The following is a 72089-nucleotide window of genomic DNA, read 5'->3' as shown; positions in this document are numbered from 1 at the left end:
TTCTCCCTCTCACTTTAACGCTTCTCTCTCATTGCTTTCAATTCTTTTTTCCCTTCTCTTATTGATAGTAACATTCTTGAGTTAGGTTGTGCCAAAACTTAGAAAGAAACAAGGGGATGGTCCCAATAGACCGTATAGTTGCGAAAATGGGGTGAGATAAGGTAACATGATGAACACATGGTGGTGGTGAAGGAGATAACTCATAGCCTTGGGCTATATGGTGAAGATGGTGAATAGTTTGATGGTTCAAGGAAAGGTTAGGTCAACTCCATGAGGTAGGTGACTAGAGGGGTCTCTAGGATTGCTCTAGTCTTGATCTAGGAAGTACATGACCATAATTTGACAGCATAACATCACATTAATCCAAGATGAAATACAAGAGTGGAGACACCTTTATTTATAGGCCCATGGCGTCTTCTTCTAACCATAAAAGCATCTTTTGAAAACCTTAAAGCGAAACCTAGCCATCATGCACTCTTTGGTTGAATATTGTTCACCATTAGGAGGGAGACATGTATCACAAATCCTCTCCAATGGTGGAGAGACATGTGGCTACTACCAAAAAGAAATTCTCTCCACTCTTAAGGTATCATGTGACCACTTCTAAAAAGCAAATCCTCTCCAATGGAAGCATGACACATGGCACACACTTTCCACTTGGTTTGAATATCTAACTTAAGGAAAATCCTATGCTACTTAGGCCTTAATACAAGCCTTAATCAAACCTACACTACATGGCCGAATACAAGGCCTAAATCTTACACTACTCCTTCTTCTTCCATGATGGCCCAAGTGAAACAAACATTTGTTTTTCCTTCTAAAGATGGTTCTTCTTGGAGGAGCTTGGCCATACTTCTAGTGGTTGGACCCTTGGCTATGAGTTTACCATCACCTATTTGTTTCTTCCACCTCCTTCACTTTTGTTTGTTCGTAACAAGTCCAACTTCCTTCCTCTTCCTGGTTGCTGTTATTCGGTGCATTTTTCGTTGAAGGTTGGTGCTCCTTTCCCTTCAAAGTTCAATTCTTTTATTGATTTATTGTTTGTTTGTACGTGTAGAATTATATTGCATATGTAGAATTAGAATTGTTATGGTTAGAAATTGTATTTGAAGTAAATGAGTATGAGATAATAGGTTTGAAAGGAGTTTTGGACGAGAGAAAACATTAATATAAACATGAGTTTTTGGTAAAATCGAATTTGAAAATGCAAATATGCCTTTATCGGATTTGGAAAACTAATTTCTTTTTATCAAATTTCAAAAATCAATGAAGGCAGGTCCAAAATCGCTGGAGGCAGAATCAGTTTTCGAAATTCAATTCTGCATTGTTAATTTTAATTTAATTTTTTTAATAATTTAATTTAATTTTAAATAAGATTTATAGTTATTTAATTTTTATATGATTAGAATTTGTTTTATTGTTAATAAAATTTTAGTATTTGATATGTATATAATTATTTTAATTAATTAATTATGTTTTTATTAAAATTTTGTATTTTTGAATTGTTTAATGTTTTAGTTGTTTTATAGTTTTTTAATTTTAAGATATTTTGTTATTTTTTTAATAAAATATTAAGATTTTATAATTATATAAATATTTTAATTAACTAAATTTATTTTGAAGTAAACTTTTTTGTTTGGAATTATTTACTATTTTTTAATTTTTTTGAATTTAAAGTTTTTATTTGTAATAATGTATTAGTATTTTATAATTACATAATTATATTTGTAATAATTTGGAAAATTGATTTTGCTTTCATCGAATTTGGAAATCCGATTCTACCTTTATCGGATTTCGACATTCAATGAAGACAAAATCGGATTCCAAATCCGATGAAAGCAAAATCGGATTTCTAAATATGATGAAGATAGATTTGCATTTTCAAATTCGATTTTACAAAAGCTCATTTATAGATTAATGTTTTCTCTTGTCCAAAACGCTTTTCTAACCTATTTCTTCACACTCATTTACTTCAAACACAAATTCTAACTATACAAATTTTAATTCTACAAATGCAATCTAATTCTACAGGTACAAACATAGAATAAATCAACAAAAAATTGAACTTTGAAGGGAAAAGAGCATCAACCTTCAATGAAAATGCAATGAAAAACAACAATCAGGAAGAGGAAGGAAGTTGGATCTATGACGAACAAACGAAAATGAAAGAAATGGAAGAAACAAATAGAAGAAGTGAAAAAGAAGTTGAGAATAAAAAAAAAAGAATGGAGAACAAAGTCAATGGACATGAAAGTGAAAGTGAGAGAGAGAAAGAGTTTTTAAGGTTTAGAAATAATCTGATTAATGATTTTTTTTTGAACTTTTTAAAATTATTTTGCCTTTTAATTCGGGATGTAATGATCATTTTAATAAAATTTAAGGATATAAGATGAAATTCTTGGAGGTGAGGATAAAACGTCCTTTTTAATGCCTTTTGAAACCCAGGAATCAAACACCAATAGAAATGTTGTGGTTGTGACAGATATGTCACTCTTAGACTCATGTCACGGTTTAGCATTCCACTTGTATAATTTAACCTACTTAAATGTTATCGCTTTAATTAGCAAAATCGACGTAGTTTAATTTTGTATCTAAAAGTAATGTTCATTACTTCCTTTACCAAAATCCACTAATAATTACTATTATGGTCCTGCCGCTATAAGACGAAAGAAAATCCACTCATTAATTGTATATTAAATGATGTATAAGGGATTTGACTTTTCTTACTAGTGTAAGCATTTGACTTTCGGTACTCATGTTATTTTTTTAGAAAAATAATATTTTGATACACATAATTTTTTTATAGTTATTTTTATATATATTTATATATATATATATATATATATATATATATATATATATTTTAAATATGAAAATTCATTTTATATAATCATTTTATTCCTATAATATAAGTTAAATAAACATAAATATATATCATGTTATTACTATTCTTGTTATTTGTAGAGCACAAGATGGTATGGGAATACGAATTTGGATTTCTGAACTCTTCATATTTCAATAATCTTAATGTCTGCTGACCTAGAAAATTTTTATGACATTTTAGCATTTTCTTTACGTTAATACCAGTTCGAGACATTCGGTCATTTTTCTCACAGATCATATAATATTTATTATTGTTATCACTATTATTCACTCTCCTCTTGTTATATCACCAATTATTGTATCTATTTTTTCTTCCTCTTCTCTCTTTTCCTGGATATCATCATATTTTTCTCCTTTGTTTTTATAGAACTTTCTAGCTTACCACTCCAACTTATAATGGAATTAAATACTAAATGATCAGTATATTCTGTCCTATATATTTGAATGTAGTTGGTATAATTTTCTAAATTAGTTAAAATATTTACTATGTATTGTTTTATCTTACTTTTACTGAACACGTTAAATAATCATTTCCATATAACAAATAAATAAGCATTCATTATATTAGATGAGTAGGATATCAGGTATAATGTGATTTGGTGAGAGTAAGTTTAGAGATTAGTACCAACTAATCTTTTTTTTTCTAGTAATTGAACGTGATTGTTTGCACCAAGATGGAGCAGAAAGAGATTCTCAAACTCAGCATATTTCTTCCATATAAATATAAAATCAAGTACAAGAAGAAGAGAATAGTTTTACCGTAATGCAATTAATAATTATAGATATATTTGCGTACATAAAAATCTTTAGTTTATAAAAAGGTGCTTGTTAAGTTATTATTATTATCATCATGCTTATTCTTTCCAAGGCTTCACTTCGAAATCTAGTGTGCTTTGTAGACAAATTCTTAGGGAACATAGCCACCGTGGCCCCCACCACTTCCACCACCTCCTCCGTAACCACCACCATGTGCTCCACCTGCCCCATACCCACCTCCTCCACCGGCGCCGCCACCATATCCACCTCCATGGGCTCCTCCATCACCATAACCTCCTCCACTCCCACCTCCACTTCCTCCACCTCCTCCGTACCCAATGCCATGTTCCCCACCGGCACCATACCCTCCACCAGCTCCACCTCCTTCACCACCTCCATAGCCAGCAGCACCATGATCTCCACCAGCACCATATCCACCTCCACCTCCTTGACCTCCTCCATAGCCACCACCATGCTCTCCACCATAACCTCCGCCTGCTCCAGCTCCTTGGCCACCCCCATATCCTCCACCATGCTCTCCACCGGTACCGTACCCTCCACCAGCTCCACCTCCTTGACCACCCCCTGATCCTCCACCGTGCTCTCCACCCGCACCGTATCCTCCACCAGCTCCTCCTCCTTGTCCACCACCATATCCACCTCCATGCTCTCCACCCGCACCATATCCTCCACCAGCTCCAGCTCCACCTCCTTGTCCACCACCACCAGCATACCCTCCACCTGCTCCACCTCCACTTCCTTGACCACTACCACCATAACCACCACCATGTACTCCACCTTCACCGTATCCTCCACCTGCTCCCCCTCCACCTCCTTGACCACCCCCGTAACTGCCCCCTTGCTGTCCTCCTGCACCACCACCAGCTCCTCCACCCGTACCGTATCCACCACCCTGTGCTCCTCCTGCACCATACCCACCTCCACCACCAGCACCACTACCGCCACCTCCTCCATACCCAATGCCATGTTCCCCACCGGCTCCATATCCCCCTCCTGCTCCACCTCCTTCACCTCCACCATAACCACCACCATGCTCTCCCCCACCACCATAAGCCACACCGCCACCGCCACCACTTCCACCACCACCACCATATCCATGATCACCACCATATCCTATTCCCCCACCCTGTCCTCCGCCACTACCACCTCCATACCCAACAACTCCATGCTCCCCACCATATCCACCGCCACCACCCGAGCCGCCACCTCCACCAGCTCCATAACTTCCAGCAGCAGCAGCACCATAACCACCAGCAATGCCATGGCCTACACCATATCCAGCATCAAAGGTGAGAAGGGTCCTTGTAGCAGAAGATAGACCCAGAGCCAACAGTAGTGAGAAAAGAAAAGTGGGAAATCCGTGTATAGTAGCCATGGGATTGAAGTGAAGATGAAATCGCAGAAGGTAGGTTGGTTTAGAAGTGACGAAGGTTGAAGGGTATTTATAGGGATTGGGAAGGCGCGTTGAGAGCAAAGAGTGGTTGAAGCACATGGATATGAAAGTTGGATGTCCCCACAGTGTGGTCCATTAAGCAAACATGTACAAAGATACACTGAAAGCACTCATACTGGAGCTACCCTCACACCATTCTCATTGTGTGCTTCTGCTGTCTTCCACATCCAACGGAATATCCATACAACAAACCTACGCTTTTTTCTTTTCTTTTTTCAACAAACCCTTTTCTATATGCCTACCTACCTATACCTCCCACCGCCACTCACCACTGTTTTTTTACTTTCATAATCTTCTTCTTCCATTCCTTTTTCATGCCCTACCACACTTGTCATCCACCGTTCATTTCTGTTATTCTAATAACACTATAATGTACAGCTATGGTCGTAGGAAAGATCTATTACAGGATCTTAATCCTTATAAAATAAAAATATATACATAATAGTTTAGATGCATGGAACAACTCTTAACAAATAACATATACTACCAATTATATGGCTTCAAAGAGTGCTACAATAACATTCCTTTTAATATATTTTTTTCGAGCCTTGAGTCTTATTAATTAAGTATACGAGTTACATTATTAAAATACCTCGTCCAAGAGAAAAATATTATTATTATTAGTTAGAAAATATAAGAATAAATTTAAATTTAAGAGTTATTAGACAGTGAGCGGTAATGTTTAATATATTAGGAAAGCAAGATTTTTTTTTAATTATGATAATTAGAGTATGCAGATGAACATACACATGGTGAAAAACAAACTGTGATACAAAAACCTAAGCACAAGAAAGAAGAGAAATAGAGAAGGAAGCAGAGAAAAGAAGTCTCTGTGTATTTTGTGTATTGTATATTTTATACAAGCAGATAAGGATTACATATATAGGAAAAGGAAACACTGAAAACAGAAAAGATAAATAGAAAACCAGAAAAGCAGAAGGAGGTTATGAATCTTTAATTAGTGTTTAGTTGCTGCATTGAAAAAAAAAACGTGAGTAAAAGACAAATAAGATTTATACGTGTTGTACCGAGCTTTGTACACACTGTACAAAATATTGTATTTCTTAAAAATACGTGACTATAGTTAAGGGTCATCATATAAACATTTTCTTCCAAGCATTATATTTGTATGCGAACTGGTTGAAGATTCTTTTATATTGAAACTCGACAAACAATGACTGTATCCAAAAAAAGAGTAATATTTTCTATCACAGTTTCGCTTATACAACTAAATACACATTATTCATACTTAAGATCAATATTTAACTCCTTATATAACTACAGCATTACAATGACTTCATATACGTGTTATCATATAATCTATATTTTTATAACAAGTCTAGTTTAACATCTCTGCAAATTCTCAATTCACATGGAAGATTTATCTCGCATTAGTTGAGCATACACTAAATATGTTATATAATGAATAGAATAGTCTGTTTTTTATAGAAAAAAAAATGTTTTTTTAACAATTTTTTATGTGATTTGTGATTGATCTATTTTAAATAAATAAACTAATAAAACGGCTATACATAGTTTATTGTAGAAAAATTATTAAAAAAAGTAGTTAAAATAGTTCTTTATACAGATGATAAATATATTTTCGATTTCATTTTCAAAGTGAAATATATATTACTGTGCAGTTCTTTTTCTTTATTTCATCTTATCAATTTTATTGTTTTTGCACTTTTTGTTTCTATTTTATGTTTTAAATATTACACAATAGTAATTTATTAAATGATGCAAGTTCGTATTTATTTTTTATAACAAAGTCTTCAAGTTGGCATGTTTTCCATCATGGCTTCTTTAACTTAGTTTCTCGCAAGAAAGACACTCATAACGGAAGTTCATGGAATAGGGCAATGTAGTCTTGCATGTATATGATTAATAAATACATCGCCAATCAAATATCGTAAAGAGTCTTGCGTGTATACATCAATATTAGTGTAAATCTTGCAGAGCTTCAACCCATTCGACTTATATGTAAAACATAAATTAGAATAGAATGCATAAATAGTTTATCAGCATTCTCGTACCCTTACATTTTCTTATTATTGTTACTATAGCCACACCGAGCTAGCTACCATATTTTCTCAGGTAATGTATTCATCTCAGGGGTAGTATCCACCACCGTGGCCACCACCTTCGCCACTCCCACCACCACCTCCATACCCACCCCCACGTGAACCTCCACCGCCATAGCCTCCACCGCCACCGCCACCAGAGCCACCCCCACCCCCACCGGCTGCTCCACCACCGTATCCTCCACCGGCTCCTTGTCCAGCTCCCTCACCACCACCATATCCTCCTCCATTTGCTCCGCCAGCACCTCCTCCACCACCCCCACCACTTCCACCACCTCCTCCTCCACCATTGGCTCCACCGTAGCCACCGCCAGCCCCACTCCCTTCCCCGCCTCCATAACCACTACCAGCACCCCCTGCACCACCGCCTCCTCCTCCTCCACTTCCACCACCATAACCACCCCCATTTGCTCCACCTCCGCCATATCCTTCACCACCACCCTTACCGGCCCCTCCTCCGTATCCACCTCCATCAGCACCACCGCCACCGCCACCACCGTTTCCTCCACCACCACCGTGTCCACCACCCGCAGCCCCATATCCAGCACCGGCACCTTCACCTCCTCCAGCTCCTTCTCCGTAGCCACCAGCACCTCGCTCTACTCCAGCACCTCCTCCTCCTCCGCCGCCGCCACTTCCTCCACCACCGCCATATCCACCAACAACAGTGCCAACATGCAAGTTGACACGGTCCTCTAGAGTGAGGAGTGTTCTTGCAGCAGAGCAAATTCCTAAACAAACAAACACAAAGAGAATGTTACCGAGAACTACTTTAGAAGTTGCCATGGCAAAGCGTGATTTTGGAATGCTAAGTGCTTGTGTATATATAGTAATGGGCCTGGCCCATTACACAAATGGAGGGGCCCTAAAGTGTGTTTTAATTTCTCGAAGTGTGGCCCACTGCACATGCAGTAGTTGGTTGGGTTCAAGTACAGAAAATCGCACTATAAGACCCACTGCTGTGCTTTTGCTGTCAACCACCACAACCATTACACTGATCATGTTCTCACTTATCACTGTGCTACCTACGCAAGATCATGTTCTAAACCTATTCTCCTTTCTCTGATAAAACCTATATCCGTTTTCTCTTTAGAATGTCGGAATCATTCATCTTGGATGTTCACACTTAGCACCGTGACCACTGGAACCAATTCTCTTTTTCTTTCAAACCAATTCTCTGATAAAACCTGCATCCGTTTTAAACAATCGGTCTTACTCTGAACTGGGATTTTTAACTATGGAAAAATATATTAAAATTACTGCTACGAAGAACAAGACATAGAGAGCAGTATGTAAAAGAAAACAATATTTGTTTGCATGTGGGCATGTGTGAAGTGGATTATAAGGTATGAAGCATGAAACTGTTTACCTTACTCCAGCTATATATCACTAACATTGAAAATGGGGAAGCAACTTCTGGAGTGGCAGTACATGAAATTGAAAGTATGGTATAGTGGATGATCACATGAAAATTGGAAGATTGCGGGATCCACCCATCATCTTCTGCTAGTGTAGTGGATTTCCCTTTTTCCTTTCACTCTTATCTTCCACCAGAAATGTTTGACTCTAGCAGCAATGTGTTGCCCACTACAAGAGTTACCGACTCCACGACTGTGTTGTATGTTCGCTATCTGATATATGATTAGTAATTACATGCTGTAGACAATATATATGTAGTATGTGAATATCAGACTACTAATCTTATATAGTTTAGCAGTTTACTCGTATCGTAATTAGATAGGATATTATTTAGTGGTTATATTAGAAATACTCACGTGACTTAGAGCACTGAACATGTGTCTTCTCATGCCTGCGTCTCATGTTTGATAATTATAACATAATTCATATATAACTCATAGTCTGTATTTGGTTAACCAGGAGTTGTAATGTTTGAGTTAGTTCTTCTTCTTTTTTCAACACTTTCTATGCTTTTTATGTGTTTGTATGGTGTAGTTAATTATGAGTAAATTTGACACACACACCTAACCTTCAAATATAACCATATACACTTAGCTTCTATATCAGATATACGACTTGGATAACCAACCTGTCATCCAATATAAATTTTATTTTGTTAAGATTAAGTATAAAATGTGAAATGAAATAATTCTTGACAACAAACAAATACTTATCTATTAGGCTCTGCGATTAAATTTTTATTTCTTATTTCCTACTCAATATTTGATCTTCTACCTACCATCTTTAATAATCTGTAAATTACGATTTTAATTGCTAAGTTTAAAATTAAATAGTGAGATTTAATTACTGTTTTAAGTGACTAAATTTTAGATTAGCAATTTCATTGAAATATAGAGTTGTAAAATTTCCTCAATCGTGTGATGTCGACATGTGGTTATTAACTGTCGTGGAATTTGGATGCGCATTTTACCTTCTGGGCCTACGTGTCCTTTGAAGCCCAAGTATGAACATCGCACAGTGTTTCTCCCTCACATCTAAGCTTTCTTCCTTCACCTCCCAGTTTCTCTTAATGTCTAAACTACCCTTTTGATAAGAATGATGTTTTTTTCTCTTCCATAATATCCTAGCCATCTACCACCTAGTTTTTTCTTAGTCCCGTATTTCCCTACTTGATGGAATTTTAGAATCCAATTTAAAAAATTACTAAATTTTAAAACTAATTATATTTCGAAATTTGATTAAGCAAATTATTAAATTTCAAAATTTGATTTAAAAGATTATAAAATTTTAAAATTTAATTAAAAATTTAATTAGATTTTAAAATTCAATTAAGAAACTTATCAAGTTTTGAAATTTGATTAGGGAGGTCACCAAATTTCAAAAATTTTGTAAATATTTTTACTGAATTTTGAAATTTGGTTTTCATTTTATCAATCTTTTCAGAATCTGGTTTATGTTGAAATCAGACACATTATTTATTTATTTATTTTTTAAATTTTCTTTAATTTAATTTTAAATATGTTTTATTTGTTTTAATTTATTAAATTATATTTTAAAATATTAAAATATTAAGATATATTAAAATATTAGACCAAATAATACTAATTATCATATATTAAATAATAGTAATAATAATAATAAAAAATAGTAATAATAATAATTATGATCATGATAAAATAATAATAATAATAATAATAATAATAATAATAATAATAATAATAATAATAAAAATAGTAATAATGATAATAATAAAAATAATAATAACAATAATCATAATAATAATAATAATAATTATTATTATTATTATTATATTATTATATTATTATTTTAAAATATTATATTAAACTAAATGTTTATTAAGTTTTAACTTAGAAATCAAAATTTAGAAAAATGTGTTAACCGGATTTTAATCGATTAATATATATTAAATTTTACTATTTTGATTTTGACAAAACCAATTATTTTATCATAATTTATTATTATTATTATTATTACTATTTAATATATGTTAATTAGTATAATTTAATATATCTTAATATTTTAATATTTTAGAGTATAATTTATTAAACTAAAACAAGTAAAACATATTTAAAATAAAATAAAAAATTAAAAAAAAAGAAATAAATAAATAATGTGCTTGATTCCAACCTATGTATTAGATTTCAAAAAATCGATAAAATGATAATCGGATTTTAAGATTGAAATATTTATTGAATTTTGAAATTTTGGAAAAAATGTTTATCAGATTTTAAAATCTGATGTATTATTAATCAAATTTTGAAATTTTATATGTTTATCAGATTTTAAAATGTAGTTATTTTTTAAATATGATTTTGAAATTCAGTGAGTTTTTAAACTGAATTTAAAAATTTAGTAATTTTTTTACTGAATTTCGAAGATCAATGATTTTTTTAATTAAATTTTAAAACTTATTAATTTATTAAATTTGATTTCAAAATAGGATCAGTTGTAGGACATATGAAGACTTGGAATGTAAGGACACTAAATTTGGTTTTTAATGAAGACAAAACTATAAATTGTGAGACGCAGGGAGATAACTTAAACGTATATGGAGAAGCTCCCAACATTGCATTTTCAAGGCCCATTGTGTGAGTAAGCCCCAACCTGAGAAGAGATTTAAACAAATACATTCGCTAATGTTTTCACGTTTGTCCCTTGTTTTGTTTTTGTGGGTGTTAATTCCTGTATCCCATCAAAGTTTCTGAAAAAAATAATAATAATAGGAATTGATGAGTGTATTCAGAAAAAAGTGAGTGGATGTTTTCCATAGAAATATTTCTGCAAGTGATTTAATACGTTTTGGAAAATAAAATTAGAAATAATGAATTAGGAAATTTTTTGATGGAGTGCAGAAAGTAACAGACCGTTTTTTTTACTGAAAAAGATGGCTCAAAAGGATTCATAGAGTTTGTCCTGACACTTTTTATTAAAATTTATATAATTGCGTTCAATGCTCTTTACGTCTCACACATGAAAATTAATGATGAATTAATAATTTCTAATCACCAGTAACCCTCCTAACCCCCAACAACCATAAATGGTATAAACCATAAATATCATTTGTTGCCTTACATGCACTCCCTTCGCTGTTGGTATTTTTTTACTTTCATTCTTCACTTCTTCATTGTACTGTTATATTGTTTTTTAGATTCAGAGTTGTAGTGGTTGTGCCCGGTGGTGTTGTGATAGTAGTAGAGGAGGAAGAAAGCAGTGTTGGTGGTGCTGTGGACAGTGGAGGAGGAAGAAAGCAGTGTTGGTGGTGCTGTGGACAGTGGAGGAGGAAGAAAGCAGCGATAGCTCACAGGTTAGTACATTATTTGAAGTAAACCGCCGTTGGAGATGCGGTTAATAGTGGCACAGTTCGAACGCCGATTACACCAGGCTGAAATTCGAATTTCGGCTCACCCCCAACCGCACTTCGAACTGCGGTTTAGGGGTGCCGCACTTCCAAGTGTGGTTTCACTGTACAGACTTTTTTTTAACTGAGCCTTCATATGCTTATCAATTTATGTTTATTAGGACATTGCATTCTGAATCCTCTATCATTTTTGTTGTTTATTTACTGTGATATTATGGTTTATGCTTGCCTATGATCTTTATTTGCATATTGTATTATGGATCATGTCTCATTGTTGTTTATTGTTATATTATGAATTATAGTATGTTTGAGTATGTATGATATCCAGTTTGATTTACATCATGCTAATGTTAGATTGACAATAAGATGAGAGCAATAAGTTTCACAAGAGACCTAAGCATAACTGTTCTGTTACCATTTGTTATCTTGGCTTCATATCCAAGACTCCTTTACCTAGTGTCTATTAACTTGGAGTTTTGATATACCTATTGATATGACTTTAATCTTTAGATGGAATGCCATTGTCCTGTTAGATTAGATATTACAAATACATTTTCAGAGGGTTAGTCATCTTGGTTATATTTCTTATTGGTAAATTTGAAGCAACTAAGGAAGTGTTCAACTATTTTTTTTTATGAAGTGGTGTTATAAACAAAAATTCATTTACCAAATTTTGATAGACTTTTAACATATTAAAGTTATTTTAAACTATATTAATATTAAACTATACGTGTTAATGAATTATTATTTCATTTAATTTTTATTTAGTATTTAGTTTATAAAAATTTATGTTATATTGTATTGTAGTAATTTTTGATGTATTAGTTAGTAATTTAAGTGTATTTTTTTATGTAATAGTTAATATTTTTTTAAAATTTTTTATTTGTTATTAATTGTTCAATGTTTTATACGTGAAGTTATATTTAATTTAGAATAAGTTTAAATTTTTTATTTAGTATTTAGTTTAGAATATTTTTTCTTATTTTTTATTTATTGTATACAATTTTTATGTGTTAATTTTTTTAAGTTTTGGTTTAACTTATAAGATGTTTATATTTAGTAATTTTTATTTAAATTTTAAAAGTTTTCATTAATTTTTTAATTGTTATTTGTTAAATTTTAATATTGTAATGTTTATTGTAGGTTGTATTTAATTATATAAGATGAATAACTATTCATTTATCGATTCTCAAATAAATTCTGATTTTATATCGGAATTTTATTCTTTTCTAAATGAAGTCAGTGAGGGTGATTTCACAACTAACTTTTCACTGATCAAATCTTCCCATCACGCGACGATTAATTGAATGGGTTCAAAAGATTGCATTCGACCTTGGATTTGTTGTCGTGATTATAAAATTTGACATAACAACTGGTGAAGCTGGAAGAAAGACATTCATTGTGTTAGGATGTGAAAGGAGTGGGAAGTAAAGGAAGTATAAGCCAGATGTTCAGCCTAGTGTATCTGACACAAGAAAATGTGAGTGTCCGTTTAGGTTAAGGGGTAAACCTATAAAGGACATGGTTGAGTGTTAAAGGTTATGTACAGCTATCACAACCATGAATTAGTAGAGACTTTGGTTGGTCATCCTTTCGAGGGGAGGTTAAATGCTGCTACATAGTCAATTCTTGTTGAAATGACTAAGAGTCAAGTTAAGCCCTCAAATATTCTTTTGACTCTTAAAGAACATAATGAAGATAACGTGACGACAATAAAAAAAATATATAACGCGAGATACACTTTCAAACGATCTTTGAGAGGATCAAGAACGGAAATGCAACAGTTGATGATGTTGTTAGATAGAGACAAATACATCCAGAGAAGTAGATGTTTGGACGATTTGGACATAGTAAGTGACCTGTTTTGGACACATCCCGATTCAGTGCACCTGGTAAATTCATTTAATATTGTCTTCTTAATGGATACGACGTACAAGACAAACAAATATCGTCTTCCGTTGCTTGAGATTGTAGGAGTCACATCCACTGGATTGACATTCACAACCGCCTTTGCATTGCTTTCAAGTGAATGCCAAAATAATTTCACTTGGGCACTGGAAAGGTTCAAAGGATTACTATTGACATCAAAAGGCAATCCACGCGTTGTTGTCACTGACAGAGACCTTACTTTGATAAATGCCATTAGCAATGTCTTCTTGAGACGTATCAGATGTTTTTTACATTCCACATTATGAAGAATGTGAAAGCGAAATGTAAGATGTTAGTGGATAATGTTGAGGCACGGGATGTGTTGATGGAAGTTTGGCAAAATGTGATGGACTGTGACGACCAGTCGATGTTTGATGCCTATGTTCATCGTTTTGAGTATGCCTCTGCATGATGGCCTCTATTTTTTTATTATGTGAACCATACTTGGATCATTCCGTACAAGACATACTTCGTCAAGGCGTGGACGAACAAAGTGATGCATCTAGGAAACACTACAACAAACTGGTAATTGTTATTGGTAAATTGTTTACTTATGTATTTCATATTTGTTGTGATAGTATTAATGTGTTTTGTGACAGGGTTGAGTCTGCACACTGGAACCATAAGAGATTATTGGGGTCTAGTATGAGAGACCTATGCTCGTGTTGGGATGCTATGCATAACGTCATTGTCCTACAACATAATAAGATCAGAGCGTCCTTTGAACAAAGTCTTAACGTAATGAGTGATGGTTATAAAGGATTGAGATATAGAAGACTTATTGGACGTGTTTCACGATACACTTTAGAACTTATTGCCGATGAAGTTGAGCGAGTGAATAAAATAGGTTTGGATAGTGGTTGTTGTGGATGCATTTTGAGCTCAATGTATGGCCTACCATGTGCTTGTGTGTTAGCACGATATGATCCTGGCATATTTCCTCTAAGGTGAAATACATGTTATGTGGACCCGTTTAAGCATTTCAAGTACTGTGTCTATTGAATCGCTTCCAAAGTTTAGCTTAGATCGTGAAGTTCAACTGGTACATGAACGATTCAAGAACGTTGACATTGGTGAAAAAGTCAACATCAAGCAGAAGATTCTAGAAATTGCTTGCCCAGAGATGACATCTATGGTTTCTCCTTCGCATAAAGTGAAAACAAAAGGTGCACAAAAGACTAAAGTTGCACGTCATGAAAGGTCTACAAAACATGACCCATCATATTTTGAGCACGTTGACACTTTTCATTCGAGGACAGATCCTTCATCACGAAAATCACAAGTCAAATCGAAGCCAAAAGAAGTTGCGCGAAGACCAGTACCGATGTTAAATCAATTTCATCTGATTTGTCATCCATACATTGTCGATGTTGTTGGTGATGGTCATTGTGGTTATCGATGCATTGCTGCTTTGTTGGGTCTAGGTGAAGAGGCATGGCCTATTATATGACATGACCTTTATCAAGAACTAACTTAGTGGTGTGATGTATACGCAAAATTAGTAGGAAGCTACGATCAATTAGAAGAACTATGGCAGTCATTGCTTGTCCACGATCGATCACAGGTATTTCTTATTTACCTCATAAACATTACTTATTTGTTATTTTGTATTGCTTTTCATAAATACTTACCTTCAAGCAATACAGGTTAATGCTAAGAAGTGGATGACAATACCGGACATTGGCTATGCCATTGCAAATAAATACAATGTCATCTTAATATGCTTGTCCTATGTTCAAAGTTTTACCTTATTCTCACTACGCACTTCACCGCCTACTGATATCAGACAACATCGAATCTTATGCATGAGATTTGTTAATGGATGTTATTTCGTACAAGTAAACTTTCCTTTCTATTATACCATAACCGTTACCCATTATGATTCATTTACTAATATTAAGTTTCCAGGTTCAATTACAAGATGGTTGTCCGTTACCCATGGTGGACATCATTTCCTCAAACCATTGTTACCCAGAGGCGTGATCATGGTCATCATTTTATACACATAGGATGCAATCATTTATGGAGTTAATGAAGTGAATAGAACTTGTGTAGATCTTATAGAAGATTGAAATTAACTTTGTTTTATAGTAAATTATTTTTTCAAATGTAAATATGTTTTATACTAATTCATTGTACGCGGTGCAAGACCGGGTCAGTCATCATCGCCAGCTGAAGTGATGTACGGGTGAGACACCCGTCTAAACCACACTAGCCATCAACATACGCAAAGGGCTCATGAGCTTCAGCAACACCATTAATGGCATGCTCTACATACCTCAGCTAATTCGGATCAATCGTAGGAATGTTTGGCATCAGAAGGCTCTCAGGCGAACGTGGTATGATTTGCTGAAAACCGAACTGTCACAACACACGTTCAGGCAGATGTCGGTGAATCATGTCGCCTAGTCGAATCCATCCCGAAAACATATATATGGTCATGAATTGACAGGTACGTCTGTGCGAAATGTATGGATGCATATGACTGCATCATAAGTGAGCCCATCCAGATATGCCCGCCCCTCCGTCAGACTCCAACCCTACCTTAAAGCTATATATCGTGAAGCTCGTGGATCGAGTTCTGTGTAACTCTCCGGCACTCGCCTCCTTCCCATGCCAGAAAGGTTCTTATATATCCAACTCTACAAAAAACATTACTTAAATTGTTTTATACATTCCTAAAATATATTAAAAAAATTGGTTAAACTAAAATGTACCTGTAGAAGAGTGGAATATCCAGCTATTTGCTTGACAGCAGTGAAGCTAGCATCTCCTAACTTCTATAAGTATGTGTCAGTGTAGTTGCTCCCCAGGCATATCTCGCACATGCATTCAAGTCTTGCAAACAAAAGGAGGTACGAGACCTGAATCAATGTCCCACTCTTATTCGTAAAAATTGTGCATCCAAGCAAATGCAACAAGTAGGCGCGAGCAGCGCACTCCCAAAGCTCTTGCTCAATGCACTTCTGGTAGACCTCGCGAAGCCAGCTAAGCCTAACTTTTGGACTGCGTGACTGTTTCATCTCGGTTGAAGCTTTGGCGCGGTCGACGCCAAGCAAGTCCATAAGATGAGATTGAGTCTCATCATATTGTAACTCCTCCACCTCACAAAATTACCCCATGATAGGTAGGTGGAGCAGATTGTAAACGTCATCTAATGTGACACTTATCTCTCCTACCGGGAGGTGGAAAATATTCGTCTCTAGGTGCCACCTCTTCGCAACGAAAACGATCAATCATGGTCGACATACTCGTATGATAGGTTGACTAAGAAAGCCAACCCCGACATGCAGACATAAGGCTCAATAGCCTCATGGTACATTCCAAAATGTTTTAATTTTTTACCATGGGACATCACTTTGATCTCCCCTCGATCCTACATAAAAACACAAAAATTATATAACAAAAATAAATAAACAATTAATGAACAATTAATATTTAGGTTGATGACTAACTCGACCTTGCCATATGGCAAATGCAACATGATGTGTATAATGTGTAAGCAAGGAGGTATCACATGGACCTCCTGGAAATCCACCATCTTTAGCTTCATCTTTAGCTTCATCTTCATCTTCATCTCCATCTTCATCTTCTTCCTCACTATAGTCATCCTGTTGTTGAACATCCTCCTGCTCAACATAGTCGTCCTCACCGTATCCTTGTTGTATAATTTCGTCCAACTCCTCATACTCATCCTCATGAATAACATCCACACGATATTTTTGTACGCGTCTTCTACGAGCAGATGCTGTAGGTCGTCTCCTTTCATCACGTGATGAAGATGAAGGCTCACCACGAGAACATGAAGCATCACCACGAGAAGATGATACACCTCTAGTTCTAACCATTTCTATTAACTAATTATATTATTAACAAATTATATCATTAACCAATTATATAAAAAAATAATTACATAATAATAAATATTGAAACAAATAATAAATAATCATAAAATAAAAAATTAATAATAAAATAATGAAGAAAAAATTAATAACAACAAAAATTACTTCATAAATAATACTTAAATAATTACAAATTATAACACAAACATTAAAAATAAAAAATAAATTAAAAAACAAAATAATAAGTCAAAAATAAAAAATTTAGTCATAGTAATAATTATTTAATGAAATAAATAACAAATTCAGAAACAAATAAAATAAAATAAAACAGCAAAATATACATAATAAATATTATATACAAAATTTAAAATCATAAAAAAACAAATTGAAAAAAAATACCAAACAAATAAAAAACATACTACGAAAACATATTAACAAAATATATATATATATATATATATATATATATATATATAATATTAAAAAATTACTTTAATATATTAACGTAATTTTTCATAAGAAAAGAAAACAAAAAAAAAAAACTTCACCGCAGGTCAACTTGGCACAACACCAACCGCAACTCCAATTTCAGCGAATCACCAGCGCACATCCAATTGCAGCGCTCCTCTGCCACACTTCATGAATTTCGGCGAACACCCATCACACCTCTAACTGTGCCGCTCCTTAGCCGTACTTTGCGAACTTCGACCAACAGCATCAACCGCACCTCCAACTGCGGCGCTCCTCAACCGTACGTCCAAGTGCGGCTCTGCACGACACTAAGCGTGTGTTCGTTTGAAGAGAAAACACTGTTAAGAGGAATTTGAGAAGATGAATTTAGAAAATAATTGTGTTCACATTAAGGGATTTGCAACGATTGATTCTCGCTGATTTGCGGGATGAGGTGCTTTTTTCTATCCACAGGGATGCAACGAGATTTGGAGGTGATTATGCTGAAAAATCTTTTCTACCCCTGTGAACAAGCACAGACCACATGAAGCACAGTTACTCCTCCTGCCCAACTTTATAACAAACATAGGATTTTATATGATGTGAAGGGAACGTTGTTTTGTCTCTCTTGACAAAATATTTTATATAATTTTTTTTAACATCACAATTGTTTTATTTTTATATTATACATAGTTAATAATAATAATAATAATAATGATAATAATAATAATAATTAATAATAATAATAATTATTATTATTATTTTAATTTACTAAATTAATATTTTTTTACATTTTAATAATTAATTTTTTTTTTATAAACATTTTTACAATTAAATATAACATTAAAAATTATCATTTTATATCACTTTAATAATTAGGGATATTTTGGTAATCTTAAATTTCTATCAATTAAATAATTTTGTTTTATCTGTCACATCAATCAAATCCTATACTAATTCTCACAAACTTTACCCTCAAATCCACTCTCAATTACCCACAAATCCACTCAAAAAAAACAACAAAAAAATTACCCTCAAATTCACTCAAATCCATTCAAATCATCTCCCCCAAATCATCTCCCTCAAATTCATCTAAAAGAACACAGCCTAAGCGCACTTTCATGTGCGGCGGTGCCTTAACCGCAATTATAGGTGCGGTTAAGGCGTCCCTTCCTCTCGTATACTCTTCCCATCCTAGATCCAAACATCACACCCTAGATCAATCAACCCCAACCCCAGATCAAACATCCAACCAATACCATAATAACAACAATTAACAAAACCAATCATGGATTATATACGAGCAGCAGGAAATCACACAACAACTAACCTGGACGCCAAAGCTAAGCTCGAAGAAAAACAACCACTGATATGCTAGACCTCACCACCACAACAACACCACACACCCACATTAATACCAAACAACCACCAAACGAAAAACCAGACAGGAGGGGAGGACGAGTTCAAATTAAATGATGAAAGTAGTGAGAGAGAGAGGAGGGGAGGAGGAGACAACTGTTGGGAGAGGAGAAACAAAGGAGTATAGGGTGAGATATGAAATTCGGCACAGAAGGAAAAGGGAGAAAAAAGGGGTGTAGGGTTTTCAAAATGTGAAATGCGACACTGGAATGGAGAAATGAGTGTAGGGTTTGCTTCTTTTTATTATTCAATGGATGAGTCAGCTTTTTTGAAAATCAAAATATTTTTGATAGGGTTGGAATTAGAAATATCAAAATCAATTAGGTACATAAAAAAATTAGTGAGGTGTAGAAAGAAACACTCTTCTTTTTCTTCTTTTCTAATAACATGTAGGGCCTCGACCACACACAAAATTGGACCCTACTGGGATATTTTAAAACTTCAAAGTATTGTTCATTTGTAAAAAGATTATCTTTCTCAATTATATCTAACAGATTTTTCAATTAGTTTATAAATTTATCATAAGAGTGAAAAAAACCAGTAATATGTATTTATTGCAGAATACAAATGAAAATATTAGAATAAAAACTTTATATCTATTTAATAAAAGTGAAAAGAATTCTCAATGAAAAAAAGAATTAGATCTTTTTTTGGTTCTCACAGTTTTACTAAATAATAAAATTATTTTTATAATTAAATTATTAATTTTGAAAGTCTTTAATCATATACAATAATTAAATAGATAGGATTGACATGAGGATACACATGTTCAGTGAATCTAATAAATGTATTTTTTATTATGTATTAATTTTTTACTATTTAATTATTTTCTAACGTTGTGCCAAATCTCCATCCATGTGACACTATGGAGTGGCAGAGCTCCATCCATGCGAAGAAGTCTCTCAATCTCAGGATTCTCACAAGTCTCTAATTGCAGTTTTGCAATCCGTCTATTGTTTTTATTAAATTCAGTAACTTGTGTCACCAATACTGTTGCTCTGTTTTCAACCACCCTTGAAATATATCATTGATGCTATGCTGCGAGCTTATACGTTTAGCAACTCTTTCTGCAGGGAAATCCCAGCCCCAGATAAAACCTTGGGCTTCAGCATTTATGATATAAATAATTCTATCAATCTCTCCTTCAATTCTACTGCATAAGGGAGTATTAATGTTCATGCTTGATCTTTAAGAAATGGACAAACAAGGTGTACATAATTTATATAACTCAGAAATAACACCAATCACTAAAAAATCAAGATTGGGGCGAAATGGTCCCAGATTATTTCATGACCCAACAAACAAACAACACAGAAACTAAGGAACAAGGTCAAGAATAGTGTTTCTGCCACCCGGTCTGTTCTCCTTCCTCAGGTACTCCTTCGCTTCTTTCTCCCCATACTCCTTCAACCCCACCTCCCCCTTCGTCTTCCACAGCACCTCCCCGAACCTCCTGTGTCCCCAATACGCCTCCGCCTCCACCCTTCCCCCACCCACCTCCACCGCCCCCACCACCGTGACCGATAACCTCTCGTAGCACCCGGCACTCACGCCTTCGAACTCGTCCAGCTTAGCCACCGCGCTCTCCGACACAGCATAAACCTCGCCCTTCACCCGGTGCCCCGACCCGGGGAGGTTGATCAGGTAAGGGATGCCGTGAGGTCCACACACCAGCGGGTAATAATCCTCAGTCATGTAGACCCCAACCAAAACGGCGTCGTCCTGGTTCATAAGCTCCTCCATCAGATAGTGGTTGGGGAATCCTCGCTTCAACGTGCCATACGCGAATATCAAGTGGGTTTTCAGTTTCGCCTTTTCGCTCCCTCTCTCCATCACCACACATTCGCTTCCTCCTCTCTCTTTATCTCTTTCTTATTCTTTAATCTTTTAACTCTATTTCAGGCCCATTTCCGTTTTGTGTGGGCCTAGGCCGCAAAGGATTTTGGCCCATATAAAGTTAGCAGAGATTGGGTTGGACAGGGAGAAGACTATACCTAACTAGAGTTAATCAAAGCCACCGTTTTTCCAAAATATTTTGATTCTAATATTAAAAAAATTGAGGATTTTGTAAGTAAAAACAAAAATGGAAAGAGAAGGAGATCCTAATCCGCTGAAACTTTGATTGAGAATAAAAATGAGTAAAGTGCAACGAACTTGGGTGGATTGAACATTGCATGTGGTGGGTGGCATGCAGAGCTAAGTAAATAGGCGTGACATAATGGAGAGCGGATAATGATTTTTGATGGATGAAGTTTCTGTGCCGAAAAATGAATAGTAATGTCATCCTATATATATATATATATTATGGAAGTGCATACGATAGCACAACAAACATTGTATTTTTGTTTGGAGAATGTGGTAGTGTTGTGTGTGGTGATCTAGGTTAGCACGCGTACAGAAAAGGTTGAGAGAAAAGGATTGGCATGTGGATAATTCGGCTACTCTTCTCTCTCTGTCTCCTTCGATTCATTGCTTCTTGTCTGATTTGATGGCATGGCAGAGGAATTATTGAGTCCAACAGCTTGGATCTCATCTCTCTGATGTTACCGTTAATGGTAGGAAATTTTTTGTGGTTTTCTTCCTACAAAAAAGTTAAGGACCGCAACTGATTTTGGAAACTGCCGCCCTTCACGCACACAACAACATACCAAACTCAACAATAATGCGGGTATGCCACTGCCACAATAATTTTAGTACTTCCTACTAAGATTTTGATACAATCTAGGATTTACACATCACATTTTAGATACATCTACTTTTTTTTTTTATTATTATTAAAATGTAGTCTGGGTAAATTTATAAACTAAATCATTTTTGTAACACAACTAAGTGAAAACTATTAGTATTTGACAAAATTATATATGAAAGAACTTCGTGAATAAAATTGACAGAAATAGATGTTGAAGTAATATCATGTCAGAACCAGTAAAAAGCCACGCACGTATCGTTTTAGTGAGGTTCACGTGTCAAGAAGGGGGCTCGACACTCAGATGACGAACGCTAGGTGTCAGGCAAAGAGGATCCGAAGATCAGTTAGTGGAAAGCAGGTGTCAACAGAAGATGGGACGTTCATTTTGAAGTGTGAAGCGAAACTTGGATTTTCAGAAAATCCACTCCACTCTCTGCATGCACCCTCTTTCCAGATTTCTGAAGAATCCCATTTTCTCCTCCTTCTCTCTACCTCCTCTTCATCTTCTCTTTGAGAAAACACTCACTTTCTCTCCTCCGGTCACTATTCCGGCACCGTAGAAGCACTTCCAGCGTCAAGAGCTTCCAGATAAACCGTTCGGTTTGTGAAGCTGGGCTGGTAAGTCCTTCTCTTCGCTCTGTCGTTCGTTTTCCTAAACATGCAAACCTAGTTCTGGGTTCGTATGTTGATAACCATTCTTAAAATGAGTGGTTCTGATAGTGTCGGGTTGTCACTTGGTGTAGTTGAATTTGTCGAGCGTTGACGGTAGAAGAACCTGTAGTGGTGAAATTGTATTTCTGCGTCTGGGAACGTTCGGTCACGCTCAGAGGTAAGGGAAGCTTATTTAATTTAATTTGTATGTTGTTGTACTGAATGAATGTCTGTTATTTGACTGAATGATTTTGATGCATGATGGTTGATATGATTGGATTGAATAAACGTTCGTTTATTTAATGAGTGAAAATGAAATATGGCTGAGTTATGTGATAATGTATGAAACTTATATGATATGGATTGTATGAAGTATGAAAGTTGATTTTGATATGAATGTATAAAGTTATGAAACTATATGTTAGGAAATGAGTAGGAAAAGAAATGATTCTAGTATGAAATTTCTCATATAAAAGTGTACATTCGTTACTGAACGGTCATTGATCGTTCGGTTTTCCTGGTGAACATAGTTGAAATGAGATTCTTTCATTTGGAGAGAATCCTAGTTGAGGACGAGCGTCCTTGTGTGATAATACTATGCTTGAGCGTTCGGACAAGCACAGTTGTATCTGGGTATCCTTTGATAAACTCAATTTTTATATATATGTAATGATATATTTTCGTCGTTCGTAAACACTACTTCGATAATATCTTATTTTATTTATCAAGCCTTTTATTATAAGTTTATAAGTGCTCGGTCTTACACCAAGCGCTCGTACTGAGTAGTGTTGGGTCTTACACCAAGCGCTCGTACTCATTTCTTGTATAATCTATTTTGATGAAAAATAGTGTTCGTCTAACTTAATAGAATTGTCTTCTCGACCGTACTCGGTCATTGACTGACATTCAGATTTCGTGATGTAAATTCAAATAAGCTAAATATTTATAAACGTTTGGTTTCTTCATGTGAATTCTTCTAAGTATTATTATTGGAATGTCATAAAGTGTCTGTATCGATTGGTTCCGGCCTAGAGTCGTAGCACTTGGCGAGGTCTTTTTAGCATTCGGTTCAAACTCTCAAGGGTCAGTTCATCTAATTGACTCACTTTGTAAATAACGTCCGTTCTAGTCATTCTTGCGATATGCAGTTGACCTCGGTTTCTTTCGTAATCCGATAGTAACCCTCTCGGTCTTATTCTATTCTGGAACTGGAGACCTCTCTGTCTCGTTCTAAGTGTTTGTCCTCGTTCTGAGAGAGGATTGAACGTTCGGTATCTGGTGTCTATAAATCTTTGAACAAGGAGGAAATTGACATGATTAATAATGAAAGGTGAAATTGAGATGAGGAATAATGAAAGATGAAACTGAGATGATTGATAATGAACGATGAAGAGAATATGATATGAATAAAATGTGTTGGAATTATGAACGAGCGTTCCGGGGAGGAACGACTCATGTATGAATATTGAATTGGTAAAATATGACTGTGGTAATGCTAAACTGTCGATTCATCATGATGTTCCGTGAGTACTCGTCCTCACGTAGAGGAGGGTAGGTCATGTGTGGGAACGGCAGGAGGTCCTAGTCCTTAAGGGTATTTTGGACAGATAGGACTAACCTCGGGTGGCAGCTGATGAGAGTATTCCAATTACTACATCACCCGGGTGCACGAATATCGTAGCTACACAGATGTCATACAGTCCGGACGGTCAGTCTAGTGATAGGCTTTGTATGATACGTACGTTGGAATTTATTTGGAGTTGGATTATTTGAAATGTATGGTTATGCATGAATTAAATTACATAAGCTTACCCTATTTCCTGTCTTGTCATGTATTCCCGTTCGTTCGTCTTTGTCTTTGCGATGATCACCCTGTGGGTGGGAGCAGAACCAGAAGAGTTGCTGAAGGAAGCATTAGAAGAAGCGCTGGAGGAAGAATCTTATCCGAGTTAGAAGTTAAGACCGAGCCGTAGAATCGTTCGGTCAATAGTGGTCTGATAGTAAGGTGACCGTTCGCTTATTTTTTCTCTTTCGTTTTTGTTTTGACTGTTCGGTATAGGCTTTTTGTAACCCGTTCGGTCAGACTTTCTTTTAGCGTTCGGTTTTAATTTTAGAGTCTTTCTGTAAGGCCGTTCGGCCATAGTCGTACGTGCTCTTTTATTGTATGAATGAGCTGTAATCTTACTAAATGTGATTATTCTATTATATAGTTTTAGACTGTATTTTTGGGATGTTACATATCACATACGAAATAGTTTAAATTTTAATGATGAATTTCAAATATATGAATTTTTAATTAATTTTAAAATTTTTAAATAAATTATTTGGTCATTTTGTTTACTTTCATTTTTTATACTTTTTATCTTATATATTCTACCATTAGTCTTATAACATGTAATTTAATTTTAAATGTAATAATATAATGTATAAATTTATCGAGGTGGAAGATTGAATAGACAAAGTAAAAAAAAATACTTAACTTAAATTTATATAAGAGTTTTTTATTTATTGGATAAATACAAAGAAACTTCTTTATGTTTATGTAGCGGGTAGTTTGATGTATGCAATGGTACGTGTAAGGTGAGATATTTCATATATTGTTGGTACAATTAGTAGATTTCTGTCAGATCCATGTAGAGAACATTGAAATATTGTGAAATGAATTTTGAGGTATCTTTGTGGTACTAGTGATTTGAGTCTTTGTTTTCAAAGTGATAAGCCTACTTTAGTGGGTTATTTTATTTAAATATGGCTGGAGACATTGATTCCAGAAAGTCCACTTTAGGCTATTTGGTTCAGTTTGTAGATGAAGTTGTGGCTTGACAATCAAAGTTGTAAAAGTATGTAGTGTTGTTTACTACTGAGGCAAAATTCATTGCACTTACCGAAACTTGTAAGAAGTTTTTATGGATGAAGAAATTCTTGTAGGAACTTGGTTTTGTGCAAGGAAAATACTCGTTATATTGTACTGTACTAGTCAAAGTGTTATCCATCTTCGTAAGAATTCAACTGTTCATTCTAAATCCCAAATATATTGATGTGAGGTATCATTGGATACATGATGTTTTGGATGCTAAGCTATTGGAATTAACTAAATTTCATACAGATGATAATGGTGCTCATATGATGACCAAGACATTGCAAAGAGGAAAGTTTGAAGCTTGTTGTGAGATCGCCGATTGGCAGATGTGAGGGAGAAATTTGTGGGTTATTGGGGCTCCCTTCTTACGAAGAAAATAAGTCCAAATGATATAGACCATTGTGTCTTACTTTATTTTAGTGGAGAGTGGTCAAATTAGTAAGTAAAGTCATTTGAAGAGAGAGAAAAACCAAGTGAAAGAGAAATGATGAGAAAAAGTCTTTCCTGCATAACAAAAAGTCTTAATTGGTGTTTTCATTGTTGTGAAGTCGTTCACTGTTGGATTAAGTTGATTTTTGGATAGTGGGTTATAGACGTATGATTCTTCATTTTAACCGTTCAGATCGTCAATTAGAGGTCTAGGTTGGGAGAAAACAGTATTGCATACAACTCTATCTTGGAGAATTTTCATCTTCTTTGTTCTCAATTGTAAATATTTATGCTTAGTTAGTTTGACTAATTGAAAACACTATTTGAGATTTTTATTGGAGACTCTTTTTCCATTAAGGGGTTTTTCAATTAAAAATTGTTAATGTGTTTTCATGTTTTAGATTCGTTTTTTTTTTTTCTATTTGTTTAGTGCTTCTAACATATTTTCACAAGAAAGGAGATTAAATTTTTGGTGCATTATTACTCTTTTGTTAAGTTGTTATAATTCTTGGTTTATTTTCCCATTACAGCTGCCCCTGTGCAAAGCTTACCGTTTTTTATCTACACATTTACCATGTCCTATTTATTATATATATATATATATATATATATATTAGACCCAGTTGGAACATGATCTTTTTGCTTTGATCATTTCTGATGGATTACTTGCATCTGATAAGTGACTGTCATAACTGGGTCTGTTTTTGTTGAGGTTGATGTCCTAACCACGAGGCGCAAGGGGATGGGTGCCTTGGGAGCTAGATGTGACTACACTGGTTCATCCACTGATCTGGTAGGATCATATGAGTTTGAGTAATTTCTGAGTGTCCTCGTTCGTCCCTTTGTTGTTTCATCTGGGTACTTCACAAAGCATAATAGACAGTAGATTGAATTTTTAGTGGGTAGGTACATAAGAAGATATTGTTTATACAAACAATATTATCTTGTGAATGGCGGATTGCATAAGCCTGATGCTGTTTGCTCCTGCTGAGACTGGTGAGACTGGTGAGATTGCTGGGTTCACCCTTGCTTTGCTGACACCTTGGCCTGCGGATCTATTTGCCACATCATTGGGATTGGGGTTGTTCTTGGTCTCAAGAACATTGGTGCCCTGTAAAAAGCAACCGTAATTTTAGTGCCTCATGCCTGCATCTGTAATATCAGTCAATCATGTACTTTATTTTCACTTTATTCTTTCTCAATAACTTAAATCTTCAGCTTTTTCTAATCACAGAAAAAATAAAATATACTGTCATGAAACTAGTGATCAAATAACATATAAAATTCTCTACAATACTATTTATGAATTTTATTTATTATGATTTCAATATCAAATACTATAACATTCTTTTTATCGCATTACTTTCTTTTAATTAATCTTTCAAATAAATATTAAATAATAAATTACTATCTATTTATACTATTAATATTTTTTAAATTTATTTTATTCAATCATAAGTAGTAAATGTGTGTATGCTATCCACTTTTATATAGAACATACAATGTAACATGATAAGAATGTAAAAACTGATTAATTTTATCATCACTTAAATAATAATTAATTTTAGTCACCAATTTTTTCAAGAAAACTGGTTGCTTATTCCGCCGTAAATTTGATCACTAATTTTTTTATCTATAATCAATCACTAAACGTTATTAATATAGTGAATGACTTAATTTCATCACTAAATTAATAAAAAAAATGTTGACTATTTATGTCAGTAATTATGTTTACTAAATTGGTCTTATTTAGTCGCTATTGTACTCAACTAGTTACTCATCTCGCCATCAAATTGCCCACTAATTTTTGTCTCTAAATTCGTCTGAGATTTTCACCACTTGTTTCTACGATTAATTTGGTCACTAAACATTAATGACTAAAATTATAGTAATTTGTCAGTTTTTTCTAAGTAATATTTCATTAACTCCGTAAAATTTAATGGTAATCTTTTAGAATTTAAGAAAGAAATTAAACAACTGGAAAAAGAAGTCTTCTTGATGTTATTATTAAAACTTGTTGTGCTTAATATTAATAAGAATATGATAAGGTCGTTAATATGAAAGGAAACATGGGTGTGCAAGACAAAACATCTGGATATTAATATTTGAATATTTGTCTTAGAGCTGTCAAATGAGCCCCTTTAATAAGATTTGGCCCTAGCCCATGTGGGTTGGGGCCAAAAAAGCCCACAGGGCCAAAAAAAACTCTTTATTAAAAAAGCCCACAAGGCTAAAAACCCCTAAAGCCCTATAGGCCAGGGCCAGCCCATGGGCTTTCTTTTTTACAAAATTTAACGTCTAGAAACATAATATCATCATACAATTAATCACAAATCATATGTATTTTTTATCCAGCTTTCATTTTATCTTTGTTAGTAATAACTTATAACCATAATTGATTCATGTATAATTATATTTTTTTACCAATAAAATTAATTTTCTACTTCATAACCGTTTCTATATTAATTAGTTTAATAATAATGCTTTTATACAATTATTCCTTAATTTCCAAATTTTGTTTTGATAATTTTTTCATCTTAATTTTGGTTTCTTAATTTTGGTTTGTAAATTTGACGGTTCAGAGATATCCACATAAAATAGGTTTAAAAGTTAAAAAATTTAATTTAATATGTAAAATTTTGATGGACTAACTAATTTATTTATAGATGGTAATCTATTTTGTCACTAGTTTAAATCAATATCATTCAATTAAGATTTATGATCAAAATTACATTATTTTTAATTGGTGTGAACATGTTAAAATTTTGACTTAATAACTTTTTAACTTTTTTAATTTTCCAAATTTAATAAAATTAATATTTATTATTTACAAAGTTATATAATTCTTTTAAAAAAAATTTATGAAACGTATTATTTAGTCATTTACATCAATTTATATATTTTTATGTCTTTTTCATATATTTTATAGTATATTCATTTGTCTTTTTTATTAGTTTCTTATTAAGAGACATTGATGTAACTTATTTATTATTATAATTATTATAATTTTTATTTATTTTATATGTTAATAATTAAATACAATAATAATTTTAATTTTAGTATTATAAATTATAACATTATATTTATTTAAAAATATTGTATCTATTATTTAATTATTTTTTATTACAATCGGCTCAATTATGATAAATAATTCAATAAAAACATCTTTGTTGGATAAAGATAAGTATGATTTTAAAATATTAATTTAATTTAAAAGGTTAGAAAAAAAATATGATTTTATAACCACTAGGATTACATCTAGATCTTGTATACTAACATATATCATATTTATAAGAATTTTGTCTAACAAGGATTTTCACTAAAAAGTTAGTCATTTTATTACGTGAAATTAATTTTAAATTTTATAAAGTTTGTGGTTTAATTTTTTAATGTATATATATCTATACAAAACATTCAACAAAAGAATTTTATATGACAAACTATAAAAATAAAAATTTTACACCGATATTAAAATTTATCCAATCAATAGATTTGAATTTAAAATCTATCCATAATTAATATTTCAAATATTTATATAGATATCAGAATTTGATTATTGAAAAATCGAATTTTCAACTGTGTTACTTTTATAATTTATTTTTTGAAATTTTTTTCATTTTCTTTTAAATAAAAACAATAATAAAAATTTTCTCTTTTAACTTTCCAAAATAATAAAATTATATATTTAAAATATACTTATAATTAAAAAATTATTTTAAATAAATTTTTATAAAATCAATATTTATACATTTATATTTAATTAAAAATGTATTAAATATCATGTAAATTTTGAAAATTATTAAAATTGTAAAGTAAATAAAAGAAATAACTAAAAGAGCATTAAAAGTGAATTAATTTAGTTTGGGGGCTAGCCCCATCCTAACCCTACCCCAACCCACTTTATGTGGGGCTTTAGGGGTTGGGGCTTTTAAAAAGCCCCCTATTAAGGGGGCTAGAAAATTGGGACTTGATTTTAGAAGGGATTAGGGTCAACCCATGGGCTAGGGGCTCAAATGACACCTCTAATTTGTCTAAAGTGATTGTTTGGTACGATATATTATTTGCAACTAGCCTTTTTAGTTGAAAGTTACAATTAACTAATGTAGATGTGTGCATTAATTAGATTTAGGGACCAGAAGTTCATTTTGATTTTAACTAAAAATGATCTGATTGAGTACAAGTCTAAGTAATATCTAATTTTGGTATGGAAAATTATTATTTTTTACTCTTATTTAATATTTATATAATTATAATCATTTGATTTTCGAAAAAAGAAAATATGTTGTTTTTCTAACATTAAATATTTAATAATATCATATTTTTAAGTTGAGATTTTTATTGTTTATTAAAATATTTAATTATATTTAGAATAATAGAATGATGAATGAGTAAAGTAATTTTCTATTCAAATGAATATGAGATCAAATGAATGAGTAAAGATGAATGTTTATTTTGAGAATATAATGTGATAATTAAACTCACATCCGCCTATTGTCTTCTCTAATTAGACTATTGAACAATTAAAAAGAAGTTTTATTTTTCAATTTTTGTTGAAAGGTATAGGAAAATTGGGTTTGACACTTCATTGACTTTTCTAAAAAAAATTGGTTTTGAAATGAATATAAAACCTAAGCTTCTTTGAAAAACTCATTAATTATATAAAACACACAATTTGGTGAAAGTATTGAATTTGACATTGTAAAATCTCTTCCAAAATTTCATATTGATTACTTTTTTATACATTATGAAACAATTACTTATCGCACTTCAGAATAAATTTTAATAATTTAAAATATATAAAGATATTTGTACTATATGGTGAGTCGGGTGGTACACAGTAAGACAAACTGTCAACTAATAGAATACGACCGATGGGGCAGACAACGTTGAAAGTAGTTAAAGGATAATTAATTGCGTAACGGTCATTAATGGACGGTTAATAGATACATTAACGGTCAATTAATATGTTTGATTACCATAAACCCTATAAATACAAGTTTGATGTCAAAGACTTTTAATATAATTCAATTCTTTAAGACTTTATGGAGAAACATATCTAACTTGAGGGTTAGAGTTTCTTCTAAAGATCAAACACCGATCAATTTAGAAATTACCTGTAGAGAGGCGTAATCGATCATGATACGGAGCAAGATAGGGCAGGACGACGGTTCCTCGACTCTACATAACCGAAACAATATTATTTATTAATTAATATTAAATAATAAAGTTATTATATAATACAATTTTGAAAGAAAAGCCTAAATATTAAAAAATCTTGAAAACGGATAATTCCTTAAATACTGATATATTAGATTTATTTTCTATCTTAAAAAAATTACAGGACTTAAAAATGATAAATTAATTAATTGACATTCTCAATTATATATATAAAAAATAAAAATACAGCTTATTTTAAAAATATAAATACAATTTATAGAATCATATTAACTATTGAAGTTAAAATGAATTCTTATATATAAAATTAATAAAAATTTACTTTTAAAATCAATTCTATATTAATAAAGATTAAAGGACATGAACTAAGTATTTAAAAAATGTTAAATAAAAGTAATTCTAACAATTTTAGACTTAAATTTACATCAGAATTAAAATCTAAAAAAATATAACTATAAAAATTTAAATAAATTATTTTTGAGTAAGAGAAAAAAATACCTTTAATAGAAAAATATTTTTTTGATACACATAAACTTTTTGTATTTATTTGATATTATTTTTTTTTACTTTTTCTTATTCCTTTTTAAAAAAAATTAAAAATATTTACTTTTTTATTATCATTTTATTCATGTATCAAATGAATATAAAGGCATGAGTCATCCTACCATTACTGATTTTAATATTGCCTTACGCCTAAAAAAAATCCTTAGCCGTCTGGGAAAACTGATAAAACTGATAAGCTGGATGGAGAGCATCACGTGAGAGTCTTGTCATATTCTCCGAATAAAGACATTTTTTATGATAGTTCTGGTGAAGAAAATATAAATATCACGTTTTTTTCTGTAATATTTAATTCTAGTAAAATGATACTTGAACAATCATTTTTGACAATATTTAGACACGTACACACGTGTTTAAATTTGAGTGGTCCAGTTGGAAAAATTAAATGAAAATGGACCACTCAAATTTAGACACGTGTGCGCGTGTCTAAATGTTGTCAAAAATAGTTGTTCAAGTGTCATTTTCCTTAATTCTAAGACCACAACTAGACAAAGATAATCACTCCCTTTGCGAATGAACTTACCATTCTGCAAACAAAATTCAGAATCCAATCAGTCATAGAGGTAACTATGACATTTATCATGTTATTTTAATGTTTTTCATTCATTTTACACTATTATTTTTATTTTTTACTTAAAAATATAAAAGTTAATTTTTTTATAATTATTTTACGTTTATATAATATGTATGAAATGTAAATTCATATCATGCAAAAGAAAATAAGAACGTAAGGGTATACATGCATTCCCGAATCCAGCGTGGACAGCTTCACGTGTTGGAGTAAGATAAGTAAGAAAGCACATGAGATGTTCTGGCTTAATGTGGGCCCAAGTCACGGCGTGGGGACAAACACTTGGATTTGGGGTAACATAAAATCACAACCTTATTCCTCACGCCTTCTACCTATGTTCCTGCATCTTCCTTCTCTACCCTCCATAATTACCATTCACTGTCACTCTATCTTTTAAAACTGTTGCATACTACCAACAACATCACAACGAATAAGTTAACTCATCTATTCACTTAAATCACTTTATATCTACATATAATATATGCTGATCATAGTTTTTTTGTCACTTTCGCCCAGTATTAAATATCCCCTATGCTGTTCTAGACTCTCCCTTCATATATGTCACCATCTAATAATGATGGTTGAAAGTTATGTGCAACACTTCCCATGTTGTAGTGTTTCAGTCACTGCATATATCTAATAATTTACGTAGGTATATTTTGCTTGAAGATCTTCCTAGCTAGCATCTTGTAGACACTTCTCTCGTCTAAACAAAAGATTAAGTTTGTGTTGTACTGATACTTCTGGTTTTGGATTTTGGATTTTGAAAACATGCATAAGTGTTGGTACGACCAAACATTATGGTTACGATTTTGCTTTGTCCTAGATATTTTATGGTCTTCCTTACGGGAGAAAAACTTGTGGGTAGGGGTGTTGGGTGAAGGTAACTTGGACAATTATCCCAAAGAGAAAAAAAAAAAATAATTGTAAATGAAATCATGAGTGCTTCGCATTCCAAAAGTATGATGAATACAATCTGGTCAGGGTATATGGGATCCACTACTTACCTTAAAAAGAAAACAAAAATAATTGTCCCAGAACAAAACCAAGAAGATCTCTTCATTCTCTTATCTTACTATAGTGAGAGAGAGAGAGAGAAATTATTGATCAAGTTTTTTTTTTCTTTTTTCGTTTTTATGGGCATTGGATTGATTAATTATTCCTCAACTTGAACAGCTGTATGCATACATTGTATATGTCAACGCCCACCAGAACATCTTTATCTTAAAAATAGCTAAGAGCATAGACAGAAGAGGTATGTGTATGTGACTCGAATCATCTCTGTCTATTTGCTGTCTCTTAAATTAAAAAATAGCATCTCATAAAAACTAACAATTATTAATTCAGAAAGGGAAAGTTATCCTCTCTTCAATGATTTTTTGTTTTTTAGTTAGAAAAGAAAAAAAAGGAAAATGAAAAACAAGTTTAATGAAAGAAGTGATTTGAATCCATGTGTAAATAATGTGAAGAATTTCAGACTTGGACGTATGAATATAGAAACTGGCCGACAGAAAGACTGACGGTAATTGACTATGAAACAAGACATTTTTCTGCCTTTCCCTTAAAATGAAAGACACATCCTAATAGTTTGCCTTTTCCACGCCATGTGGTGTGGCCTGTTGTATAAGGTTCAAAACCAAAATTTCAATTCAAACCGAAGAAATATATAGCCATTTTTTGCTTGGTTAGCATTTAATACACAATTCTAGTGCAATTGTTATTGAATCTCCAAAAAATAATTTCAGTAAATTGGTTTCAATCTTTCTGAAAGCATAATAATAATATCAAAGTGAAATAATGCACGTCATGTTAGTGAATATTAGGAAAAAAAGAATTAAAGAGTTCTTGTAATAATTTGGTGGACAAAATAATTATATAAGAACACAGAAAATTAATTATCAAATAGTAACGTTTGTTTTGTTTTTAATACTATGAAAGAAATTATTATGGTCACGCGCTACATATTTTAATTATATAAAACTGTGAAAAATTAAACTTAATTATCAAACTTTACATTAAATAAATACCCTCGCTCAATTGCAAACCCTTCTAGATCTAAGAACAATCTGATTGAAGAATTCAACGAGCCTGACGGCTAAAATTTAAAAGCGCATATTGCTGGTGTATAAATAAATAAATAAATAAATAAATAAAATCTTGAAAGAAACTTTGATTCAACAGTTTAACATAATACAGAAAGTTCAATATCAGACCAAGCTCTACTTTAAGTTTTCATCTCCAAAATGTTAGAATGAAATAACGTAAGAAAGACAAAGAAGAAAATGTAAGTATAAACCCTAGAGTCAAAGAAAAAAAAAGTATGGTAACCATCACTGTAAACTTCTTATGTCGTGTATTTTATATAGCAGGTTACGTAACATGTTACAGATTGAGTTAAAATAAAAAGTGGTAGTGTTTGGCGATGGCCTGGATATGCATGTTGATCGATTCAGGCTTTTGGTGCAGAAGGGCAACATGTATACGCCTTTTGATGAAGCTATTTGGTAGATTGGGGCATGACCTATCGTATTCTCCCCTCCTACATTTTCGTCTATACATCTATTTCTAACCACACACTCATTCCACACGTGTCAGACCCAAGATTCTCTTCCCACGCCTACTTTTTCTTTACCTGGCCTCCTACTTCTTCAAAAATAATATGATATTTTTACATTCATTTAATATATACTACAAGAGTAAAATATCATTTTTCAAACAACATTAACCTATCTATTTTTTCTTCTGTTATTTTCTCATTTGGCACAGATTAAGGATGGAAAACAGAACATTTAACATTTATAAGATGACAATATAGGAAATGTAACATTTTTTTGTTTGTTAGCATCGAACAAAATGAACAAGTTCTGTTTATTGATTATTCTCTGTAACAAAGAAAGAGAAGGGTCAGGCCTTGGCACTTTGCTCAGTTATTTGTTTGGTAATGCAGAAAAAAATCAGCAGTAATAATCGGTAAGCTTCTCTTGTTGAACTGAAAACGATTACGAACGAATTCAAGCTTAGTTTCCCTTTCATGGAGTTGCTTTCTTGTCTTTGTTTTCTTCAGCAGCAGTATCCTCTCATAATCTTACCAATCAAATACCGCAGCTTTTCAAATACATCACATTTTTTCATATATCACTCTTTTTTTTCTTCGAAATCTCACATCCTCGTCGCTCAAATAATTCATATGTATTTACCTCGTGCCCAACGTTTCTTTTTCATTTTACTTTTACAGTGTACAAGACAGCTTGATTTTTTTTTTCATATTAGTTCTGATTTTATAAGGGCTTTTCATATAAAATCTAATTTTATTTGTAGTCATGTGATTATTTTGAACCAACAGTTTTCATATAGTATAAAATTAAACATGAATTTTTTATTCGAAAAATATAATATATATTATCGTATATTGCCTGACAAAATCTAACTTTATAGTGTCAGAATTACTTACTTCAAGAGATCCTAATCCTGATGGCTTTAGCCTCCTACTCTCTTCCATCTTCTAACACTTTTAAATGTTATTGAGTTGAAACATCATGTGAATATTGCTATTAGATTAAGCAACATAAATTATTAGTTTGTAGTAAATTGTGTTCGTAAGCTTAAAATATCCATTGGCACTTCATATTTTTCTACCACCTACACCGAGGTAATGCTGCACCTGTAAATGTTTATATGCTTCGTCGTTGATTAGTCAATAACACCTTAAAAAATAATATGATAAAAAAATAAAATTTAAATTTAACTCATTTTTATAAAATCAATTTGTAAAAGTATAAGGTTTGTAAATTGACTTTATCTTTATCTCTAATCAATATAAAATTTCTACGAAAATCAATTTAAGTATTCAATTTTTCTATGTTCAAATGCTAAGAGGAAAAAAAAATATACAATAAATGATTTTATCAAAACATAAATGAAATAATCAAATACTAATGCACTTTTTAAAGTGCTTTTTAGTTTTAAGATAAATAAAGGATATCAAATCACATTAACAATTTTAAAAATTTTGTAAACTTATAAATCCTCTGATTTTTAAAAAGTCGAAACTTAGTAACCTTTATAACCTTTATTTAAGAATAGCTAGTGCAAGATATATAATACAAATATATAATAGTATTTAGCACATGTGATCCTGATTATTTAACAAATATATATACTTGTGATTTATTTAAAATTTTATAACAATTGATTTTAGGTGTAACATCCCAAAAAAAATATAATGTAAACTATATTAAAGAGAAGCAACATGCATGATAAAGTTGTACAGTTATCCATCTAAAACATAAAGTGATATCTTTACAGTCATCCCAAAACAACTATAAATTTAAAACTTTATACACAAACTAAAGTCTACTCAAAACTATACACAAGGTTCTACTGAACTAAGGTAACTACTCAGCAACATCACCTCTATCCAAAGCTTGCTCCAGGGAAACCTCTTCTTCAGCTGCTCACATCCAAAGGATGGTCATCGCAGAAGAAAAACAGCAGAATCATACAAAACACAAGCATACAACAGGGTAAGCTGGTTTAAAAAAGAATTAATCATACATCAAATCAATTAAATCCAAACAAGCATATTATTCATTCACATCACTTAAATCTTTCACACATAACACCACACTGACTTTGACTGTCCGGACATAAAATGATTGCCGACTATGACGGGTCGTGCACTCATGGGGGCTTCTACTGCTTTGCAAAGCCGTTGCCAATGGATTTCACCCTACCACACTCACGAGGTTAGTCCGTTATCACTCACCTTGGGTCATACTGGAAGCACCCAAGACTAGGACCTCCTGCTACTCCTCACGACATGGATCAATCCTCTCTACTTGAGAATGAAAGACCATTGAAGCGTCAGGAAAACCCCCAAGACTGAGCTACCATGCAGATCATTCTAAACTTACTTGAATCTCAACTAGAGATTCCACTTTGAATTACAACATAGGACACCACCATGTCTCCTCTCCTTGAGGATCATGGAATTACGTCTATTATACATACTTTGAAATACAACATACAATAATAGCCAAGGATATTACATGTTACAACTTCACTTTACTTCATACAATCCTCATTGATTCATATAAAAACAACATAAGATCACACAAGAACTTGAACTAGAAATGCACCTCTCGCACAGTGCACACCTTCGCATAGCGAGGCTATAAGCTTCTCGCATAGCTACTTAATTCGCCTTGCGAAAACCTTAGACAGAGACCAACTACTTTTGATTTCTCGCATAGCGACTAAACTCGCTATGCGAATAAACTGTGAAATGCATCAGACCCCAACCCCTTGCATAGCGTCCGAACTCGCTATGCGAGAACCTCAGACAGAGACTTGACTCCCCAAACACTCGCAGAGCGAGACCCACTCGCAGAGCGAGACCCACTCGCAGAGCGAGACCCACTCGCAGAGCGAGACCCACTCGCTGTTCGAATAAAAAGAACAATGGTTCCAGAGAGCAACCCTCTCACTTCACTCGCATAGCGCCCCTATTCACTATGCGAGTGCCTTGGCAGTGAACACCTCGCCAAGGTGACTCGCTATGCGAATCCATTTGCACAGCAAGTCTGCGTAATCTACAGAACGAAATTCTGCAGAATTATGCAACTTAACCCCATATTTACCAATTCCACTCAACTTTGCCAACTTCTAACAATCTTAATATGTTGTATATACTTAATTGGACTAGACTAAATGATTCTACACATTCCTAACCCCAATCTAAAGTGTTTATGCACCAAACTCTACTATAAAACCTCCAATTCATCAACTTAGAGACTCAAAACCAATTCTACCACTTTGAACTTGTTTTTGACCATTTTGATGACTCAAACCAGTCACATATGACCTATCTACACTACCCCAACAGTCCCTAACATCCCTTGACCATTACTACTCAAATTCACTACCTCACTTCCTCTAAAACACACTAAACACACTCAAATCACCTCACACTTTACTTCATCAACACCATAATAGATTATATACAGTAACCACTCCTAATTTGCGTAATCACAACACTTAGATTCATCCAAACCAGTTCATCAACAACATTCCAAAATTTCCACAATTTAACATTTCAAGAACATACACTCACAAGCTGGAATTTTAACTACACAACATTTTAACACAGCATTTACCACATATATTACCAATTTGATAACTAAAACACAAACTAGCTTCCCTTACCTCAGATATAAACAGCCCCAAACACAAAAACTCTCCAACCGTACCTTGCACTGCAAGGAAACTCAATAGAAACTTACAACTCACCAATTGGTGATAGATAACAACACTTAGAACCTAATTTGAGCTAGAAATTGGAAAGAGGAACCGTTAACCACATGCAACACAGAATCATTGCATGCTCACAGTCTAGAGAAGAACGGACAGAAATGAAAACCACTTACTAACTGAAGAACACGAAATTGATCGGTCCAAAACGAAACCCTCAATGCCAGTATCGCTTAGGCACCTCCTAATCGTTGAACAGATAACTCAGCGGAGAGAAATTGTAGAGAGAAGTCAGAGAACTCTGAGGAATAGAGTTCTAGAGAGATAAAATGTTCTTAGAATAACGAGAAGTGTGTTTACAAAAATTCAATTTATATTGTAAGATTATTTTAAAGTAAAATAATCTATCTCATTATTTTAATTCATCTATCTGCTTTATAACACTCTATTTTTTAGGTCTAAAACATTAGGTATCATTTATAATATATGCATTCTATCTGATTTTATATTGTTATATCTCATTGATTTTGATTTTTTCCAAATTTGATATATAGACAGAAAACAAAAACAAAAAATTATTTAAACAAACTACTTAGAATAAACTTCTTTCATTATCAAAATTGAAGCATGAAGAGTATAATAGACTTCAATTCTAATAAAAATCAAAGCCTATAATACTTTTTCATTTAAAATTATTTAATTTAGAAAATATTAGACATCTTATAATAAAACTTAAAATATAATAATCTAATTTAAATGAATTATTTTATTTTAAAGGTATTACTTTCGGTTATTTGGATTATTTGGAGAATTGAGATCTAACCTACTTTTAAAATTAAATAACTTTTATACCAAAAAAATTAGACTTCAATTATTAAAATAACTTAAACATAATATATTTTTTAAATTTTTTATTATTTATTAATAATTTTATTCTTTTAATTTTTATAAACCAAGGCTTATTTATGATTCTGTTCACAACTGGAACAAAGAAAAAGTCACCTTTTTTTTACTCTCTCAGTTATCAAACGAATGCATATTATCTCACATGACCATCTGGTGCACTGGTCAAATCAATTAAAAGTACTAATTGAAAAATAAAAGCGGTAGAATGTGACTCAAGGAAAGAAAAAAAAGTATCTGAAAACCGTCTTGATGATCCAATTCATGTGCACAGTTTCCAAATAATTGCATAAAATATTGTGGCAGCTTGTGTTACTCCAAGGGATGGAAATCCACTTAAAGATTTGCAATTTTCAAAGGCAATTAAAAATATTGCAATCCCACGTGATAAAAGGTAAAATAAGTGACTCTAGACATTTATTTATTTGCAAGTTTTTCCTTTAGAGTATAGAGATGAGCACAAGATGCATATCAAAACGCTTGTTTTCTTCAAGGAATCTTTATAGAATGTCGTATATTGCTGTGAGTGGATCTTTCCATGTTCTATTCGTACTTTTTATACAAACTTTGCATGTAATTTTCAAGTCTGGGAAAATATTCATGAATATCAATTCCAAGTAGTTGAAGGACATCTCATTTGGACATGTATGAGAGGAATCAACGAATCATTCAATCATGTATGTATGCATTTACGGCTAAAAATACAAACTTCAGTGGTAGAACCATTCTACCACATTGAAAAACCAAACCACAGAAAAAACATCGCTGACACTACAAAATTAAACAAATTCTCTCTTTCTATGGATTACAGACATTCTATCCGCTCCCTTTTTTTAAACAAATTCTTATATAATCTTTGTCTTTCTTTAATTATTTAGAGGCACTATATTACTTTTTAACTCCTTTATTTTATTCCATGGAGTATCGACTTTCTTCATTCGTTTTATCTCTCCATCTAACTAATCTAATTTTTTATTTAATTATAATTTCTATCATGCTTCATAAAAACTCTAGCCTAATTTGATATAATAATTTTTATAATCGGTTCATGATTATATTATTTTCTTTTTTCTTTTTAAATACAGTTATTCTAGTTAACTTCAGTTAAATAACCAGCATTATATCAGTTTAGGCATAATTCTAAACTAACATTCACAAGTTTTCTATGTTATTTTGAGTTATGACGATTAAATTAATCATAGGTCCTTAGTTCTCCGTGGTTAAAACTTTTAATAAAATTTTTTTAAAAAAATTGCCATTGAACTCTTCAGTCATTTAATCTATGTAATTAAGTTGGCAAAAAATATCTATGTAATTAAGTTGGCAAAAAATTTATGGTGGACGGCAACTTCTAAGACAATAGGAAATTGTCAAATTTTTTTAAAAAAAAGGTGGCCACGTATCCTTTTAATTTCTTGAAATAAGACCTTTGGTTTTGTCTGTAAACAAACATTAACATTTTAAGAAATATGATCTGTTCATTCACTGGTATTCTATGCAAACACCTAACTTAAGATAATAATGAAAAAGGATCATAAAGAGAAAAAATAAAATAAAAAAAAATAAGAAAAAGGAGGAATGAAAAGAAGTAGTAAAAAAGGAAATAAGAAAGGAAGAAGAGAAAGAAGACGCTTACCTTAAAGAATTAAGTTTTTATATTGAGATGAGATACCACTAGATACCAATTAACCTTAACGTAAGAAACAAATAAAAAATAAGAAAGACTAGTGTCAAATAAATTTAATTTAAATGTCTTAAAATATAATTTTTCTTTTCGAAACTAAATAATTAAACTTTCAAAGACGTAACGGTATTCATCCATTTAAGAGAGTTAATTACAATAGTTTTACCAATTCAAAATTTATAGGAGCAACCGTTTTTAGTTTAAAAACCTAATAATAATTCAAGCACCCACTGGAATCATTTATCGTTTGTTCTACCCTTTTTCTGCAGAATCTATGAAAAAAACTTAGCTCACTTGGTACTGCTGCCCAAGTTTAAAATTATTTCATGTCAATTTGATATGATGTTATTCATTTTAGAATGACAGCATAGAAGAGTCAACATTGTCTCCTATTGTTGTAATAAACAACGTTCATTAAAAAAAGTTCAGAGCCAAACAATGGTATTAAAGTCCCTTACATTCTCAAGGTTCACAGACGTCAAAAGCATTATGTACCAATCCTTGGGTGTGATGGGCTGATTCAATGATAAAATAAAACAGAGGGAGTGGTTATGCAGTGAAAAGTCAAAACATTTACCATTAGAAGCATGAATAAACGTTAATGAGACGTACGAAATAAAAGAAAGGAAGAAAAAGAGGAGGGACAGACCGTACTGAAGCACATTAAGGCTAAACCTGCCTATAACACAAACCCAAAAACTAAAAAACAAGGTGAAGAGATAGATAGATAGGCATGAAAAGAAAAAAACACTAAGCCTAAACCACTGTATGATTGATTAATCAGCTTGGAACCACATGTTACGTGGGACCAAACATATCAAAAATCGATCATTTGCATGAATCGTAAGGCAGTTAACGCTTCACAACCAGATCGTACAACACACCCTAATCACGCCCTCCCAAGAGTTGGTGCTATCATATAATACACATATCATATCATTTCATAAATCTTATCACATTATAATAATGCACTAACCCAAATAATAGTAAACATAAGAAAATAGCCAAATTTTCCACACACAAAAAAAAAAAAGGGCTTTGCATAATCTCTTACGAACATCCACTGAAACTCAGAAATCACAAAGTATATTACATAAGCAGATAGATTAGAAGCTAAACAATAATGATAATGATATCAATAATAATAAACATTCTGCCATTGTATTTGTATTGCTAATTGCAAATTCAACATTCCCAGCCGAATATATCGCACTACAATCACGATGACGAAGAATATAATCAAGACCATACTGAAACAAAATAAAACTTTAATATTTTGGTTAATATAAACTTATATAAAGTATTTGTTATTGTTATTATTACTTTTTTAATCTACAAAATTTCAACCTCTATACAAAGGAGACCGTTCCTGAACCACTTTAGAAACCTTCGATTGCCGGAAAGCCTTCATCGGGCTTGGAAAGAACCACCCTCTCCCCTTCGTCCGCGGTCTCAATTCTCCGTCGCCGGAAACCGCAGTAACCGCCACTGACTTCGACCGCACCATCACCGGATTTACGCTCCCGTCTCCGTCGCGTTCCTCCGCCAAAATCTTCTTTGCGTCCCACTCCTGCTCCGGCGCGCCGCCTCTCGTGCTCTTCTGCGACTTGAACATTGACCAGAACGACCTCGCCGACCTGCTTCCGTTCAACGCCGGCGAGTCCCTAGCGCTGTCGAGATCCAAACCCCGGTCGCCGCCACCGGAGAACCGCGACCGCGACCGGAGAAACGGAATCGCCATGGAGCGCGAGCGCCGGAGTCCTGGCTCCTGGTCGATGAGGTTGTGGACGCGGCCGACGCCGCCGACGCTGCCAGAGCCGCCGGGCAATCGAGAGAAGGAGGAGGAGGAGGATGAAGAGGAGGAGGAGCTAGTGGCATAGCAGGAACAAGGGCGCACGTTAGCACAATCAGGGCACAGAGTTGCGAGACGGTCGCGAAGACAGATTGGGCAAATTCCGCTTCTTCTTCGTTTGGATGGATGCTTGGGACACTTCCAAACTTCTTCTTCGTCGAGGTACAACGCCATTTTCTTTCTATTGGAGTTTTTTCTCTCTCTAGTTTTGAGCTTAATTTCCTTGTTCTATGTTTCTCTGGTGAATTTTCTTTCTATCTCTGTTTGTTTTTCTCTCTCGCTTTCATTGAGGGTGAGGGGATTTAAAAGGAGTGCAGTTAACCATGGTTAGCGTTACGAGGGGCGCACTTTAACCAGGGTGAGTGACTGTTAGGGAACCAAACGCCCCGTTTTGGGTAACGGTTCGGGTTTGTCGAAATGAGTGAGTGGGTTAGCGGCGTTTTTATGATTCGGTCCTTAATTGGGGATATGATTAACGGGAAAGCCATTAGAAAAATAAAAGAAAAAGAAAATGATTTGTGGTGTGTGCGTTTCAAAAACTGAAAAGGTGAATGTGATTGCTGAGAGTGGATGTGTGTTGACACCTTCTAAGTCGTAAAAAGTAATGCAGCGTTGCAGACACAAGGAATGCATTTTCACATCTGAGATGGGACTACAAAGCAACCCAACAACTCAGGACTGGTCCCACTCCCAACAAGATTATTACTTAATAATGCACACTTACATTTCCCCATTTTTAACTCTTTTTAATATCTATTTATACATTACAAAGTTAGATCAACCAGTATTTATCAATCTGCGTTTACTTTCTCAAATATAAAAATATCTACTTTAAACTATTTTAAATTATATCTTACTTTACCAAAACATATATATATATTTTTAAAAATTGAACAAATTAGAAAGTAAACGAAAATTAGTTTAGATGCCTTTTTCATGAAAAATAATTAAACCGGAGTTGCGAGCTTCTTTACACGTGTATATATTGTTTTGATGAAAGTTGTGATTTTGTTAATTCAGAAGTGATGATGATTTGGATTATTTTAAATTTGATTGTTATGAATGCAACAAATGCAACAAACAGGTGTGGAGGAAACTTTGACTTAGTGGCAGTCTTCTTCCTTCCTGATTTGAATAATTTTTTTAACAAGAGGATTTCTGAATTTAAAACAGAATTTGTTGTGGTAGATGAAAATTATTTAAAGCACAAGTTGTTTATTGCAGAATAAGAGCATTTAAAAGCATACGGAGTCCTCTAAGGTCAAAAAGATAATAAGAAAATTCTCATGAGTGAAACTGTTCCTACGAAATTCAATATAGTACGCCTCATCGCCAAAATGGTCAAAGCCATTGAATAACCGTGTCTCTTAATTGCTCGGTTTGAGCGTGTCAACGTGCACGTGCAAAGACAAGAAGAAACGGAGCCACGAAGGAGCAACATTTTTACTTTTGCGTTGTTGTTCAGGATTCGGTGTCTGTCAGTCACCAATAATTATGATTGCATTCGTAAGAGAAGCAAAATTTCCAAAGGCCTAGTAGAAAATATTTCGAAATTGAAACGTAATAGTAGAAATAAGTGGTGTAGCTATTAATATTTATAGGTGGACATGTATGAAAAGAATTATGGTGCCCCCACGTAGTGATGGACATTAATTTGAAGATGGAAGCTTTTTTGTTGTTGCTATTTTTCGACAAGGATTTTGTTTAATGTTTTGTTGGGTGGTCTTTTCAGAGGGACGGTTAGGGTAAAGGGTTTAATAGTTTACATTTGCCTGCTTTTAATAGATATTGTTACTTTGGCGTTGTGAGCATGTCCCACCCAAAGTACACTAAATCGCATCCAGCTCCTTCTCCTGCTACTTCTGTAGGACTCTTTTGTTTAACGCTTCTACAAAACCCAAATTAACAATGGTTAAACTTTATCTAACTACAAACCAAAACCATGCCTTTAGTCCCATGCAAAGGTCACTCTCTCTCTACCCTAGTGATGCAAAAAACACACTGACACCTCTCCACCCTCCAAACCAATACGGGATTCTGTCGGCACGTGTCAAAAATACCCAACCGGGACGGGCTTAGGCCCTTGGACTCTGATCGGTGCTACTTGGGCTTTAGCCCGAAAGTTGGACGCCAGAATTCTTGAACAAGCTTTGATTAAAATTAGTTCCCTAAATTTGACCTTTTGAGTTTTTCAAAACAAATAAAATAATTTGTAAATCTTATAATCAACCATTCATTTTCAAAGGTTTGACAATGGATGAAATGGTCCGAACAACGACATTTTTCTCTTTTTTCATCGTAGTGGCACCCGATTCAACCATCGTATCACTGAATAATTCCAAAGCTCTTAAGAATTGTATGCATAGCAGTCAAAATTTCATTAAAAAGAAGTATCCGTATATGATTCCATTTATAAATATTAGTATATAATATAGTGTTATGTTATTTTATGAATAATCAGATCAGTAAACATATAAGAATCACTAGTTGTGCGGTTTATCACTAACTTTTTCCTAAAATCTCAACAGTTCAATAATTTCTAAGTACACAGTGCATGCTGTAGGAATTAATTCCTTAAAGTTTATTAGTCGCTGCGAAACAGGGTTTGGATACGTTAAAAACGAGAGATTCAAACTCAGGTTTTCTGAACGAAAATAATAGAAGAAAAATATATTTTTTCTTTTCGTAAAATAATTAATATTATTTAATAAAGATTAGTAGTGAGTAAAACCAATAAATTAATCTAATTAAATTTATTCTTCGTCTGTTTTAGTTTGGTAAATTTGCAATTTTTTTTTATAAAATTTTAAATGCATATTTAGCTTTTCAGTTTTTTCAAAAACAATATTTTTGTCGTTGTGATTAGATAGTACATTAATGTTAGATAAAAATAATGATTGGTTTTAGAAAACTGACAAATGTGTCATGAAAATGTATACAATGATTAAAATTACGTATAACAAAATATGGGACAAAACGTGGATTTAAGAAAAAAAAAATCTGTACTCAAAAATGAAAACCGTCCCAAGCAATTTAGTTTCACATCTTACTTCACCGTGTAATTTCTCACTATAGTTATAGTTAAATGATGAACATCTAAATCTCTTCACCATATGGACTACCTTACATGTTATTTATTTTCTTTTTCATCACTTTTCACTTATCAAAATAGTTGGAATGGGATTTCAGAAGATTCTTTTAGGAAATTTATCAGGATTCGAGGTAGATTAGTCTGATATCTAAAACAAAAATGAGCTTTGATATGCTAAAGGGAGGAAGTTCAATTGCAAGAAATTTGACCCTCAAGTCTGTAATAAATATTTTGTGAATATGAGAATAAAAAATGAGTATTGGATGAATATCTTCCCTGTGTAACAATGTACTTAATTAGACATTTGGTCATAATATTTGTTGAGTTGGTTTAATTTCATTTGTTTATTTTTTTTAATTTACTTCTTCAATTTTTTAAAATAGTATGTTGAATATAGGAAAAAACTATATATGAAATTAATCTCCATTGTGTTGAATATACACATAGGTCCTCTATTTATAATAGAATAAATATGGACTAAGCTCAAAATACAAATAAGAAATAATAACAAACTTACTAAAGATACAAAATAAAGATAATATATCTAACACTCTCCCCTTAAGCTGGCGCATACAGATCGTATGTACCAAGCTTGTTACTAATATAATCCATAAAGACTTAGTGAAAATATCTGCTTATGCATTCGAGTGACACTAAATCGCTAATGATTTGCAAGACGACATAGAAGACGAAATACCAACCCAAAAGACTCCCCCTGAGCAACAGATTTGGGAGGTTGCTCCATGTAAATCTCTTCTTGCAAATTGCCGTTGAGGAATGCCACCAGTGGATAAAGATGTAATTGTTGGAGAGCCACCACGGCTATAAAAAAACTAACAAAAATCATCTTTTCCATGAAAAAAAAAAGTATATATGGATGGGTCAAACACAATGGTGACAAAAAAGAGAGGTCATAAGAGACAACACTGGAAGAAGCCATGGATGAACAGGAGAGAGAGACTATTAAAATCCAAGATTCTCCAATCAAGGCACCTAAAAAAGGAAAAAGAGTAACCTCGATGCTCTGAATAGCTGTCTGAGATGAGACGGGACGTGCAACAACACACGATGAACCTGAAAGGGGAAAATGAGCGATCTCGACGTTCTGAATTGCTACTAGACATGCCACAATGCACGACGAAAAATGGAGCGAATCCATAACTTTAAAAGGTGTTAAGAGCGCATATGAGCTCCGATGAAGGCGTCATTGATGACATGATGGTTGCCTAGCCGAGACGATCAAAATCATGTGATCATCGGTCAAAAGTAGAACATCGGTAGTGGCAACAGTATACAATAGCAATAGATGACGGCGCCGTAGGCGACAATAGATGGCACCACCGCCGGTAGCGACAAATTTAGTGGCAGAGGTACCATAAACTTTTTTCCTTAAAAGAACCTTAGGCTTTAGTTACCATGTTAAATATATTAAAAAAGTATGTATAAGATTAATCTCCCTTGTGTTGAATATACACATAGGGTCCTCTATTTATAATAGAAGAAATATGGGTTAAGCCCAAAATACAAATAAGAAATAGGCTTAATACCTCTTTTGGTCCCTCGAAAGAGGGGTTGTGTTCAAAATAGTCCTACATTTTTTAAAAAGTAACAATTGGTCCCAACTTTTGAAAAAACTGATTGTTACTTTTTTTCAAAAGGATTAACTTGAACAATTTTTTCAAAAGTTGGAACCAATTGTTACTTTTTAAAAGGTTTAATCCTTTAGTACATCCCTATTTATGTACGAATGTCTCAATTGGGTCCTCGTTTTTTAAAGTGTATCAAAATGGTCCTTAATTTTGAAAATTGATATCAATTGAGTCCTTTCCGTTAAGTTGGGTGGACGGCGTTAAAAAAATTGATGAGTGGATGCTGAGATGACGAACGGACGCTCGTCCACCAGCGGACGAACGCTCGTCCATCAGCGAACGAACGCTCGTCGACCACCGAACGAACGGTCGTCCAGTGTGGAACGAACAGTCGTCCAGCAGTAAGAGGTCGACGAGCGTTCGTTTTCTAGTGGACGAGCGTTCGTTCTCTGGTGGACGAGCGTTCGTTCGCTGGTGGACGAGCGTTCGTTCGTCATCTCAGCATCCACTCATGAATTTTTTTAACGCCGTCCAGCCAACTTAACGGAAAGGACTCAATTGATATGAATTTTCAAAATTAAGGACCATTTTGATACACTTTAAAAAACGAGGACCCAATTGAGACATTCGTACATAAATAGGGATGTACTAAAGGATTAAACCTTTTTAAAAAAGGTAGGACTATTTTGAACACAACAACTCTTTGGAGGGACCAAAAGAGGTATTATGCCTTAGAAATAATAACAAACTAACTTAAAATATAAAATAAAGATAATATATCTAACACAGTCCAATTTGACTCTTCCGATTAAGTTGGGGTTAATGTTATATACTAACATGTTATATATCAATTTATGAAATTTTCAAAAATTTTAAGTTTTTTAATAATTTTTAATTTAAAAAAACATAAATTGTCACATGTTAGGTCATAGTTGTGTCATGTGTAATGTCATATGTTAGTGTCATTATTGTATGACAGTGATTGTTTCAATTTATTTTCTATATTTAAATTTTTGATACAATTTAGTTTTCCTATTTTTTTAAACCATCCAATTTGGTCCTTTTGAATTTGCAACTTAGTAACTTTAATTACAACTTACATACATATATTTTTTTTAAAATTTATGCATCAAATCACTCCACTTAAATAATCAAATTATTTTATTTTTACATTTTTACACTTGTAATTTTTATAAAATAAAATAATTTGAATGTTTAGGGGGAGTGATTTGATGTGTAAATTCTAAAACGTTAATTTAGTACGTATATATAAATTGTAATGAAGCTTAATTACTAATTTAGTCTTAAATAACATCAAATTAGTTTATTTTAAAAAAATAAAGACACTAAATTGAATCAAAATTTTAAATACTGTAACTAAATTGAAAACAATCACTACCAATAACACTGACAAGTGATCGTGCCACCATCACTTCCATGTGACATGAACATGACATGTGACAATTTATGCTTTTTTAAAACATGAAAAAAATGAAAATTTCATGAATTGACATGTGATATGTACGAACATGACATTAACCTCAACTTAACAAGAATGACCAAATTTGACCGTTTCAAAAAATTAAAGGACTAAATTGAAAAAAAAAATAAGGAGACAAAATTGAACCAACTAAACAAATATGAAGACCAAATGTATAATTAAATCTAACATATATTTATAGGTTTTTGTGAAGCTAATGGTATGTAGAAAATAACAAAAACTAAGATAAGCTTTTAAAATAGAAGGACATATTAACATATATAATAATTGAATTCAGTTTATTATAACTTGATTTTGTTTATAGTACTGAGTGAGAGATAACAATTCTCTTTTTTTGTTAATTTATTAATCAATTAGATTATGTTATCTTTTTAGTTTCTATTTTTCCCTTCTTTCTTTTTGTATATATATATAAACCTTTTTTCCTTCTTTCTTCAATAATAATGAGAAATTCAACTTTGAACATTTTGTCAAACACTATCATGGTATCATATTAAAACTCTCTCTATTTCTCAAATAGCCACTCTGATTTCTTTTTCTGATCATCTGTCTAACCTTGCCCACCCTTTCTTTCTCCATCTCGGAGAAAACTCATACCTAATTCTTCTTATCCCTCCTCTCTCGGACACCAATTTTAAACAATAGCGACATGATATGCTTGTGGGCCTAGAAACCAAGAATAATTTTTTTTTCTCGGTACCATTCCTTGTCCTCCCCCTAACGACGTTCTTCTTCATGAAGCATGGAAAAGATGCAACAAGATGTGATCTCATGGCTGGCGCGTTCTATGTCTCTTCCCATCAAATCTGTCATGTGGATGGACTCTACTTATAAGATTTGGAACAATCTTCTACAGCGTTTTTGCCATGGTTATAAGTTTCGTATCATAGATCTCCAGGAGGAACTTCAATATCGTAAACAAGGTGAATCAACCGTCTCTCAGTACTATATATGTTTACAAATTATTTGGAAAGATCTTTATCTATATAGAACCATGTTTCTCTACGCTTGCCCTTTTCCTTGTACTCTTGGTTCACTGACCAAGGGTGAAACTATTTGGCAAACGTAACAAATCGTTCAAGTAATGAAACAATGGTAAGACCATGTATCATTTTTTCAAGAGACTCGTGTAATACTAGTTAATTATATGATTAGTAACTCATCTATAGTAACGAATAGTTCATTAATTTACAACTATATGAAAGTAAATAAGATTTACAAGGAAAGGTGGATTTTGGTAGTTGAGACACTTAAGAGTGAAAAAATGTCAGAAATAGTATAGAATGGTAACGTTAGGGGTAGATTTAACCGAGTTCACTCTCTTGCACACACGAAATCATCTCATCTCCATCAAATACTAATGTCAATCCTCTAAAACAGTCAAACCCTAATCCCTTAGGTGATAGAGCCTATGTTTTCTAGCTAATCGTCAATCCCTTGATCACCCAACAAGCAAACCCGCATTAGGACTTAGGTTTAAGACAACTAATGGGTCAAACTCCATTCCTAGACATTAGGCCCAACTAGATTTCTTGTTTTAAGTATAGGGTTCACTAGATTCTTTCCAAAACCTAGCGAATCACAAATCAAGCTAAGAATGTCGTCATTCTCGCAAGCATTAAGAGTATAAACAAGAAATTAGCATTTAAATGAAGATGTGTGTATATATATATATATATATATATAATGAAAGCATTCATAAGGTACAAGAGAGTTTAATAACTACATCTACCCTAAACAAGATGGGTTTGACTCTTCATTTCCATGGAGAGCCTTAAAGCTTATAAAAATGGACGATGGAAGAAGAAAGAGACTGAAGGAGGGAGAAGAGGATATTCCCACATGCCCCAAGAACCCTCTATTCCAGTAGTTAAACTATGCTTCCACACCACGTCCCTAAGCTTCAACTGTGTTCCCACATCCAAAACTCACATTTTCTTCCACTCTTACCACTCTAAAACCCTCTCCAAAAAATGCACTCTTGCTGTGCCACAGAATCCTCTTGTTGGGTCACAAAATCCTCTCGCTGAGCTAGATGTGTTGTGTTTGCTGGGCTAGCAAAATGTTTAGGTTAGGCTAGAGTTGCTCAGCTGGTTGAGCTAGCAGTACTTGCTCGTTGGGCTAACAACTTTTTGTTTTGTTATTGAGTGATTTATTTTCTTGTTTTTGGATTGGGGTTGGAAGTGAAGAAAGCGACCGTTGATGACAATGATTTCTCTCTTAGGCTTTGTTCTCTTGAAATAATTTGGGTGGAGATGATTTGGGGGAGAGTGATTGAATGGATTTGAGGGTAAATTTTTTGTTGTTTGTTTGAGTGGATTTGTAGGTAATTGAGAGTGGATTTGAAAGTAAAGTTTATGAGAATTAGTGTAAGATTTGATTGATGTGACAGATAATTTTTTTTGTTTAATTGATAGAAATTAAAGATTACTAAAATACCCCTAGTTATTAATGTAATATAAAATGATAATTGTTAATGTTATATTTAATTGTAAAAGAGTTTATAAAGAGTAAAAAATTAATATTAATTTTAATATTGTACACAAATTTTATTTTAGTAAAATGAATTTATTTTTAATTGTAATGTAGTAATAGTCAAAACCAACCATTGCCTAAAGCCATGGAAAAGAATTGGAAATGTGACGGGAAATACCATGGCTTTATAAATGTGGAGATGTTTTAAAATAGCCTCCTAGTATTCAACCACCTTTGTTGTACCAGAACACATTTCTGATTCAATTGTAAAGCCTCCAATTCTGCACGTGTCTTCCCATGCAAAAGCCTCTTTACATCTGGCTCAATACTAGAATGCAATCCCTTTTCCGTCTATGGCGGTATATCCAAGAGGATGACTAACATGAAGTTCAGTCCATTGCAAAAAATAGTAATTACGAATGGAAAAGAAAGATTAGTGGAGAGAATTGGGATAACGTCCGGAGTAAAGATGGCGCTAAAAGAAAGACCAGTACAAGGTTCATGACAGCTTCACCTATCTCCACTCTGCTTCACCAAACTCCACCACCTTTACGTACGTCCACAACGTTGACAACTCCTTCACCTACAACAAAAACACAAGAAACAGTTACGGTGTTGTTCCATACTCGTGTTGTTTCTATGATTCTGCTGCATCGTCCACTTCCTCACGCACTGCTTCTACACAGTCTCCATCCTCCAGTCCTTGGTCGACCTCTTCATCTCGCCCTCATGCATCCACTGCTCCATGGACCTCTTCGTGTCGTCGTCCTTCTTCACACCCACAACGTGCACCACCAACCATTTAAACAATGACACCACCGAGGAGAGCAATCGTGGAACAATGATGAAGGTTGTTGGAACTGCATAAAGCAACGACTGCAACCGAAAACAAACGCAAAAACCAACCCTGGAACCGAATACATTTGTGCGTAACCGAATACAACATTATGCTTTGCTCTCACTGTTGTGCGTAACCGAATACGCAAAACCCAGTAACTGAATACACCTTTGCCATCCGAACTTCTGCAGCAACCCTTCACGCCTTGCTTCTCCATCTTCAACGCCTCTTCTTGATTCAAGCTTTCCTTCCCATCTTCAACACATCTTCATTATCAACAGTGAAGGCTATGTGCACTTGTGAATGCAAAAGCCAGCAAACCCGGTCAGCCACAGTATATACTCGTGATGCTCACACTGTTTAAGCATTATTATTTATTACCCATCACTGGAATCGATTATGCACTTCATAAATCGAATATATTTGTTTTTAGCAGTTGGTATTATGAAATGTTTTAAGGGCAAAAAAACATTTTCTTATTAATTCACAGCAAATCTTCTCAGTTATGCGAATGATAGAAAAACCTCTTATCCCGCAAATCTGCTCATTTCCCTTCTCACAAATTGCCGAAAGCGAACATAGCTGTCAGTTGTTTTCCTCGCTTGTAAACCCGCATGAACAGTTAAATTTGTTCATGCGAACACAGTGTTAGTATGTTTATATGAGAATGATTTTTATTTTTTTTAACTTAATTTTGTTTGGACTATGCATGAGTTTCAGTTTTTTTAAAATAAATTTCGAATTTAATTCTGAAATCGGCAAACACGTGTGTTGAACGTAGAAAGCATTAAACAACTTCAAATTTTTAAGAGAAACTATTTTTGATTTTTCATAATACTTTAAAAAACTAAAACATATTTATTCTTGAAACCTTTCGGTAAAAGGAAAAAGTATGCAATAAATATCCTGATATATATTTGCCTTATACGTATTAAATTTAAGAAATATTAGAAGTAACAAATGGTGAATATCTCATTCAATATTTTGACAGAGAGAATATTTTCCTCTTTTGTTTTCACCATATGACAACAATGGGAGAAGGTTCATCCTTTCATTAATTCTAATTCAGTGTAGATATCGCACGTGATGAAACTAAATCCCACCAAGGAATAATAAATTTAATGTTTAAAAAAAGTTTATGTGCAAAATCATGGACATTTTAATGCCATCTTCAAATCAAAACAACATTTTGCTTTTCGTTTTCATAACATCAAATTTTTGGTTGATTAAGTGACAATATTTATACATTACCTATTCCGTCAATTAATTTGTCTTTCTTAATACGTTTTTTACAATTTTTAAATTCTTCTTTTGTATATTATATCTTCATTCTAGTACAGGAAATTTATAAAATATAACTTCAACTTTTAGATTTGTCTTTTTAAATTTTTATACAATTTTGATATTCAGCATTAGGTGTAGACATTAACTGCTGAATGTGGAAAATGTTGTATGATGACTATTCTTAGTATAATGTCTAAGACATGTAGTTGGTGAAGTCCACGGACCCAAAAATTCTCTTTATATCTACTAAGTTAGGTTGATCATACATATAACCTCCTCTCTTTCTCTTTTTTTTTTTTAATATCTGAAATATAATATTAATATTCTACTTTTAAAGTCAATTTTAATAACTTCGTGAAGGCATCATAGTTTAAAGTTTGATTTAGAGGGTTTTTCAATCTATTTTAATTCCCTTTGTAAGGACTTCAATTTTAAATAAATTGTACATTTCTTTATTATTACATTTCCGCTTAAACCACTTATATGTTTCTTATTTGTTCTTTCAGCTTGTTATTATTTAATAACATAGCTATATCCTCACATTAGTGTTAGATGGAAAAATAACATTGGACCAAAAGGACACGTTTTTTTCTCATTTATTCAGAAAAACATTAGCAACACAATTTGGTACCATTTATGTTCTATAAATTAATTTTTTCAATGATAATAAAAACATTTATTCTTGTTGACAAAAAAATAAAAATAAAAGCATTCACTTTTTTTACACACCAGAAACAAAAATTACATTTAAAGAAAAAAGTGATAACATGTGTATTATATTTTTAATAAGTATTAATTAAAATATATTAAAATTAAAAAACAATATAAAAAAATCCTCTTATTCTTTTCTTCTCTATGAAATTCAAAATAATATAAAATACTTGTTTTATTCACGTAATAAGATATGCTACTAATTGCCACATCTTGTTTTAATAGTATAATACTACTAAAATAAAACGTTATATAGATGATGATAGAACAATTATATATAACTAAAGTTTTCATAAGGACAAGAGCTACACTTGTAGAACCATTTGACTTCCATCTGTTTCATCATCACTTCTAGTTGGGAGCAACTGAAAATAATGTCTCCATAAGCTCACACCATTTAGGTGAAGAGAAAACAATACATAGACATAACAAGTTTCAAATGACCAAAATAACATGTCCTTACCACCAATTCTCACCTTAGACCAATACTTCTAAAATTCATCTATCAAACCTCCATCTTTATACAAAAAAGACTTACAACAGTCCAAATCACTTCTTCTTAACTTCCTAACCAAATTGATACCATCAAGCACTTCACCATAAGCATTCATGAAATTAATCAATTCCAAACATAAACAACAAGGTACACTACATCATTAAACCAATTTCCATCATTTCAAACACTCAATACGTAATAAGAATCATCTTTACCACAATCAATAACATACATTAGTTATATAGTCTATTAAATAGTAGATCATACATCATAACTTAACTAAGATAAAACATTAGCTTCCCTTACCTGTTAGAAACTACAACTGGCTCTAGAGAATCTTATTATGCTCCCTCAGCTTAAAGAGACCATATGACACCTACATACCACAAAAACATGATCAAGATATATCATTAGAACCACTGATCAGTAAAGAACCCAAAAGAAAGCTTAGACCATACATGGACTAAGAAAAAAAACCTCACATGCATTGAAGAACGTGAAGCTAAAGAAAGGGTAGAAAACTGACTTACTCTATTTAAGAAATTGATCAAGTAGAGTTGAATATCTCATCGCGAGGATCACACATTCAGTTTCCGATCTTCAATCAAATGAACAAGATGCAAGAACCTTAAAAAAAATGCGATGACTCTAAAAAAGTATATAGAAATATAATATATTTAAAATATTGAAACTCGTTTATAACAATATATTTTATATTAAAGCTTTTTTAATATTAAAATAATAGAGTCTAATTATTTTTAACTCACTATCACTTCTAAAATATCATTTTTTAGGTAAATTTGCAATTTTTATTTTTATAAAATTTTAAATGCATATTTAACTTTTCAGTTTTTTCAAAACAATATTTTTGTCCTTGTGATTAGATAGTACATTAATTTTAGATAAAAATAATAATTGGTTTTAGAAAACTGACGAATGTGTCATGAAAATGTATACAGTGATTAAAATTACGTATAACAAAATATGGGACAAAATGTGGATTTAAGAAAAAAAGATCTGTACTCTAAAATGAGAAACTGCCCCAAGCAATTTAGTTTCACATCTTACTTCACCGTGATTTCTCACTATACTTATAGTTAAATGATGAACATCTAAATCTCTTTACCATATGGACTACCTTACATGTTATTTATTTTCTTTTTCATCACTTTTCATATATCTTCAGAAGTATTCTTTTAGGAAATTTATGTGGTTGATTCGAGGTTTTAATTCATGAAATTTTCAAAAATTTTAATTTTTTAATAATTTTTTAATAATTTTTTATGATTATTTAATTTGAAAAAAAAAACATAAATTGTTGCATGTTAGGTCATGGTTGTCAGAGAGTGATTGTTTTCAATTTATTCTTTATATTTAATTGTTTTTATTCAATTTTGTTTTCCTATATTTTAAAACCTTCCAATTTGGTCCATTTGAATTTGAAACCAAATTAATAATTTTAATCACAACTTATATATACATGTTAATTTTTCTTTTAGAATTTATACATCAAATCACTCTATTAAAATACTCAAATTATTTTATTTTTACATTTTTACACTTCTAATTTTTTAAATTTATAAAAAATAAATAATTTGAATATTTAGATGGAGTAATTTGATATATAAATTCTAAAATATTAATTTAGTATGTATATATAAATTGTAATGAAGCTTAATATTAAACTGCTTTTTGTCGTTTAAAAACATAACAAAACTTAATCTTACTAATGTAGTATAAGGAAAACTAGGGTATCAATCCAACTACTCAGTATTTGTCAAGTGTAGAATTATAGAATTAGGTCCTAACTATTATTTACTAATTACTAAAACAAGGTGGGGAAAAGAAAAATTAAATGAAATCTAAGAAAGAAACTAATTGATAATGCAAAGCATTGGTTAATGCCTAATATAGATTGATGCAGAGAAAGTAAGAATAAGAATCTATGCTAAGAACCAATGAATGGAATATCTAAACTAACCAGAATCCAAATGGTATATAATGTGCTAAAAATAAGAACAGATTTTACATACTAAAATTGAAAGAAAAGTGATAAGAGAATAATGGGTAAAAGCTGAAATCAGAATTAAAGGTGCAAAATTATGTAAAATTATGAAAATCGAGTAAAAGCATTCAAAATCACAAGTTCAGAACAAAACAACCCCAAAAATGATTACTTAATTCATTTGATACATGTGAATCTTAATCTGTCTCAAGAAGACATCTTGGTTGGAAACAAGCCCACTTTGAGGTCTTTGATTGCAGACTCTGATTCAGAGACTGATAATTGCAGGTGACTGTCACCCACTACTCGCTATTTGTCTACATATAGTCTATGTTACAGGGCTCCCATTTTCTAGGAAAACTGAAAGGGGAAAAAAGGGGGAAAGGGGAAAGAACCAAGAAACTAACTCTAGAAGCTGCACGAACCTCTTTGGAGTTCATCTTGTCGCTTTGATCACAAACGCTTCGAGTCTTTACAGTCCTTCAATCATCTCCATCTTCTTGCAGCCGGTTCAAGCTCCGCACATGCTTCTAGTCATCCTCTGGTTACGTTCTCTGGCTGCTCAATCTTCTGTGTCAACATCTTGTAGGCCGTGGAGCCTTTTTCTCTCGCGTTCTCTGGAATCGCTCTCAAGAAACCCTAGCTTGATGATGAGTCGCATTTTCTTTAAATGAATCGCGAGGTAAGGACCCCCAAGGAAGGCGGTGTCAACCTCTCCCACCAAAATGGCGTCGTCCCTCTTAAGTTCAGGCCAATCCTTTTTTTTTCAATATAGAACAGCTAGCCCAATCCAAGGCAGGGGCCCAAATTTCTTCTGCTGACAGATTTTGCCCCTAAATATAGCCCAATTCAGTGAAATGGCCTAAATGTACTTCAAATCGACACTGGCCCATTCTAATTCTACCCAGTTAACCCCAATCCAGTTTGACTAAATCTTGGCTTCTTTGACTAGGGCCCTCCTACAAAAAAAGAGACGTTAAAGAAGGGTTAAACAACAAAAAGAAAAAGTAAAAAACTATAACAAAAAAAGAAAATTTATTTTTATTTTCTGAATATTTTAATAAAATGGAAAATAACCTATTTATTTAAAAACCTATTTTTTTAATTAAAAAGAGAAAATTAACTCTATTTCTATATGAAACATATTTTTAGCCTATTTACACTATCTAGAAAATTAAAAGCTAAAATGCCTAATATAAGAGTATTATCATAGAAAATTGGAAAAAATTGGAGAGTTATCACTTAATTACTAATTTAGTCTTAAATATGACCAAATTAGATTATTTTAAAAAATAGAGAGACTCAATTGAATCAAAATTTTAAATACTGTGACTAACTTCAAAACAATCATTACCAATAACATTGACAGGTGACAGTTCCACTACCATGTGACATGACCATGACATGTGACTGTTTATGGTTTTTAAAAAAATTAAAAAAATGAAAATTTCATGAATTGACATGTGATATGTACGAATATGACGTTAACCTCAACTTAACAAGAATGACCAAGTTTGACCATTTCGAAAAATTAAAAGACTAAATTGGATAAAAATAAATAAGGGGATGATATTGAACCAACTGAATAAATATAAGGACCAAATGTATAACGAAATCTAACATATATTTATAGGTTTTTGTGGACCTATTAATATGTAAAAAAGAATCGCAAATAAGATAAGCTTAAGATATAAGGACATATTAACATATATAATAACTAGATTCAAGTTTTTATAACTTGTAACATCCTAAAAATATAGTCCAAACTATATGTTTAAGAATTCATTACACCATAATATTGTAGAACAGTTTCTAAAAATAAAGTTAACTTACAGTTATCCAAAAAATACCTATAAATTTAAACTTTACAAAAATCTACCCTAACTACAAAACTATATACATGATCAAACGATATATACATATTATATTTATATGACCGAACGGTCATAGACTACACCACTTGATGACAACCCCTTTAGGGACTTCTCATCCAAAGAAGTATCAATTTAAGCTAAGACTAAAGAAAGGGAAGTAGAATAAAGACTTCTAAAGCTCTTTCCTCATCTAAGTCTTAGATGGTTTCTCTTTAACTAAATACATTTACCTTGTTTTGTAGGTCACCAATAAAGGTGGGAAACCATACCTATATACCTTGAAAGCTAGCCAAGCAAAGGAGAACAAAGGAAGCAATGAAGAGTGCATCTGCTGCACGCGCTCAGCGCACCTGCGTTACCGCTCAACAACAACGGAATGGCTTCTTCTCTTTGAGCACGTTTTAAATTATTCACACATGGAACACGCAGCCAACCTTGAAACATCTCCTGCACATTTTCCTTAGCTCATGCACGTTTTAAATATGTAGCTTTCCTTGCACGTTTGAGAGCTTCTCATCATCTATAAAAGAGAGCTTCAATCCTTTGTAAAATCAACTTGAATGACATAAAGAATTGCTGCTGAAATTAGCCTAGCGTCTTTGCTTCAAGTTCAACGTTTGTGCCACTTTAGCACAGTTATCCTCTAGCTTCTTTCCCTCTTAGAAGGCCTTCTGAGTTAGAGAACATGCCTACACACTTCCAAACCTCACCCAAACAATTTGTCGAACACCTTCAGTGCACCAGAACATCCATCAACTTCTCCCAATCCGCTGCGTCATTCTGCATCGAGGAGAGCTTTGTCGTGATCGGTGGAGCTTCTTCCATCACCACTGGGTCTTCGTCGTCTAGTGCTTCCTCCAACGTGCCTCCCTTTGCTCACACCCACAAGGTGATCATTGCAATTAAAGAGTACCGAACGGAAACATGAACAAGATAGAAAAGAAGGGTAAGTTAGAGTAATTTAATTGATTAAGTTATCATGCAAGTTCAACAAATACATAATCATGTAACATCCAAACCCTTAAAATCATGCACTGACCGACCACTCAAACAGACCAAAATCGAACACATTAATTCATGCAAGGATCGACTACTTGACTTGACCATCCGGATTGTATGAATATATAGCTTGGACCGTTCGTGCACCCGAGGGTGTAGTAACTGGAAAACCATCAGCTGCCACTCGGAGTTAATCCGTTATAACTCACCTAAGACCCTATAGGCTAGGACCTCTTGCTATTCTCACGACATGACTTACCCATCTCTACTTGAGACTTGGTAATCATTAGAATGCCAGGATGAACGCCATGGATTTCGCTGTACATATTCAAACTTTACCACCACCTTGTTACCAGATCACTGAGACATTCCTCCTTGGAATTCTCTTTCACATCCATATTAAAATGATCATACCATACTTTTTCTTTTACATCATTATGATAATGCATACATAAGCCATCAAAACAATTGGATCAATTAATTAAAACAACACACTGGATTAACTATGAATATAGGCTAAACAGAAATCACCAACATAGAAGAACAAGATCGAACACCCTGTGAATGTTGGAGACCGAACGGTCAATAATAGATACAGCTGAAGAGAAAATCGAGCGCTTTTAATGACCGATAACTAGAGGATTTCGAGTACCACATCATGACCGAATACTACCACTAGTCCACATACTAAGTTTAGACTGAACGCTTATGGCTTAGGCCGAACACCTATAACTTAGGCCGAACGCATTTAGGACTGAATACAAGTACGAGGTCGAGCACTAGTACAAGACCGAGCACTACTAAGAGACCACACAACCCACTAAGATCGATCGCTACTAAGAGACCACACAACCCACTAAGACCGATCGCTACTAAGAGACCACACACCCACTAAGATCGATCGCTACTAAGAGACCACACACCCACTAAGACCGATCGCTTCTAAGAGACCACACACCTTACTAAGACCGACCGCTACTAAGAGACCACACACCCACTAAGACCGATCGCTACTAAAACAGAATACTAGTACAAGACCGATCGGTCATTAACTGAAAAGCTCTACAGAAGTAGAAATCATTTAAGATCGAACACAAGAAGAAAGCCAAACGGTCAATGAATGACACTCGGCGATCTGCATAATTCTGCAGAATAACTACAGAATTATGATCAACCATTATCTTCACCAATTCCTACCACTTCCCAACTTCTAATCCTCCAAACATGATTCATATACCATTTTAAGCTTATCCAAAGGTACCTAAAATCGTTCTAACATCATCCCAAAGAGTTCCATACCAGATTTCAGTCCCAACCCCAAACTATCATTTTCGCATACCCACTTTCTTAAGATTAGAACAGAATGAACACTTATGCAGAGAAACTCCAACTAGTTCACATGTTCCAGCATTCACAGATTCAACACAATTCAATCAAACATTCAAGTTACACACATGCAACCATCCAAACAGTAATTTCATACATAGAAAATCACAATTAAATTAACTAGCTTCCCTTACCTCTTTGACCGAACATAAAGCTTTTACAGCTTCAGGGAATTGTTTGAACTTCAAGAAAATCTAAAAACACCTAAAGATCATTGATTTAAAAAGAAAGGATCAAGCAAAAGACCAAGAACATGATCCGAATCGAGAAGAAGAAGCTGATGAACACATGCAACGAAATTTCCCTCGCATGCACCAAAATACCGAAACACTAAGAAGAGAAGATGAAACTTACTGACTCAAATTACTGAATTAACTGGTAGACAAGAAATCCTTCAGCTCAAGGATCTCTTAAACTCCTCCTGAACGAAGAACAACTGATTAACTGATGAAGATTTTTAAAGAGAAGGAGGAGAAAAGAGAAGATCAAAATTTTGGAGAGAGAGAGTGTATGCAGAGAATGAGACGAAATTTGAAACTTTCATTTATATACTACTCCCAAAATCGGACGGTCCAATCAAGCGCATACACCTATCCCGCTCCAATTTCCTTTAAATCTCTCGGCTCTCACATAACTTGATTTTGTTTATATTACTGATAAAGAGATAACAAATCTCTTTTTCTATTAATTTGTTAATCAATTAGATTATGTTATCCTTTTAATTTCTATTTTCCCTTATTTCACTTTATATATATATATATATATATATACCTTTCTTCCTTTTCTGTTCAATAATAATGAGAAATTCAACTTTTGAGCATTTTGTCAAACACTATCATGGTATCATATTAAAACTTTCTATTTTTCTCATGGTCACTCTGATTTCTTTCTCTGATCATGTGTCTAACCATACCCACCCTTTATTTCCCCATCTCGGAGAAAACTAAGCCCTAATTCTTCTTACCCCTCCTTTCTTGAACACATATTTTCTCGGTACCATTCCTTGCTTTCCCCTTGACGACATTCATCATGAAGCATGGAAAAGATGTAACAAGATGGTGATCTCATGGCTAACGCGTTCTATGTCTCTTCCCATCAAACAATCAATCATGTGGATGGACTCTGCTTACGAGATTTGGAACAATCTTCTGCATCATTTTTGTCATGGTGATAAGTTTCGTAAACAAGGTTAATCAACCGTGACTCAATATTTACAAATTATTTGGAATGAGCTTTCTCGGTATAAAACCATTATTCTCTACGTGTGTCCTTTTCCTTGTACTCTTGGTTTATTGACTAAGGGTTTGACTATTTCACAAGCATACTAAATTGTTCAAGTAATAAAACCACGGTAAGACCAAGTATCTTTTTCCAAAGAGACTCGTGTAATGCTAGTTAATTTTATGATTAGGAACTCATCTAGACCAACAAATAGTTCATGAACTTACAATTGTATGCAAGTAAATAAAGATTTACAAGGAAATGTGGACTTTGGTAGTTTGAGACACTTAGGAGTGGAAAAAGATAAAAAATAATGTGGAATGACAATGACTAGGTTCACTCTCTTGCACACACAAAATCATCTTATCTCCATCAAATACTAATATCAATCCTCTAAAACACTCAAAGCATAATGCTTTAGGTGAGAGAACTTAGGTTTTCTAGCTAAGCGTCAACCCACGTGGACTTGGGCATTTACTTAGACTTGACCATTCTTTCTTGAATGAGTATGTTATGCCCTTAGATTTTGCCATCACAACAACGAAAGATATAAATCTCAAACTCTGACAAGAACAACATTGTTTAATAGCAGTGATGTCAAGTTTGATTATTGTAGAAGTTGTCACTTTTTCCCTTGGATTTGGTTATATGGTGTTTCTAGCTTGATTGTGAATTTATAAATTTATTAGGAATAAAATTATTAAAATTGTATTTAGTGTCATTTTTCTATTATTAAAATGTTATCTTTCATTAAGCTTGTCAAATTATAATTTTTCTAAAATAAAATATTTTTGAATTGGATGTTTCGTTCTACACATCGATTTTTCATAAGATAATAATATAAAAAAAGTTTTACTTAAAAATGCATACGATTTTACTTGATTAGGAATAACTTATAACTTGCTCATTAGTTTCCACAATTATAATAAATGTAACTTTTTTCTAAAATAATTGTTTAGGTAAGATGTTGAGATCATTTACTCAAAACACTCCAAGTTATTTTGAAAGTTGCATTGTTCTCTCTCCTTCTTGTTTTGGAAGTTGCACTTTGACGCTTAGCGTAATAATGTTTAATAAAAATGAGTACTTAGAAATATGTTCCCTCACCCTCCTGTCAAACACATATATAAAATGAGCTTACCCTTATGTTCGACCCATTAATTACCAATAAATGACTTTCATTTTTCTATTAACTGCAAATGAATAATTGTTATCATTACTGACTACCCTATAACTACTTCAATGACTGTCTTTACCGATGGGTTATTGAGTTGTTAATTGCTTGTCCGCCCGTCCATTGGCCTGAGGGATATCCATATAGTACAATAATAAATATGATCTATTGCCAAAATAATACGAATGAAAAATGAATTCGTCTCATAAATATTGTCCAAATATGTTACCATTTTAAGGGATATATCTCACATTGATTGATTTGATAGATGTGTGTTTATGAACAATATTCGATTTTTTAGTTAGTTATGGATATGAAGATGAGAATAAACATTTACATATATGTTTCATTCTCGTTCTCATACCCGCCATATTACTTATCCCACCTTCTTTTGTATTTTTGTTTAAATTATTAAAATACTTATATTCTATTGAGTAACCTTAAATATATATATACTAGACATTTTTTATTTTTATTTCTTCTAATGGGTTGTTATAAAATTTGTTTGAATATTCTTAATATGTTTCCTCTTATTATAACATTTATACAATTATGTTGAAGTGATGTATTTTAATTAAATATTATTTATGTTTCACATGTGATATTTCTAGGCTTTTTTAATATTTTTCTTTATTGTGTACTTTTTTTCACATGAGAATGTTTAACTTTCAATTTATTCAATCGTATAGAACTTTCATTTACTAGGTAATATAAAAACATATCTTTTTCTCTTATTATTAGTTTTTATTTCATTTGAAGAACTCTTTTTGTTTCGTTTAAACAATTTTCATTATCTCTCAACAGTTTGACTATGTTTGTTAGATCTGTAACCCTTTGTTCACTTGAATGAATTTGAGGGAGAGTAATTGAGTGGATTTGAAGATAAATTTTGTTGTTGCTTATTTGAGTGAATTTGGAGGTAAGTGATAGTGAATTTGGAAGCAACATTTATGAGAATTAGTGTAGGATTTGATTGATGTAACAGATTAAAAATATTTACTTCTAAATCCATTCTCACCTACTTCCAAATCCACTCAAATAAACAACAAAAAAATTTTCAAATTCTCTCAAATCCATTCAATCACTCTTTCCCAAATTCATTCAAGTGAACAAAGCTTAAGGGTTTTTTCATCTCATCATACCCTTGTTGTATAATTGTTTTTTTGTGTGCAATTTCATTCAATGGTTTATCAAATTGATTCTAAAATTCACATTTGATATTTTTTAATATTTTTATTTGTTATTTGTTTCTATCATGTAGAATATTGATTTGATAAATTTTACATAATTATTTTTCGTTTCTGACTTATCATCATAAGTGTAATTTTATCACTATAATTGTATAAATAAATTTTATTTACAATAATATAGTAATTTAGTGTCATTGTCATAAATATTTTTTATAACCATAAAAAATATTAAAGTTCAAAAGATGATAAATCTATGTTAAATTTCAATTCTTATTAGTTTGATATTTGTTCTTTTTGTGATTATGATCAAGTGATATGTTATAATTTTTATTAGTGTATAAAAAAAGGGTTAAATATGAGTCCCTCAACTATCAAGCGATTTTGTTTTTCGTCTCTCTTTCAAACTTTGTACGCTTTGATCCCTCTCCTTAAAGAAACCATAATTTTTGCTCCTCCAAAACAAACGGCGTTAAAAATCAGGTGAGGTGGCTAACGGTGAAGTGTCACGTCATTTTTTTTACATTGAGTCAATTTGTTCCTCACCGTTCGGTCACCATCACCATTCAGTCACTATCACTGTTCGGTCACCTTCACCATTCAGTCGTCATAACCGTTCGGCCATTACCAATACCGTTCGACCACCATCACCATTCAGTCATCATAACCGTTCGACCATTAACAATACCGTTCGACCATTAACAATACCGTTCGACCATTACCAATACCTTTCGACCACCATCACCATTCAGTCATCATAACCGTTCTGCCATTAACAATACCGTTCGGCCATTACTGTACGGTGAGGGACATATTGACTTAGTGTCAGAAAAAAAAATGACATAGCAATTCGTTAGCCAACTCATCCTAATTCTAATGAGGTTAGTTTTGAAGGACCAAAAATTATAGTTTCATTAAGGAGAGGGATCAAAGTGTACAAAGTTTGAAAGAGGGACGAAAAACAAAGTCGCTTGATAGTTGAAGGACTAAAAACATATTTAACCCTATAAAAAAATTCATTAGAATTTAAAAAATTGATGTAAGATATATTTAAAATATTTTTTTAATTTGATCATTTGTTTTCCTTTTGTATTTTTTTAAAATTATTTTTAAATTTTATCAATTAGAATTCATTAACATATGCAAATTTAATAAATGCTTTGGTTATGATGAAATTTTATTTGGTATTCTAGTTTGAAATGTATACAATTATAATTATAACTTCTTTCTAAATATTTGTGATTAAAGAAACGAGAATACCTTCTTCATTTTGATACTGCATATTTGGTAACCTTATGTTCCTTTGCTATAATTTTTATTATTAAAAAAATTGAATGATATTAAAATAGTAATAAAGTAAGTATGTTGTTACTCGTTGAGAATGAGGATGAGACAAAAATTTGATACCCAATGAGTTTGGGTATGACGACGTGGATGAATTTTTTTTTCCTCTAAGAATAGGTATGCACTACTATAGTAAAGGGATATGACCGTGATTGTTTTCAACAATTGACAATGATTTGAGAACCTAGATATATTAAGACGAGGTAAAAAAACATGGGTTTTTGCTATATGTTCTTAAAATTAAATAATTATTTAAATTCTGATAGGGTGTATGACCTCAATTGTTTGTAGAATTGTTGTTAAAAGTATTTTTTGCTTTGGTTACAACTACTGCCATATGCCCAATTTTAATTGAAATAATTTTTTAATTTCAGGATCTTTGGCCTCGTTTGTAGCTAGAATCGAGACCATAAACCCTTTTTCTCCTTGATTTTTTCCATAAATGTTGCCCAAAGTTTGTGTTTGTTTTTCTTAACATCATTATGTTTCCATAACATCTTACATCACAAAAACAGACTTGTATATCAAAACCATTATCCGCAGCATAAAAAGAGACCATAATATATTTTTCAATCTAAATTAGAATTATAACCCAAAATAAATTCAATGTACAAATTATGATATCATGATGTACAAATTATTATATCTTAACAATTACATACTATTATACAATTATTATATATTTTGCGTAGGCTTTCCATATTAATGAATGGACTTGTTAGGAATTGGAAGATGAGCCTTGATTTCAATTAGTTTATATGATTTCCAAGTAATGGAGAAAAAAAATTGATTCAATGCATATATTACCATTTTCCAGCCACTTGTTATATAAACACGAATAATAGTCGTCATCCAATGAATTACATAGTAACCACACTCAAATGACCTGATTGTCTATTACACAATAATATATAATCATTATAAATAATTGAGGAACATCAATAGAATAAAACAATTATAAGAATGTATGGATCAAAATTCCAAAACCCTAGGGCCAACCGCCCAAGCTTTTTGGCATTAACAATTGATTTCCCTTATAATAACATATGTGAAAGAATTGACTATGATAAAAAGAATGTCTTAGGATACAATTATATAACAAAGAAAGTTCGTAACATTGAGGTCCTTACCTATCTATATTACTTGTGTAAGATCTTTAGGGCGAGACTTGTGCAATGAACAAAATCACACAGTAATGTTGTCTAGTAGAAAAATCACGAGTAGCTGTCAATGTTGCCTGAATTGATAATAACTTAATTGTTATTCCTTAAAATCATAGATAGAAAAGTTAACAAACTACACTTATGCAACAATATAAGGAACACAATATATTTTCTTCTCTCGACCAAAGTAGTTGGTGACTATGCTTAGATGTCATCAAATTTATTGTCTTCATCAGTAAGTTTGGGACAATGAACCCATATACATTATTGACTCCATATTGTTACTTAAACTAAATATATATCTGAAAACAAAAAAATATTATTTGATTTAAGTACTAGATAAGTCAATTATGTAAAGAATGCTTCATACTTATTTTATCTATAACTAAATGAAAGTAATATTTATGCTAAATACCCTCGAATCTCTGCTAGCAAAGATGGGATAAAAAAAAATTATCAATCTCGCAAAACATCTATTTTCCTTGCTTCCAAATATCTTCAAACAAACATAAATATAATCGCTAATCCGTTTATGTTAATATTAATAATAAGTAAAATAACCCTAAACGAACACAAAGTAAAGAAACACTATAAATTCATAGTTCACTCTATTTTCTTAAAAATTATCATATATGTATATGATGTAATTAAGATTTTAGATTGCTTCAAATTTCCTTATAAATAATATTTATGTCTTATAAAATATTTGAAATTAAAAATTAATCACAATCTTAAAAAATTGAGATAGTAGATACAAAATCAACAAATCCAAATTTTAAAGATAAAATTAAAATAAAATCGTAGAAAATATTCATATTTATGCCAACTTTTAGTATTATCACTGTCCTCTTATATTTTTCATTATTTTATCTTCTGATATATTTTAAAAGATTAACTGGAAAAATATTTAATTTTTGTTAATGATAGTTTATAACTGTTTAAGGATAATAAAAATATACCACACATTGTCAACTTATAAATGATAGCAGTGAATGGTTTAAATTAAGGCCTACTTATCCTTAGTTAAGTAATATTCTGATTGAGTCGCAGGAAGTTTCATTTCAAAGTAATAGATTTAAATTTAATTACCTAAAACATTATAAGTTTTCTTGCACGTATCAACACTGTAATATCTATAATTATTTCTCTCGCCAAGTGCCATTTAATATTTGTAGTGTAATTTCCATTTACTTTCATAATAGCATTCTCATTGGTTGCTCTTAGGTTATTATATATCTTTCGTAATAGCATTCTCATTGGATATTATAAGATGATATATACATGCATGCGGTCTTGCGTGTCTAATTCAATCTGACTTTAGTTATGAAAATGATTTTACTACTAGTGGAAATATAAAATCTATTAAATAATTTAATATGCCTTTCTATTTCCTGAGTCCTAAACCCGTATAAACCTTACTTCATAGTAAGAAAATTATTTTTCAGACACCAAGTTACTGACTAATATTTAACAAGTTCATTATATTGACTCTTAGATAAAAAAAAAGTAATTACCACATTTGATCCAATATTTGTTATAATTCTGATATGATTCTTCAAGTTTTTGTTCAACTTATTTTTTATATTTATTAAAAAAATAATATGATTATTTCTATCAAATTGGTATGAATGATGTTTAAAATTTATTTTTTGAATTATTTTTCATGTAAAATTACCTTTTAAATTGTCATAATTAATTTATTTTAACTTTTATCTTTTAATAGATAATAAGGTTAACCATATAATTTTTGTTGGGATATTGTTGATCTTAAATAATTTTGTATTATTCTTTAGCTTTAAGAAACTCCTTTAAGCTGGGATACTGAAATTGTTCATAGCTTATTTCATTATAGATTTTATTTTCATAGTTAAACCTTAAGGTAGTTATGATTTATGCAATTCAATTTAAGCAAAATTTTTAATTTCCAATCAAAATATATGAAAAAAAAACTTTCGAAACATAAAAATAAAAAACTAACAAAAAATAATATGTGACAAAAAGGAATATATTTCCAATTCTAATACAAACACAACAAATAGAATAAAAATAATATTAACATTAATAGAAAAAAAAAGTCTACTAACCAAAAATGAGAAAAATTGGTACACACAAAAAAACACGAGATTAAAAAAAATGAGATATGTTAAAATCCTCAAAAGAATAATCCTGAAGAGAGATAGAGCTTGCTATCAATAGAAGAAAAATCACAGAGGTAAAAGAAGAAAATAAAAATCAAAGTTGATTATAAGAGATTAAAGATAATGAATCATTATCTTTTTCATAAACAAAATTATAATTCATGAAAAAATGTTTTAACTCAGTAAATATCATTCGTAATACCGATAAAAATTAATTGATGATAATAAAGATATTAGTACTAAAAAAATTCAGATTTTTTCCCCTAAATATAATTTTATAATTAATTTAATAGAACAATATTAGTCTTAAAAGAAAAATTTGAGATTTTTATTTCAAATATAATTTTATAACAATTTAATGGAAGAATATTAGTATAAAAAAATATTTTTGAAGCTTTTGCTTTTAGATTTAAGAAGTGTTTTACTAGCTTCACCATTATGTCACTCCAATTTAAAATTTTGAGTTGAAGGTAATCCCTTATATGTGATCGGGTATCATATTGCATTTTTTTAATCATTCACTCTCAAAAGTAAATCTTAGTAATCAATTTAGAAAAATCCCATATGTCGAAAGTCTTATACATGAATATTAACCTTTTTTTAATAAATATAACCACATCATTCAAAAAAAAAAGTTGAAGAATCATAAATAATGAATAAATAAATGTCAAATTCGAAATCCTCACCCACACCTTCCCCTATATATTATTTCCCAAGTCTTCTCATATTCACCAAGAACTAATCATATCTATCAAAATGAAACCAAACCTTTCAGCGTTCCTATTACCGTTCCTTCTCCTTCTCCACCAATCCCTTTTCACGAAAGCTGGTCTTCCTCTTTCTAAAGTTTCCCCAAACGAATTCAAGTGGCTCAGGGGAAAAAATCAGTCAAAATGGATTGTTCACAATTTCCTCGAACAAAACCAAACAACAAAGCAAATCAAAGGCTTGTCTCAAATCAAAGAGTACTTTTCTAACTTTGGCTACCTTCAACCCTCTGACACATTCGACGATTCTTTGGACCAGCAAACAGTATCAGCCATCAAGACCTACCAGCAATCTTTCAATCTCCAAGTTACCGGCGACCTAAACAATGAGACATTACAACTAATCTCATTACCCCGCTGTGCTGTCCCCGACATGAATTTCACCTACAACTTCATCGGAAACGTGTCGTGGCCCAAAGCCGGTAACCAGTGGTTCCAAAAGATAAACCTCACGTACGGTTTTCTTCCTACAAATCGTATCACGGCCAACGCCACGGAAGTGTTCGGACAGGCATTCACGCGGTGGGCAAATGCCACAGGGCGTTTGAACCTCACGCAGACAAACTACGATGACGCAGACATTAAGGTTGGATTCTACAATCTCGATGACGTCATTAACGCCAATGTGTATGGCGTCAGCTTTATAAGGGAGGAACCTCCGTCTAACGTGAAGACGGCGGAGATGCGTCTCAACGGGAAGAGGTTGTGGGCGCTGCCCAGTCAAAATGGCAGCTTGTCGTGGGAGAATGATGTTCTGGACTTAGAGAGTGTGACTATGCATGAGATAGGACATTTACTTGGACTTGACCACTCTTTCTTGAACGAGTCTGTTATGTATCCTTACATTTTGCCATCACAACAAAGAAAGATACAACTCTCGGACTCCGACAAGAACAATCTTCTCCAACAGTAGTATGTTACGTTAGCTTTGCGATGGTGTGTGTTGTTGATTTATAAGCTTAAGGGGAATAGTTTCATTTGGAATAAGATTGAGGAATGTGTTTGTCACCCCTCCAAGATCTCTTTCGTTTGAGTCGTGTGGATGTAATGTTATTGCAATCAAATGATAACATATAATTTATCGTCAAATGATTAAAAAAATTATTAAAATATCATGATCGTTTATTTTGTGCAATTTCATTGAACGGTTTATCAAATATTTTTTAAGACACACATTTGATAATTTTTTAATATTTTTGTTTTTTTGTTTTATTTTAATCATGTAGAATAATGTTTTGATCTTTTTTATATAATTATTTGTCATTTCTAAATCATTATCATAAATTTAATTTAATGTAATTGTCATGAATATTTATATTATCATCTAATATACACTGAAGTTCAAAAGATGAAAATACTATGTTAAATTTTACTTATTATTAGTTTTAATTTTGTTCGATTTTGATAAAATGATGTGTTATAATTTTTATTAGTAGAGAAAAAAAAGTTCATTAAAATTTAAGATGTACTAGACATTTAAAATATTTTTTAATTTGAATATTTGTTTTTTTTTATATTTTTTAAAATATTTTTAAATTTTATCAACTAGATTCCATTAACATTTGTAAATTCAATAAATGTTTTAGT

General features: G+C 32.4%; 4 protein-coding genes, 1 long non-coding RNA gene and 3 pseudogenes across 5 annotated transcripts; 2 read left to right on the top strand and 6 right to left on the bottom strand.

Moving 5' to 3' along the window:
- Positions 1-3571: 3571 nt before the first annotated feature.
- On the bottom strand, positions 3572-5062 carry LOC124830093 (uncharacterized). Its single transcript, XM_047303727.2, has one exon. It carries the CDS (start codon positions 5033-5035, stop codon positions 3791-3793), a length of 1245 nt encoding a protein of 414 aa, XP_047159683.2. The 5' UTR covers positions 5036-5062; the 3' UTR covers positions 3572-3790.
- A 1897-nt stretch (positions 5063-6959) lies between these two features.
- On the bottom strand, positions 6960-8021 carry LOC148196108 (uncharacterized). Its single transcript, XM_088094120.1, has one exon. It carries the CDS (start codon positions 7981-7983, stop codon positions 7225-7227), a length of 759 nt encoding a protein of 252 aa, XP_087950246.1. The 5' UTR covers positions 7984-8021; the 3' UTR covers positions 6960-7224.
- Positions 8022-16049: 8028 nt separating this feature from the next.
- LOC148196107 (uncharacterized) lies at positions 16050-16539 on the bottom strand (annotated as a pseudogene).
- A 4413-nt stretch (positions 16540-20952) lies between these two features.
- On the bottom strand, positions 20953-21468 carry LOC124830088 (putative gamma-glutamylcyclotransferase At3g02910 pseudogene; annotated as a pseudogene).
- Positions 21469-24838: 3370 nt separating this feature from the next.
- Positions 24839-27528, top strand: LOC148196106 (uncharacterized; annotated as a pseudogene).
- Positions 27529-42542: 15014 nt separating this feature from the next.
- On the bottom strand, positions 42543-43553 carry LOC124830083 (DUF740 family protein). The gene has a single exon (XM_047303716.2). It carries the CDS (start codon positions 43431-43433, stop codon positions 42750-42752), a length of 684 nt encoding a protein of 227 aa, XP_047159672.1. The 5' UTR covers positions 43434-43553; the 3' UTR covers positions 42543-42749.
- Positions 43554-54905: 11352 nt separating this feature from the next.
- Positions 54906-58040, bottom strand: LOC148196105 (uncharacterized). Its single transcript, XR_015780695.1, has 2 exons — positions 57675-58040; positions 54906-55620 (listed from the first exon to the last, which is right to left on the bottom strand). It is a non-coding gene; the product is annotated as an uncharacterized LOC148196105 (long non-coding RNA).
- Positions 58041-70491: 12451 nt separating this feature from the next.
- LOC124830096 (metalloendoproteinase 5-MMP-like) lies at positions 70492-71415 on the top strand. Its single transcript, XM_047303729.1, has one exon. It carries the CDS (start codon positions 70492-70494, stop codon positions 71413-71415), a length of 924 nt encoding a protein of 307 aa, XP_047159685.1.
- Positions 71416-72089: the final 674 nt, after the last annotated feature.

Source organism: Vigna umbellata, chromosome 7 (assembly GCF_029865625.1).
Source record: "Vigna umbellata cultivar VRB3 chromosome 7, Vumbellata_1.0, whole genome shotgun sequence".
Classification (NCBI taxonomy): Eukaryota; Viridiplantae; Streptophyta; class Magnoliopsida; order Fabales; family Fabaceae; genus Vigna; species Vigna umbellata.
The sequence above is the reverse complement of the archived record's forward strand: the minus strand, read 5'-3'. Positions and strand labels throughout refer to the sequence as shown.

What these genes read in the sequence shown, in the direction of transcription:
- LOC124830083 (XM_047303716.2), bottom strand. Translation starts at nt 43,433, where the DNA reads ATGGCGTTGTACCTCGACGAAGAAGAAGTTTGGAAGTGTCCCAAGCAT.
- LOC148196108 (XM_088094120.1), bottom strand. Translation starts at nt 7,983, where the DNA reads ATGGCAACTTCTAAAGTAGTTCTCGGTAACATTCTCTTTGTGTTTGTT.
- LOC124830096 (XM_047303729.1), top strand. Translation starts at nt 70,492, where the DNA reads ATGAAACCAAACCTTTCAGCGTTCCTATTACCGTTCCTTCTCCTTCTC.
- LOC124830093 (XM_047303727.2), bottom strand. Translation starts at nt 5,035, where the DNA reads ATGGCTACTATACACGGATTTCCCACTTTTCTTTTCTCACTACTGTTG.